This window comes from Hyperolius riggenbachi, chromosome 1 (genome assembly GCF_040937935.1).
Source record: "Hyperolius riggenbachi isolate aHypRig1 chromosome 1, aHypRig1.pri, whole genome shotgun sequence".
Lineage (NCBI taxonomy): Eukaryota > Metazoa > Chordata > Amphibia > Anura > Hyperoliidae > Hyperolius > Hyperolius riggenbachi.
Genome location: NC_090646.1, coordinates 287,455,093 through 287,527,181, shown reverse-complemented (window position 1 = coordinate 287,527,181; position 72,089 = coordinate 287,455,093). Strand labels below are relative to the sequence as shown.

Below are 72,089 nucleotides of genomic sequence, written 5' to 3'. Positions count from 1 at the left end.
GAACTGTGTCTCATGTCTCAGGATTAGATGGACACCAGGAGTAATTCTAACTAACATGCACATTGTATGCAGCTTGGTATTACAGTTACCATACACTTCCTCAAGAGCTGTGCAATTGGCTCAATCTCAAACTGCATTCCATTTGCATGCAAGTCAGAATTATTAATATTTCATATTTCATTTCTATCTCTACGATGGATTATGAAGACCCGAAATAATGCAGTTATTGCTTGTCCTTTCTTCAAATAAAAATAAATCTGAATATGTTTAAAGTGTAGAAAAGCAAACAAAGCATTTACTGTGTAACCAACACAATATACATAACCCTCTATACAGTATACTGTAGTAAATAAAAAGAGCAGAGATCACCAAAACTGAAAAAAACAAACAAACAAAAAAAAAAAACAGATCCACTGAACTTTGTACTGAAACCTTTTTTACAGAAAAAGAGAAAATCATGTTTTCTAACACCTCGCATCTTCTATAAGTTTCCTTTATTGCAACACAAACTATTGTAGTGTATAATTTGCTGATTGAGGAAATTGTGAAAATACAAGTTTTCCTAAAAAAAAACCAACACAAAAATGTGTAGAGCCACTTTTCACTTTGAATGTATTTTGTTATAAAAAACCAACTTACCCCTAGTTACAAGCACTAGTATCACAGTCATATTGTCTACTTTAAAGTGACCATGCAGAAAGTAGGATACGGAGGCTGCCATGTTTATTTTCTTTTAAACAATACAAATTGCCTGGCAGCTGTAATGATCAGTGTAGCGTCAGCAGTGTCCTAACTGCACACCTAAAACAAGTATGTGGCCAGGGAAGTCAGACTTTGGACAGAGCACCTGCTCTGCATCTTTGATCTGGGTCTATGACTCTAAGGGCCTGATTCACAAAGCGGTGCTAACAGTTTGCACGCTGGTGAAAAGCCCTATATCATGCCTAAACTCAGTTTAGGCATGATAAGTTTAGGTGTGATAAGTTTAGGTGTGATAAGTTTAGGCATGATAAGTTTAAGCACCAACTGGGTTAGCACCGCAGTGCACAGCTGATCAAAAGTTTTGCGGTAGCAAAGTCTGGTGCACTTCGCATAGAGTTTAACGGCGCTGCTTTGTGTGCGGGACTTTGCGTGCAATCTAAACTTATCTAAACTTAGCATGCCTAAACTTATTATGCCTAAACTTATCACGCCTAAACTTATCACACCTAAACTGGCTTTTCACCAGCATGGTGCAATGGTTATCACGCCTAAAGTCTTTTAGGCGTGCTAACTGGGTTAGCACCGCTTTGTGAATCAGGCCCTAAGTGCCATAGGTAAGCAGCCAGTAAAACAGTTTGCAATATGCATTTTTTATAGACGGAAGTGAACATGGCCACCTTTATACCCCATCATTACATAATCACTTTAAATTAAACAACTTACCTTGTGTTCTTGATCCTCATAGTAGAAGCAATAGTGTATTGGATCCTGCAAATGATTAGGTCAACGGAGCCACAACATATTACTAGAAGCCCATAGAACAAAGAAACTCAGACAATTTGTTCAGTGAGGAAATGAATTGAAACTGATACACACAATTTATCCAACTTCTGATGCTCATCTAATGGATTATAGACTGATAAATGTTATTAGCAACACAGGAAATGCAGATGAGATAGATTGGACTCCCTAAAGGGAATGAAAGCCACAGACATTTATAATACTAACCTGATACTGGACAAATACCAAGAAGAGATGATAAACTCACATTGTAACCACAAGGAAGAGTAATATGCCTCTTTCAATAGACAAATGCAGAGGTATGTTTCTGTATACTGTAATCTACAAAGAGATAAACACTGCACATAAAATATGTTTTTGTAGCAATCACTCATTTTCTACCTACACTATTACAAAGTTTAAATGTTTTTAGTCAGTCCCATTTAATTACTGTTTGAAATGTTATATGTTTAGGTATAGATATGAAATGGTATTTTTAATTACTTAGACAAGAACTGTACTGTATATCAAAAATGCATTATACCTGCTGTCCATTATTGCTTGTTGACAATGACGATAGGTGCAATGCATGAATGAAGAAACTGACACATACAGTAAGACTATTCCACAAACGTCAGCTGCTGGATATTGCCTGGATATTGCCTATATAGCACGTAAAAATATTCATGGTATTTCATAGTTATCTGGAATAAAACCCATCTAAAGGTTAATAATCCCAACAAACTCAACTACTGTTGACTAGTTCTGCATTGCCGTCTACATTTTATCTTCAGCAGCTTTTGTAATACTTGGGAGGAGGGGTCTACTCTTCACCCCAGTAGCAGCTTGCAGCTCTGCAGGTTAGGTGTGTTTGTGGGGCGGGAGGACTTGGCACTAGCTGTCGCTATTGGGCCTCCAAGGAGCAGTGTTAGGAGGGGAGACAGTTTGGGGGGAGACGTTCCGCAAAACACCCCTGCACAATGAAAACACCACAGGTTGACAATTTTTTTTATTGGTTTTTTGTCCTCTAAACCCAGGTGCGTCTTATAGTCAAGTGTGTCTTATGGTGTGAAAAATACCAAACATATTTAAAAGAAAAGCTTTTGCGACAGTCGAATATGTGGAACAGCATCACCACAAGTTCAGTACCTTGGAAAGCTATTGCTATGTGCTTAAAGGGGTTCTTTCGCGAATGATGAAAAAAATGAAAAGTGGTTTATGCATAAACTATTAAACATCCTTCTAAAATAGTGTAAAAACTTTTTCAAAAAAATGAATGGTTTCCTCAATACAACATGTAATGTAAATAGTGACCGATGACGGGCTGGGAAGCTAATCCATTTGATAGGGGTGGTTTTTTTTACTTGCATTTCTCAAACAGAACTCCTGCCTAGCTAGTTTTCTGTTGTGTAAACCACTGCCATTAGGAGTTGCAGTTAAAGCTGTTATAATAACTGCCGACCTCAGGCTGAGCTCCTCGGCAGTTATTTATTGTAGTTTCACAGACACAGGACCCAGCAAAGAGTATCGTGGCTGTTGCTACTCATGAGTCAGGGCTCTTTCGCTATTGGCTGGCTGCAATTGATCAGACTTTCAGGCTCCCTCTACAGGCCTTGCGTGCTTGCAGATTCCTCTTGTGTGACTGCTGTATTGGCTACAGTGACTTGAGCAATCACAATGTCTGCATGGAATGGTAAGGAGATCACAGCACAGATAGTGATCTCCCTGCAGCAGAGATAACACAAAGCTCAGCATGCAGTCTCTGCCTGACCTGAAGACTTGAGGGCCTGCAGTGGCATGTGCTTATTCTGGCCAGGCCTGTCTCAATCCCACTCCCCCTCTGATAAAGATGGAATAGTGAGAGGGCTGCTGAAGATAAAGCAATGTGTGAGAAGAGGGCTGGAGGCGATTTGCTATCTGCTACACAGTGGTTGGCAGAAGTCAGTAAGGGTCGGTTCACATTTGCATTTTGGGCCAAACCGGATCTGGTGAGTGGATCCGGGGTCCACATCACCGGATCCGGATGGCCCGCGGAGTGGCCATTCACATTGTGAAAACAGATCTGATCAATGATTGATCGGATCCGTTTTCACTGAGCAAATACATACCTTATCTTGAGCAGCAGCCGGCGGTAGAGGGTTCCTCTCCTTCCGCTATAATTACACAGCGCGTCATGTGACTAGTCACATGACGCGTCATGTAGTCACATGACCCGGAAGAAGACGGAAGCTTCTACCACCGGCTGCTGCGCAAGACTAGGTATGTGTAAAGAATCCCTAGCCCACCCGCCCGGCTACTGCACCCTCCCGTCGCTCAGGTTCCCATCGGCACATGCCCCCATCCCCCGTGGAACGGTCCGCTTCTTCACTAGTGTGAAGAAACTTTCCGTTTCCCATTGCCCGCAATGCTGCTGCATTTTTTTTCCGACTACGTTCCGCAGGGCAGAATGGTCTGGAAAATTAGGGCCTGCTGCAATTTTGGGGGCCGGAATGTACGGAACGTATCTGCACCAATGGACAGATGTGAATGGATCCATAGGTTAACATTGGATCCATTCACATCCATCTGTTTGTACAGTATACGTTCCGCTTACATTGCGGAAAAAAACGCTAATGTGAACCAGCCCTAAAACTCTCCAGCCAGGTTTCCAGAAACAGCAGGGATGTGTCTGGCAGCTTGTAAGGTGTACACACACTCTACAAACACACTACATATACACACTCTATACAAACATACGCTCACTTACTCACTCACTCTCTGTTAGGTCCTATGTGCTTGACACACAGTAAAGCTACGCACACACATGCAGTAACCATTATCATGTGTGTACAGAGGCTGATGATGGATATTGCTGATGCCCGAGCATTACCAATCACAATGCTATCCCCCCATCCCCCCAGCAACTGATTGGAGCCACTCAATCGTTCACAAACACTGTCCTTCTGCCCCCCTCCATAGCAACAAAACACATCGCTAGCCTCAAGGCTCAGGATGTGTCTTTACAGCATCAATGCCCAAATTGACGCCCGAAGGATTGTTTCCCAATCCCCAAAGGGAGAAAATTCTTGCATGTGTGTACTTAACTAAAGGGAGAGTCACACTTTTATTAACGTTGTGCATTTACTGCACATTTTAATGTACACGTCGCCCACCATACATTGCCTGTACCTGTTGGTAGTTTATGGGGATTGTATATGCTGTGCAATTTTATGTATCGGGGAGTTTTATAATTATATAATCACTATAATCGATTAGAAATGATCGACCGTGCACACTAATGAACAAAACAGTGCAGGCTGATCAGATTAATGGGATTGATCAGAAAAATATATCAATCCCACTATTCTGATCAGATTGGCCAGTGCGTTTTTGTTCGCTAGTGTGCATGATCAAGCATAGCAGCAATCAGAAACAATCAATTTTCCACCAGATTGGATAGTTATAGGCAACTATTAGGCAGAGGAGATGGTAGGTTAGTGATGGGAAAAGGAGAGGGAAGATTAGTGTAAAGGTGGCCATTAATGGTACAATTTTTTTCATCAGATGCGATCTTGGATGTTTTTAAGATCAAATTGTAAAACGATTCTATCGTCCATTAGACCAGAAAATGTTGTCGATCCGAATGTTGGATTTTATGATCGAATTGGAAGAGAGAAAATGCCCTAATCAACCTGTTCATGAGAACAATTGATAATTACCTTTCAATTACTTTTGATTGTAAAAATTGCATCGAAAGATCGCATCTGATGAAAACACGGTACCATTAACCTCCCTGGCGGTAAGCCCGTGCTGAGCACGGGCTATGCCGCCGGGAGGCACCGCTCAGGCCCCGCTGGGCCGATTTGCATAATTTTTTTTTTTGCTGCACGCAGCCAGCACTTTGCTAGCTGCGTGCAGTGCCCGATCGCCGCCGCTACCCGCCGATCTGCCGCTATACGCGTCGCCGCAGCCGCCCCCCCCCCCCCTAGACCCCGTGCGCTGCCTGGCCAATCAGTGCCAGGCAGCGCCGTGGGGTGGATCGGAGTCCCCTTTGACGTCACGACGTCGAGGACGTCGGTGACGTCATCCCGCCCCGTCGCCATGGCCATTCTTTGAACGGGATCTCCTGATCTCCGATCGCCGGCGGCGATCGGAGGGGCTGGGGGGATGCCGCTCAGCAGCGGCTATCATGTAGCGAGACCTCGTCTCGCTACATGAAATTTTTTTTTTTTTTTAAACGTATTTGCTGCCCCCTGGCGGATTTTGACAAACCGCCAGGAGGGTTAATGGAAACCTTTAGACAGAAGGGGGGGGGGGTTTAGTATTAGGCAGATGACAGGGGCGGGAGTTAGTGTTAGGCAGAGGAGAGGGGTGGGAGTTAGGCAGAGGAAGGGGTGAGATTAATGTAAGAGCTAGTTCACTCTAACGGGAAGGTTGCTGATCACTGGCAATTAGCCAGCGGTCATCAAAGCTCTAGTACAATGTACTATAAACCCTATGACATTGATCCCACTGCAGCATGCAGAATTTTCTGAGGGATTACACATGAAGGAAATCTGCAAAATCGCACTATATCGGTAGTTTTAAAAACCTGTTTGGAAAATTGGTTTGCAAAATTGCAATTGATTGTGATAATTTATCTAGGCAGGGGCAGAAGTAGCTACCCAATATTATTTGGTAAGGGTGATCATTCAAGGCTTCCTAATACTGCTATCTGGGGCAACCACAGGATACCCAGTACTGCAAACTGGGAGGCTGGAGGCACATCTGGTTACCTAATAGTGATATCCAGGGGCACATGACTACTTTCATATTTTATCTGGTGGCTCATGGCTACCTAGCTGTTGTATCTGGAGGAACATGGCTACTTCATTTTTGTATAAAGGAGACACATGACCTGGCTATTTTTTTTTCTTAGGGCAAATGGCTACTTAAATATTGTATTTAGTGGTATAATGTCTATTCAATTCTGGTATAGGAGACCACATCGCTTTCCAGTATTGGTAATGTCGCCTAGAGTTAAAAGACAGATTGCCTTTGCGGCAGTATGATGAATTGTGGGCTTCCACTTCTCATTGGACTGAAATCTTCTTACTTGTCTGAGCACCCTTTTAACCGATAAACTGGGAGGCTGTGGTGAGGCCCAAATTCATTGCTCTGTATGGTGTTAATCCAGCTCTGGAAGATCCTAGCTGCACGCAGCCAGCCACCACATCATCCTTCCAAGCAGAGAAGGAGCAGGGAGACACAGAGAGAATGGAGGAGAGGGGGTCACCGCCTGGATACAACTGGAGTTGGCAGAAGAGGTTGTGGGAGGGGGGGGGGCATGCTTCAAAAGCAACTAAATTAATCTAAAATGTGATGCTTATTAGTGCTTTCATTTTGTATTTTCTACCCAAACCAAAAACCTACCCACCCCCTGTAACTAATATCAAGCACTCTCCCCCCCCCCCCCCCCTGCCAATCTGTGAAAGCGTAGTGTTTTCCAAAGGGATATTGCCTCACAGTCCAGCTCTGTGGCCTAATCACATAATATTATTTTTTGAGGTAAAGAATAGTCTTGTGTATCCTATATGAGAAAGTGTGTGTGTGTGTACATAAATGGGGCTACCATGACCTGAAAAGGCCTCTAGGATTTGTTTTCCCCCCAGGCCAAATGGTCCCAGTCCTCCCCTGAGTGTGCCCCCCTTATCTTGTTTTAGAACTAGAGTTCATTGTTACACAGTCATGTGCGTCATGCCATCTGCTTTTAGCTGCAAGGAGAAGGTTTTTAGAGGCTTGTTTCTGTTTTAGTAATAGTGACCTGACAAGGTAAATTTTATGTCAATTATATATATTTTTTTAAATTTATATAAATTGCAATACATTTTTAAATAGATGGTTCTATATATACACATAAATATATAAATATGTATATATTTATATATAGTTATGTATATATGAATGTACATGTGCCGGAACGTGGGTTGTCGCGAACATGTGCATGCATGTGAGTATTGCAAGAGGGTGTGTTGAATGGGAGGGTGCGTAAGGCACGCTTTGCGGGGTTGGGGGTAGGGGGGGGGACTGGTGTGGGATGATGTGTATGCTAAAGCCTAGTGCCTGTTTATTAAAGGAAACATCAAGCAAAATTAACTCCCCATGATATACTTACCAGGGGCTTCCTCCAGCCCCTTGAAGCCGACATGCCCCACGCCGCATCTCCAAACGCAGCTGCCACTGCCATGTGCAAAGGCCAACCTCCTCTACTGCACCTGCGTGAGCTCCGCTGTCAGTCAAGTCCACGTTGTCCACAGTGTACTGCGTAGGTGCAGTAGTTCTGTGCCTGTGCAGTACGCTGCATACAACATGGACTTGATTGACAGCAGCGCTTAAAGGGAACCAGAGAGGAACGGGGGGTGAAAAAAGAAACAGATTTTATACATACCGGGGGCTTCTTCCAGCCCCATAAGTCTGAATCGCTCCCACGCCGCCATCCTCAGCTTCCTGGATCCGCCGGTACCGGACCCGTCACTTCCGGCGGACGCGGCCAATTGTCCGCATCACAGGGGCTCCCTCCATACATGTACGCATGCGGCTGCGCAGTTAACAGCCACATGCGTATCTGTATGGGGAGAGCACCCTGTGATGCGGAGAATTGGCCGCGTCCGCCGGCCGACTTGCCGACTCGCGGCAATGACGGGACCCGGTGGCGGCTGATGCAGGCAGCGGAGGAGTGCGACGTGGGAGCGATCCGTGCGTATGGGGCTGGAGGAAGCCCCAGGTATGTATATTGCATCCTCTCTGGTTCCCTTTAACACAGGCGCAGTAAGGATGACCTCCCGTTCGGCCTGGTAGCTGCGATCGGAGATGCGGCGTGGGACATGTCAGCTTCAAGGGGCTGGAGGAAGCCCCTGGTAAGTATATCATGGGGAGTTATTTTTGCTTGATGTTTCCTTTAATAAACAGGTGCTAGGCTTTAGCATACACATCATCCCACACCAGTACCCCCCCCCCCCCCCCAAAGCGTGCCTTACGCACCCTCCCATTCAACACACCCTCTTGCAATACTCAAGTGCATGCACACGTTCACGACAACCTATTTTCCGGCACACACACACACACACACACACACACACACACACACACACACACACACACACACACACACACACACACACACACACACACACACACACACACACACACACACACACACACACACACACACACACACACACACACACACACACACACACACACACACACACACACATCCATTTAAAAATGTATTGCAATTTACATAAACTTTAAATATATATATCATAAAATTTACCTTGTCAGGTCACTATTACTAGAACAGATAGAATAGAAACAAGCCTCTAAAAATCTTCTCCTGGCAGGACTGTGTAACAATGATCTAAAAGATAAGTGGGGCACACTCTGAAGACACATTACTCCTGCAGAGACGCTGGAGTTTGTCAGCAGCTGATAAGATGACTCGCTTGCAGAGGATAGAAACTTATCTGCACACACGCTGGAGTCAAGTTGCCAGGCAACAAAGTAAACACATGACGTGCTCACTGAAACGCTGCTCGGCTTTCTGCTTGAGCTATTCCTGCAGGGGTACTGTCTGTGAAACTACAATAAATAACTTGCAGAGGAGCTCAGCCTGAGCTCGGCAGTTATTATAACAGCTTTAACTGCAAATCCTGATGGCAGTGGTTTACAAAACTGAAAACTAGGTAGGCAAGAGTGTGGTTTGTGAAATGCAAGTAAAAAAAAAAAACACCCCTATCAAATGGATTAGCCTCCCAACCCGTCATCCGACACTGATTACATTACATGTAGTATTGAGGAAACCATTCATTTTTTTGAAAAACTTTTTGCACTATTTTAGAAGGATGTTTAATAGGTTATGCATAAACCACTTGGTTTTTTTTTTCTCATTCGCGAAAGAACCCCTTTAAAATAGTACACTTCAGCGCGAGTTCACTTGTGTCCACCACCGAAAACTATATATAAAAATAATGCGCTTACCAGATTATCACAGACCTTAACTACAGGGTCTGCAATATGGCTTTATGAGGTCAGCAGCATGACAGGGACCCACAAGGAAACTAAAAACGTTTTAGTCCCTGATGAAACTTTGACAGTGAAACCGGTCGGACGAGGCGGACGTGTGGCTGGACGTCGTCCTATGTTTTAAGTGCTGTTTTTCCTTGTGGGTCCCTGTCATAAGGGCCCAGATGTGAGTGACATTTTAAAACCTTTATGTCTTTTTAATGAGCTATTAAAATCGCTGTAGATACGCTTAGATGTGCATTGTCTCTTTGCATGCTTCATTTCTGGTGAAATACTGCAATTGAGGATTAGATTGTTCGGCTTGTCTGGAGAGGAGGCCGGCTGCGAAGACACCTGCTGCTGACCTCATAAAGCCATTTTGCAGACCCTGTAGTTAAGGTCTGTGATAATCTGGTAAGCGCATTATTTTTATGGTGTTTTCGGTGGTGGACACAAGTGAACTCGCGCTGAAGTGTACTATTTTATGTTGATTGAAGACGTTTTGCTGAGACGTTGGACTTTGGCTGCGATATATGTAGTGTTCCACATGATAGGATTTGCTTGGCTGCGCTGATATTGTGTTTTGATTATATTATTGATTATATTATTGCTATGTGCTGGCTTTATTTGTTTATGCAAACATACATAAACAAATACATACTCATACATACACATACATACTCATACAACCACATCAGATAATGAGCAGTGCATAGATTTTTTTCTTTTTAATCACTGCTACTCACAGGTGATGTAATCCTCAACATTCAATGAACTGCATAATTTGCATGGTACTACAGCCTCTCCACATCACATATTAATGACTCAACCCATTGTAGCATTTTCTGTGCATGTCAGTTCAACAGGATATTTATGTTTGCGGTTTAAGATCTAAGGAAGCTTCTTGCAATGTTCTGAAAGGGTATTTTGCTGTTCATGGGAAAATATCACACACATCATCGCTGGAGCCAACGGGCCAGATTCGCAGCCGCTACTGTGTTAATGAACATTGTTACAACACAGTAGCGGCTGTGAGTGAAGTATCGCGGTAGTGATACCTCACAGGAAGGACCACCTGCAGCTAAGGAAGCAATGTGCATAACTAAGGAAGACACGCTTCTTACATGGCAGCGAGCGCTGCTATGTAAGCCATGCATAGCGCGCACTACAGCACATTAAGGTGTGCTGCTTTAGCACCTAATCAGTAAGGACTCCTTGGAAAAGACTCCCTAATGTTCCAAGGAAGCTTAATGAATATATGCTGAGGGGTTGCAGCTCTCAAGCACTCCAAGTCTCACAGGGGTGGAAAAAAAACCTCTACAAATGTTATCATTTCATTTAGGGCCCGTTTCCACGTGTGCGAATCTGCATGCGTTTCTTGCATGCAGATTCGCATAGACAAAACAAGTGGATGGGACTGTTTCCACCTGTCAGGATTTCTGAGCGTTTTTCTGTGCAGAAGCCATCAGAGCCATCAGAATTCGCATACCGCTATGCAATTCGCATACTATGTATTTAATAGGAAATTTGCATGCGGGTTTGGTATGCAAATTCGCATACGATTTTGCATAGAAACAATGGAAAAGCACACAGGCACTGCCATGGTTACATTCGCATACATAGTCATCCATGCGAAATCGTATGCGAATTCTCATGTTAATTCGCATACAACCGCATGCGAAATTCACATCCGCATTCGAATTTTTTCCGCAGCGATTCCCACCACACAAGTGGAAATGGGCCCTAATAGATATATGCATTTTCTGTATTTATATGCCATCGATATTATGCAGCATTTTACTATTTATAGTGAACACTTCATATCTCTCACTGTCCTTCAGTGTGACTCCCAACCTATGGAATTTAGAAATTCATGTCACTCCTTATAATCTGTACAAAATTGTATATACATTAATTATATACTTAAAGTGTAAAGGGAAAAGGAGGAATTGTGCTTGTGCAGAATGCAACCAGCCATGGGACTGCAATGGAAATGCAACCCGGAACAGAACTGGATTGCAGCACAGTGCATCAGCCTAGGAGGACATCCAGGGAGCTGATGGACTATAGGGGGCTGGAGGAAGCCCCAGACAAGGGATGGTTCACACAGCGGTTTTTAAGCACCAGTGATTTGAAGTGCTAGCTAATGTAATCCTATAGGTGATTTTGAAAAAAATGACATTGCTCAAGTGAGAACACACACATAACATTACATTACTATTCTCCCTGTACACTAACAGCTGTACCTCATCTGCCGACTCTGTCAGGGTCATCAAATTTGCAGATGACACCACTATTCTTGGCCTCATAGGCAGAGATGGAAAGCAGAATTACCGGAATGAGGTTGAGCGCATTTGCAAATGGTGCATGGATAACCAGCTCATATTCAATGCGGCAAAGACTGTTGAGCTGGTAGTCGACTTCAGTAGGTGCCCCCCCCCCCACACTCGACCCTGTCCCCTATGAAGGCATTGAGGTCTTGAGATTCTCGAGCTTCCGGTTCCTAGGCTCTACCATCACCAACAACTTGAAGTGGGGTGAGAACACACCAAGGTCCGAAAGAAGGCTCAGCAAACACTGTTCTTCCTGAGGCAGCTGAGGAAGTTTGGGATGCCACGGGAACTGATGGCCAACTTCTACACTGCCACCATTGAGTCTATCCTCTGTTCCTCCATTGTCGTCTGGCACGCAGGCACTACAACAAGCGAGAAGCTCAAACTCCAGAGGGTAATCAATGCTGCGGAAAGGATTATCGGGTCACTCCTACCGCCACTTGACCTCCTACACACCTCCAGACTGTGGTCCAGGGCCACCAGGATGCTGAGCGACCCATCCTTCCTGGCAGTCGCTACTTGATGCATCTCCCACTGGGCTGCCACTATAGATCCATCCCCACTAAAACATCCAAATATAAGAACACTTTCTCCCCCCAAGCTGTCCTCCTACTGAACTTGGTACACCGCCCTGTGAAATCCTCTAGTCTTTCACTGCTGTCTTAACTATCTAAAGACCGCTCCACGCCAATCGGCGTGGACGCGGTGGCAGCCCCAGGACTGCTTAACGCTGACAGGCTTGCTGTACTGGGGGCAGAGTTTGCAGGGGATCGTGCGCGCCGATGCGTGCACATCCCCGCTTGAATGACTAAGCTCCGCTCCATCATCAGCCTCCCAGTGGCTTTCACCGCTAGGAGACTGTTAGACGGCAAAACCGCCGTCTAATAACAGTGTACAACGCTGCGATCTAAGGCAACTCTGTACTGGGGACAGCCGTGTGACATGGCTGTCCCCCTGGCAGGCTCAGGGGTGATCCGCTGTCATAGGCTGAAGCCTATGACAGCCGATCACAGTGATTGGCTGGCGGGAGGAGGGAGGGAGGGGATATAGTAAAAAATAAAAATAAAAAAATAGACAAATGTATTTAAAAATAAATGACATAAATATTTATAAAAAATAAAACAAACATTAGGGGAGCAATCAGACCCCAGAGCTTTTTGTTGGTGGTGAGAAAAGGGAGGGAGGAATCACTTGTGTGCTGAGTTGGATGGCTCTGCAGCAAGGCCTTAAAGCTGCAGTGGCCTATTTAGTGCAAAATGTCTTGGTCTTTAGGGGGTTTAAGCCTGTGGTCCTCAAGTGGTTAATCATGTTTGTATCATTTTATTATCTGCTGCCTTAGTTATGTTGTATCCTTTTTATTATTTGATTACCGTATATCTAAATGTCTATTAACACATGTCTAATGCCTGTTAATCTACACTATAGTACTCTATGCCTTGTGTACCACAAATAATTCCGGGTACGACACCTGTTGTACTTGGCAAATACAATCTGATACTGATTAGCAAGTGCTTTGAAAACCACTGGTGTTTAGAAAAGCACTTGAAGTGTGAGCCAGTCCTAGGTAAAAATCCTTTTCTCCCATTCATCTCAGTTTTACTTTAAGTATTTAATGCTATTTGCATCCGTATTTAACCGTTTCAGAAATGTCATGTTATATATAAATGTGTGTGTGTTTGTGTGATTCTACACAGCTTGCCAAGTTGCCAACATCTCAGTAAAGTCTGCTGCATATGATCCACAATGGCCCATTAACTCCTTTCATTGCCTGAGCCTCGCAGTGCAGAGAATATATTTCAGAGTACAGTATGACAGTATGCAGTGTTGGAGCTTAGAAAGCCCACAGGAGCAACTTGGGTATGAAAATAAAATCTATATGGCAGAAATTCATCACAAGAGCTGGCACCAGGGAGTCTAATCTCTTTACTCAGACAGGAATCTTTAAACTGAGCGGCCAATGCATCATTTCATGATAATAGCTCTAATGAAAGAGGCTGTAATCCATTGCAGCAAATAGTATTACTAGAGAATTGTTTCAGAGAAAACTCTGACCCAGGGATAAATGTATTATACCCACAGAAGACAAAGAAGATGGATTTAAGGTCACAGCAAACATAAATAAGGAAATAAAAGTTAATGTTAAAGAAAAATATATGTGGAATGTTCATGACGATCTCGGGAACTGAAAGCAAGCAAAAGAATTTATTAGCGAGTCACAAATGCTTCCTCATGACACTGTAAACTAGAAAAGCAGCTTAGACACCAGTATAAATATTCTAAACGACAGGTTAAATGTGCCATTAGTCAGCTTGACTGTAACTACACACAATCTGCGCATACATATAAAAAAAGGCTCCTGGAAAATAGGGCATGTGAGATTGCCACTGTAGAATATCTGTAAAATTAACAATATTCTACTACTGAATTCCGATTAGTAAAATATCTGTAATCTTTTCCAATATTTTACTATGTGCTAACCTAACCCTACTCTCACACAGAACCATCCCTTTACCGATGCCTAACCCTAAGACCTCCCTCTACTGCTGCCTAAACCCCGATTAGCGGCAAAATAGGTTACATTTCGGCACCTGATACAATCACGGGCACCAAGGCGTGCGGATATGCAAATTGCGGCATTGCATAGGGGTAGCATCCGCGATTGTGTCAGGTGCTTCCGGGGTGCCAAAATGTACATTTTTGCCACTAATTACCCCCATTATAAAAGCTGCCATTTGTGGCAAAGAAGGGAGATTTGGGCAAACGGCGGCACTCACTACCAGGCACCGCCATGTGTCCAAATTTACCTTCTTTGCTGCAAATAGCAGCTTTTATAATAGGCAACTATAATGGCACCCTTTTTTCCATAATGGTTCCTGCACCCTTTTTTCCTGATTTTCAGTCTGTTACTATAAAAGGTTAATGTACGCAGTATATACTATAAGGCAGGGGCGGACATACGGCCGTGCAGGCCGTGCCGCCGCACGAGGGCCCCTGAAGTTCCGTTTTCTTCAGGGGCCCATGGCATTAAGTACTTTTTTTTTTTTTTTTAATATTTTTTTTTTTTATTATTATTTTATTCCCGGGGGCCCCCCGACTCCTATCCTCCCTCCCTCCCTCACCTCGGGGGCCCCCTCCCGATATGCGCGGCGGGAGAGCGAGCGAGCGGCAAATGCAGGAAGGGCTCTCCAGGCATCCGCTAGAGGCCCAGCCGCTTGGTCTCCAATATGTCTCCAGTTGGAGACATATTGGAGACTCAGCGGCTGGGCCTCTAGCGGATGCCTGGAGAGCCCTGAAGACTTCCTGCATTTGCCGCTCACTCTCCCGCCGCGCATATCGGGAGGGGGCCCCCCGAGGTGAGGAAGGAAGGGAGGGAGGGAGGATAGGAGTCGGGCCCCCCACCCGGATAGCTACCCACCCGGCTACCTACCCACCCGGCTACCTACCTACCCACCCGACTACCTAACCACCCACCCGGCTACCTACCCACCCACCAGGCTTCCTACCTAACCACCCACCCAACTACCTAACCACCCACCCGGCTACCTACCCACCCACCAGGCTTCCTACCTAACCACCCACTCAACTACCTAACCACCCACCCGGCTACCTACCCACCCGGCTACCTACCCACCCGGCTACCTACCTACCTACCCGGCTACCTACCTAACCACCCACCCGGCTACCTACCTAACCACCCACCCGGCTACCTACCGGGCTAGTTACCAACCCACCCACCAGGCTACCTACCCACCCACCCGGCTACCCGGCTACCTACCTAACCACCCACCCGGCTACCTACCTAACCACCCACCTGGCTACCTACCTAACCACCCACCCGGCTACCTACCGGGCTAGTTACCAACCCACCCACCAGGTTACCTACCCACCCACCAGGCTACCTACCTACCCACCCACCAGGCTACCTACCCACCCACCAGGCTTCCTACCTACCCACCCGGCTACCTACCTACCCACCAGGCTACCTACCCACCCACCAGGCTACCTACCTACCCACCCACCAGGCTACCTACCCACCCACCAGGCTTCCTACCTACCCACCCGGCTACCTACCTACCCACCCGGCTACCTACCCACCCACCAGGCTTCCTACCTACCCACCCGGCTACCTACCTAACCACCCACCCGGCTACCTACCTACCCACCCACCCGGCTACCCACCCACCAGGCTTCCTACCTAACCACCCACCCGGCTACCTACCTAACCACCCACCCGGCTACCTACCGGGCTAGTTACCAGCCCACCCACCAGGCTACCTACCCACCCACCCGGCTACCCACGCACCCACCAGGCTACCTACCTACCCACCCACCGGGCTACCTACCTACCTACCGGGCTAGTTACCCACCCACCCACCAGGCTACCTACCCACCCGGCTACCTACCCACCCACCCACCAGGCTACCTACCCACCCACCCACCAGGCTACCAACCCACCCACTCAACCAGGCTACCAACCCACCCACCCACTCACCCACCCACTAGGCTACCTATCCACCCAACCACCCATGGGAGCTGCGCGCCGGATGGAGGCTGGGACAGGAGGTCTGCTGCTGCAGGTGAGTAAATGTTTTTGTTTTATTTATATTAGCAGGTGTATGTTCTGGGCAGGTCTGCCACATGATTGCATGTATTTTCTTCGCAAATCTGCCGACATGATTGCATGTATTTTCTGGGCATATCTGCCGACATGATTGCACGTATTTTCTGGGCATATCTGCCGACTTGTTTGCACGTATTTTCTGGGCATATCTGCCGACTTGATTGCATGTATTTTCTGGGCATATCTGCCGACTTGTTTGCACGTATTTTCTGGGCATATCTGCCGACTTGTTTGCACGTATTTTCTGGGCATATCTGCCGACTTGATTGCACGTATTTTCTGGGCATATCTGCCGACTTGATTGCACGTATTTTCTGGGCATATCTGCCGACTTGATTGCACATATTTTCTGGGCATATCTGCCGACATGATTGCACGTATTTTCTGGGCATATCTGCCGACATGATTGCACGTATTTTCTGGGCATATATGTGTATTTTCTTGAGAAAACCTGCACAATTATGTGAATTTTCTGGGGAAAGGGTCACCAAAACTTGGGCCCACTGTCTTTGCGTTGCACTTTTCAAGGGAACCTGAGGTGAGAATAATATTGAGGCTGCCATATTTCTCTCCTTTTAAGCAATACCAGTTGCCTGGCTGCCGTGCTGGTCCTCTGCCTCTTATTCTTTCAACCATAGACCCTGAACAAGCATGCAGCAGGTCAGGGGTTTCTGACAATATTGTCAGAACTGAGAAGATTAGCTGCATGCTTGTTGCTGGTGTAATTCAGTTTATTACTGCAGCCAAATAGATCAGCAGGGCCGCCAGGCAACTAGTATTGTTTAAAAGGAAATAAACCCTCACCCCGGGTTCGCTTTAAGTTACAGTTAGCTCCGCCCTCATCCGGTCATTGCCACGCCCATTTTTTTGCCGCGGCGCTACGCGCCGCAGGTTCTGTCCACTAATTTTTGCCGCGGCGCGCTTCGCGCGCCGCAGGTTGTAGCCACGCCCATATTTTGCCGCGGCGCGCTACGCGCGCCGCAGGTCATAGGGGGCCCACAATTACAATTTTGCACAGGGGCCCACTGCTGGCTGTGTCCGCCACTGCTATAAGGCATAAATGGATATAAAGATTGTGCATACTGTATACAGTATAGTAGTACAGGAGGTGCAGTCTTGTGTGATTATTAATCCTAGTGCAGTAGGAATGGTTATGAACTGCTGTTTTCTTTAAGTTTCATAATTCCCAGATAGCTCAGGGTGACCCAGAACCGCTAGGAAAGTATAAGAGAATAAAAGAGACTGAAAAGTCCTCCAACTAAAAACCAACGCTGAGCATAAGTTGCATTCTTAAAACAGAAGGTATCGGCGATAATTCAGTTTAAAGTGAACAACTATGGTTTCCCATGATGCATAACTACTGAATATGCATATCCTCTCTTTATGTCTATAAAGCCAGGCTCACATCCAGAACTGTTGGTGTATAGCAAAAAACAGGGGCACGAGACTGTTAAGGGCAGGGTCTAGTAGCATAACTAGATGAGGAAAAAGTTTGCAAGTTTTTCACCAAAGTTCTAATTGGTTGGTGAGAATCTTGCAAATTAGTTTACTAAAATTGGCACATTCATTTGTGAATCGAAGTAAAGCAATCGAAAATACCAGTGAAATGATCAATGAATCATGATCAGAGATACGTAAAGAGTGCACTTCATCTTGCGCAGACTGGCTGCGACTGGAGGAAGTTACGGGACCCGGTACCAGAGCTTTAGGCAGTGGAGGACGGACGGCGTGGGAGTGATCCATGCGCATGGGGCTGGAGGAAGCCCCAGGTATGCATAAAACGGTAAGTATGTGTCGTCTCCCTATGTTGGATGGCTTTTTCTCATATGGCACTGTTATTGGCCTGATGAAGCGGGCTCAGACTCGCGAAAGGTGTTGCCTCTGCTCAATAAAAACTTTGTTTACACAAAGATCTCATTACTGAGGTAAGCCACGTCATCTTTTGATTTTATCTGTTTTTAATTAGTTTTATTAACACCAGGGCGCCCCTTTTCTACATTTGTCTTTACACTGGGTTGCAAAAGTATTCGGCCCCTTTGACGTTTTCCACATTTTGTCACATTACTGCCACAAACGAATCAATTTTATTGGAATTCCACATGAAAGACCAACACAAAGTGGTGTACACATGAGAAGTTGAACGAAAATCATACAGGATTCCAAACATTTTTTACAAATAAATAACTGCAAAGTGGTGTGTGTATAATTATTCGGCCCCCTTTGATCTGAGTGCAGTCAGTTGCCTATAGACATTGCCTGATGAGTGCTAATGACTAAATAGAGTGTACCTGTGTGCAATCTAATGTCAGTACAAATACAGCTGCTCTGTGAGGGCCTCATAGGTTGTCTAAGAGAATATTGGGAGCAACAACACCGTGAAGTCCAAAGAACACACAAGACAGGTCCAAGACAGGTCAGGGATCAAGTTATTGAGAAACTTAAAGCAGACTTAGGCTACAAAAAGATTTCCAAAGCCTTGAACATCCCAAGGAGCACTGTTCAAGCGATCATTCAGAAATGGAAGGAGTATGGCACAACTGTAAACCTACCAAGACAAGACCATCCACCTAAACTTACAGGCCGAACAAGGAGAGCGCTGATCAGAAATGCAGTCAAGAGGCCCATGGTGACTCTGAACGAGCTGCAGAGATCTACAGCTCAGGTGGGAGACTCTGTCCATAGGACAACTATTAGTCATGCACTGTACAAAGTTGGCCTTTATGGAAGAGTGGCAAGAAGAAAGCCATTGTTAACAGAAAGCATAAGAAGTCCTGTTTGCAGTTTGCCACAAGCCATGTGGGGGACACAGCAACCATGTGGAAGAAGGTGCTCTGGTCAGATGAGACCAAAATTGAATTTTTTGGCCAACTTGCAAAACGCTATGTGTGGCAGAAAACTAACACTGCACATCACTCTGAACACACCATCCCCACTGTCAAATATGGTGGTGGCAGCATCATGCTAGGGGGGTGCATCTCTTTAGCAGGGACAGGGAAGCTGGTCAGAGTTGATCGGAAGATGGATGGAGCCAAATACAGGGCAAACTTGGAAGAAAACCTCTTGGAGACTGCAAAAGACTTGAGACTGGGGCGGAGATTCACCTTCCAGCAAGACAATGACCCTAAACATAAAGCCAGGGCAACAATGCAACAATGGAATGGTTTAAAACAAAACATATCTATGTGTTAGAATGGCCCAGTCAAAGTCCAGATGTAAATCCAATCGAGAATCTGTGGCAAGATCTGAAAACTGCTGTTCACAAACGCTGTCCATCTAATCTGACTGAGCTGGAGCTATTTTGCAAAGAAGAATGGGCAAGGATGTCAGTCTCTAGATGTGCAAAGCTGGTAGAGACATACCCTAAAAGACTGGCAGCTGTAATTGCAGCAAAAGGTGGTTTTACAAAGTATTGACTCAGGGGGCCGAATAATTACGCACACCCCACTTTGCAGTTATTTATTTGTAAAAAATGTTTGGAATGATGTATGATTTTCGATCCACTTCTCACATGTACACCACTTTGTATTGGTCTTTCACGTGGAATTCCAATAAAATTGATGCATGTTTGTGGCAGTAATGTGACAAAATGTGGAAAACTTCAAGGGGGCCGAATACTTTTGCAACCCACTGTATATAACCAACAGTGCCCGTTGGAGGGGTCCAGACAGACCACAAGCGGTTTTGACCACAGTGGATACCTGTCAGTTTCACCAAGGAGAGCGACGACATCCAGGTCCGTTTGGGTCACCCCGAGTGGAGTCGGGTTAATTGTCTCCCCCTGCTTTCTGTGGTCGGTTGCCCCTCTGCAACCCACCTTTGTGAGTTGAAGACACCCACATCTCTACACCTTCTGGAAATGGGTAAGGGGTACTCTGCACTCCCATACTCATTTCTCGGGGAGGGGGTTGTCACTCCCAGATGCCCCCATGAACCCCTCCCCCAGGGCACTGTCGCCTCCACCTCCTCCTGGGGCACCAGAAGTGGGGAAGAGCTCCTTGTCCATGAATTGGACAAGGGCTCTGTGTTAGATGGGGAGGCTTGGGCGCACCTCTCCTTTGGAGCCCCCCATACCATGGACCATGCAGGCTGGTATAGCTCAGGGTGGGAAGCCGCACGTGGCCTAAATTCTTTCTTAGCTGAGCTACAAGAATTGATGAATGACAATTGGCTGAAAATGAATGAATGATGACAAAGCTGAGGTCCCTGTTTTCCAAGGCTGATGCATGGAATAAAAACTGCTCTATTCTAAACCAAAACCAAATAGGATAGGGAATTCAGACATAACTGGCGCTGACCTTGTGCACAGCCTTGGTGTGCTAATCAATAGGAACTGAGCTTCAAAAATCAAATCTCGACTGTAGTCAAATATTCCTATTTTCATCTGAGGACCATTGCAAAAATTAAACATCTCATTCCCCTGCAGGATCTTGAATGCAAAGTTTCCGAATAGACTATCAGGGGAAATGTACTACTAATCTAAGTCCAAAGGACAGCCATATAAGATACTAGAGTTCAACAGTTGTAAGATACACAACATATAATATACAGGACACGTGAAGAGACCTCCCCACATGAGTCCGTGTGGTGTGCTCGGGTTCTTACTGAACCCCCACCTCCCTAATATGTGATTCATAGGGAGGGGTGTAGCTATCCCACACAGCTAGTAGGGCTGAGCAGTGACAGATGTAGTTTAGTGTAACCAATGGGTGAAGAATCACTGCCCCAATTGGACACAACAAGGTCCTGTACAAAGTCTATTGCTCACTATACTGTGCGAATAACAGAGGGTGCAAATATATACAGTGACACCAATTTTGACATCTGCCGAAACCTACAATTCAGCACTTCACAACTTTAACAGTTTATTGCTCGGCCATACAACTTCGCACCCAAATGAATTTTACCTCCTATTTTTCCCACTAATGGAGCTTTCTTTTGGAGGTATCTGATTGCTGCTGCAATTTTTTTTTATCTTATTAAACATTTTTTGAAACCTTATTTCTTTGAATTAACCCCCCCCCCCCCAAAGAGCCCTATATTGCATGCATACACTACATAGGCATAATCCTATGATAGGGATTAGATTGTGAGCCATTAGGAAGGATAGCTAAGTGACAGGGCTGTTCTCTGTACAGTGCTGCTCTAGATCGCAGCGCTGTACACGCTTATTCGCTTTTTTCATGTAAATTACAGCCTGCCAGCTCTGATCACAGCTGGCAGGCTGGTCGCTGCAGCCCCACTGTGTTGACTACAGGGAACGGCACGCTCGTTCCCTGCAAATCTCGCTCCTCGTGAGATCAAGGAATCAGAGAGCCACTCTGCAGCCACCATCCTGCGTTAGCCAGTCGCAGAGTGGATAAAACTGAAGCCTCCCAGGAATAGCGATGCCCAACAAACAAAAAGGCAATTTATTCCTAATTTTGCAACCCTTGCAGCGCCATTGCCTGAATTTACAAAAGGAAAAAACTCTGTTATGATAAATTGGTCTCCATAGGCAGAACGGATATGTCTGGTCCTGAAGAGGGCTGTTTGTGAACAGCCAGTGTTGTACTGCCCGGATTTTTTTCAAGGACTTTGTAGTTCAGACAAAAGCATCTAATGTGGGTGTCGGAGCAGTGTTGTCACAAGTACAGGATGAGGAAGAACACCCCATTGTGTAGAAAGCTGAATGAACATGAGAGAAAGTATGCAGTGATAGAAAAAGAATGTTTGGCTATAAAGTAGGCCCTGGAGACGTTGAGATATTGTTTTGATTTAGTAACAGATTATGCTCCTCTCAAATGGATGGCACAGAAGAAAGAGACAAATAGAAGGGTAAACCGCTGGTTTCTTACTTTACAAGGCTATAGTTTTACTATAACACATAGACCAGGAGCAAAGATGGGAGTACTGTCCGGAGTACAGTCATATTTTTCTGTGTGTTCCAACCTTGAAACAAGGGGGGGGGGATATGTAGCAGGATGGCTAATAGAGAGCCTGGAAATAATATCAACCAGGTTTCTGTCATTTATTACAGGGATTCACTCCAGAAATCTGTTATTAGCTGAGGCTTGCTCACAGTCACTGCTCTGTAACCTGGGGGCAGACAGGTTGTTTAAGGTTGCAATGCAATGGTAAATGGCCAATGACAGGAACCTCAGTGCAACCTGCTGTACTATGCAGAGGAAGAGCAAGAAAGGTTGTCTCTACCTTCTCACACTCTTGTAGCTGCGGTCGTTAGGCATTATGCCAGTGGTAGAGAGGGAACAATATTTAGGGATACATTTGCATGGTAAAGCAGGGAGCAGAGAATAAAAAATATTTTACCATAAATACCACTCATTACCAAGTCGCTCCTCTTTATAAAAGGGGTTTAAGCCAAAAGTACGATAATTGTCTATTTTGTATAGCAGTAATGAAAAGCCCAATGAGCTGGTCAACTACCAGTACCTTGCACTTCTCTTTTGTATGCCTACATTTTCATTAGCGCAGTTCAAACGCATATTTCTTCAGGCTCATGTCATTGTTACTGTGCATAGTATTTCTATGCATCAGTATTTTCTTTTCCGGGAGAAAACATGGAATGCCTTTTTTTGTTTTTAATTCAAACCAAACAGGACAAATCAATTACTGGGTTTGATATCTATTGATGTAGTCCTGCAGATGATGGCGACGTTATAAATAACATCAACTTGGAATTCAAATTCACAACAAGTTAGCAAATTATTGAATAAATCAAACACTAGTGGGGCAGAGGTCTGAAATATATGCCTCCTGCGTAGCAATAGTAAATTCTCCCTAAAAGAGCACTGTTGATATAATGCAAGGCAAAGAATTTCAGACATTTCTTTTTCTTTCTTAACTCCCTGTAGAAATAAATCTTTAACTTTGAAGTCAGTCCAACCACCCAACACTTGTTTAATTAGTGTAAATTTACATCTGTATTTGGGGAGTAGGAGAGACTGAGGCATAAAGAAGCCAGTATAAACCTGTATATAATCTTAAAATAGCAGTTCACAAACTGCACAGGGAATGTGCAAGCAATGCAGTTCTTAAATTGTGAAATAATGAAAAGCCATTGTGAAACTGTAAGCTGAAAAAGCTTAATTACAATTATACAGAAGTATCTATGAGAAAATAAAGCTTTGAACCACTGACTTAAAGAGACTCTCTAACAAAATGTTCAGCCTTATTTCTTCTATCCTATAAGTTCCTATACATGTTCTAACGTGGTCTGTCTTACTGCAGCCTTTCCTAGCTGCACAGTGGCTGTATTATCTCTGTTATATAATCTAATCTTTCCTCTGACGGCTTTGTCAGGCTCGGGCTGTCAGGCAGGAATGTGCTGCTCTATTTGTTATAGAATAGAAGCTATACACACAATCTTCAGGCCCCCAGCAGGCTCTGTGTGAGTCACAGACTGAGCTCCTCTCAGCCTATCACAAGCCATGTCTTTTGTTTGTAAACACTGCCTAAAACTGGCAGTTACAAGCCAGGACTGCAGCAGGGAGTGGCAGAAACAGCACAGAGGGGCCCAGGAGAACATATTGAATAGAATGGTATGCTTTTTATTGTAAGAATTTTAGAGTACAGATTCTCTTTAATACTGCATTGTGTTTAATTTACAACAAACCTAAACATTTTACTAGTCAGCGCTTTAAATCTACTGTAGTGCCAGCCAATAAACAGGATCACTTTTTTGCCTTGATATAACATTCCTTTAACAACTATGATATCCTTTCACCATTGAAAGTGAGAGCAGACATATGTCACATGTCCCACATGACTCTGCAGACAGACAATAAGCTGCAAGTAAATGCTCACTGTAAACTCGATGTGTAGGATGCTTTGCTGGAATTACGTGATAGCAATGGCATTATTTACAAGGAAGGATATTATAGTTTAGCCAGAGCCCCGGCGGCATCTAGTGGTGAAAAGTTATACGTATGAATCACCACACTATTAAATATTTTCCAGAAAGGCACAAACCAAACATTTGAAGGTTTTTATATAACAATGCTAGGTCTAATGAAAGCTCCACTTTAGGCTCCCTGCACACTGCAAATCCGTTTTGCGATTCCGATTTGCAATTCCGATTTTCCTTGAATACAATGAACCGAAAAACGAAGGAAAAAACGCAGCATGCAGTAGCGATTAAAAATCAGAATCGGATGTAAAAAACGATTAAAAATCGGAATCGCAATCGCATGCAGTGTGCAGGGAGCCTTAAGTCTACTTCAAAAACTGTTTTCTTTACAGTAAAACAGGAGTAAGAACAATATAAAGTCTCCCTAACACTGCTACTGCCTATAGAGCGCGCTCTTGTGGCTGCTGCTCTGGCGCTTTAAGTCCGCCAGGAGAAAAGTGCAATATAAATGTTATTTGTCTCATCTTGTCTTGATAAAGGGTATGATTGCTCCCCAAGTGACAATGATCCAGTTGATATGCTGATCTTTCCACTTTAGCTGTCTATGCAATTAAGTATACAGCCAGGAGAGTCAGAGCAACACACACACACACACGCACGCACGCACGCACGCACGCACGCACGCACACACACACACACACACACACACACACACGTCCCAGGTTAAACCTGGAAGAATATTAAGGGAAGGGGGACAAGCACAATAAGACAACTACTATCAAAGGCACCCTTCATTTTCTTCTCTGTAAAGAGACTCTAAAGCAGGGGTCTCAAACTCAATTTACCTGGGGGCCGCAGGAGGCAAAGTCAGGATGAGGCTGGGCCGCATAAGGAATTTCACAATCGCGGCGCATCGCCGCCTCTGCCCACCCCTCTCACTCTTCCTTCACAGAGAGGAGCGGGGAGAGGCGGAGATCCGTGCGGCGATTGACGTCAGGAGGGGCAGAGCTGAAGCTGAAAGCTCTGCCCCTTCCAGGAAATGCCGGCGGATTGCCCCCCGGGCGATTTGGAAGCTCTGCAGCCCTCGTTTAGCGGCGGGGATGCGGCGGATTACTTGGGAGCACTGAAGTGAACTATAAGGAAGCTTTTGCCGGCGAGGGCCACAAAATATTGTATCGAGGGCCGCAAATGGCCCGCGAGTTTGAGACCCCTGCTCTAAAGTCTCATAAAAATCATCTTTTTATTAGAGATGGCCCGAACTGTTCGCGGGCGAACTTTTGCAGATGTTCGGTTTGCCCCCATAGTGCATCATTAGGGTCAACTTTGACCCTCTACATCACAGTCAGCAGGCACATTGTAGCCAATCAGGCTACACTCCCTCCTGGAGCCCCCCCCCCCCTTATAAGAGGCAGGCAGGGTCAGGCATTGGACTCACTCGTGTGCCTGCAGTAATTAGAGAAGGGAGAGCTGCTGCAGACTCACATAGGGAAAGCTTAGTTAGGCTCTTGTAGGCTTCTTAGCTTGCTCCTTGCTGATTCTTATTGCTAAAAAAAAATCACCCCTCAACAGCTCTTTTGAGAGCTAACGTTTTTCTTGTGATTTTTTTTTTTTGTGGCCCACTTGCATTATATACAGCCCTGTCAGTCAGTCGCAGCTGGCCTTTGGCACCTTAATTCCTACTGTGCCACTGCCAGGGCCAGTACATTCAGTGACTACCTGTGTGCGTGTGACAGGCAGCTGCACATTTGTAATCCCAATCACTGCACCTGTTCACTGTTCAGTGCACCTACCTACCAATACCTACATGAGCGCACGCATTGTTAATACCACCAGTCATTGCACCCGTCATTGCAGTCCGTCTGTGTGTGTGACAGGCAGCTGCACATTTGTAACCCCAAACACTGCACCTGTTCACTATTCAGTGCACCTACCTACCTATACCTACGTAACCACACGCATTGTTAATACCACCAGTCATTGCACCTGTCATTGCAGTCCGTGTGTGTGTGTGGGTGACAGGCAGCTGCACATTTGTAATCCCAATCACTGCACCTGTTCACTGTTCAGTGCACCTACCTACCTATACCTACTTGAGTGCACGCATTGTTAATACCACCAGTCATTGCACCTGTTCAGGGTACCTGTGTGTGTGTGTGACAGGCAGCTGCACATTTGTAATACCAGTCACTGCAACCTGTTCACTGCACCTGTGTAACCGCACATTGTTGTACCAGCAGTCACTGCATACCTGTTTACTGCACCTGTGTAATCGTACATTGTATTAGTCAAGTCAGTGCATACCTTTCACTTCATCCCCTCCAATATGGACAAAACAAAAGGCAGAGCCAGAGGCAGGCCACTTGGCAGTTCTGTTCGAGGTCGCGCTGTAGTTATTTCATGCGGCCCTCGACTAAAGTACAGTGTTCAGAAGAAGGCACGTGTCATCAACCCCCAATATTGTCAGGACGTAGTTGACTATTTAACACAAAACACCTCATCTTTCTCAGCTACCGCATGGAAGTGTGACATGTCTTCCTCCTCCTGCTCTAATTCTGGGACCCCACTTAACACTCAGTCGGCCGCCACCACCAAAGTGCCATCACCCCAGGGCTCAGCAGTGTGGATATTTTTTTGTGTGTCTGCCTCAGATGAGAGCAATGCCATCTGTACTCTCTGTCAATGAAAATTGAGCCGTGGAAAGACCAAGACCCGCGTGGAAAGACCAAGACCCGCGTGGTCATCCCATTGCACAAACTGCAATGGGATGACCACCTGAGGAAAAGCAGCACACAAAAGCAAAGCCACACACCGCAGTGGAAGATACCAGGCCGCAATTTTTTCTAAAAAAAAGCGATAACCAAACTGTACCGTGATGTTGAAAGGCAAGTGGTGACATCTCCGGCACACAGCGTTGGGTCAAGGGTCCATCTGACCACGGATGCCTGGTCTGCAAAGCACGCTCAGGCCTGCCCGAAGACTAAGTCAGTCCCCACACACAGCATCTCTGCCTGCACGCCGTGTGACTGCCTGCCCCAAGACTAAGTTGCTCCCCACACAGCATCTCTGCCTGCAGGCCGCTTGACTGCCTTCTCCGCCACCACCAACAGGGTCCACCAGGACTCCAGGCGGATTCCTGAATTTTTAAGGCCACTGCTAGCAGCGGCCACTATAATAATTTTTCTGATGCGTGTACATGCCTGTCTAATTCTTCTGGCTGCACTGCAGCTGCACCAAAAAGGCATGTACATGTAATTCCCCTTCGTGATCATTACCTTGCCGCGCTGAAGGGGCTTGGGTATCACAATGAAACAATGACCGCCGGCTATATGAGTGTCTCGGGGGGGTGGCACACCAAAGATAATAAGGTAGTTGCTTCATTGTGGACAGACTAAATTCGATCAGCTGGACAATCAGTGTTGTTCTGTCATTGAGCTACCTACCTCAGCCTCAGTTCAAGTTCGTGAACGTTTGCGGAGGTTCGCGAACCTAAAATCGGAGGTTCAGGCCATCTCTACTTTTTATTTCAAAAATGTCTTTAACATGATAGCCCTAACTAAAATGCTGCATCCCCGCTGCTGTATTCTAACTAAATCCCCCCAAACTCCCTGGGGGCAATCCGGGCAGCGCTTTCACGAGAGGCAGAGCTTTCAGCTACAGCTCTGCCTCTCCACGTGTCTATCAGCCCAGATCGCTGCATCTCCCCCGCATCTCCCAGTCTTCCTTCGCTGAGAGGGGCGGGGAGAGGCGGAGATACACGCTGATTGACACGTAAGGAGGCAGAGCTGCGGCTGAAAGCTCTGCCTCCTCCAGCAGCAAAAAAGAAACCAAGAAAGTAGCGGATTTTGTGGGGGAGAGGGGATGGGGGGGCACGTCGGGTCCCGCGGCTTGGTGATTGGACCAGGGAATCACATGGTCCCTGGGCCAATCAAGTGCCAGTAACAAGGCAGATCATTGTTACAAGCCAGTAACAATGATCTGTCCTGTAGTGTCAGTAAACAAAGTTGCTTTCTCCCTCCCAGCTCATCTGTCACCTCAGACTGCTGTCAATCAGCATTCAGAGGTGACAGGAGCTGTGAGGGAGAAAGACTGTGATTGTGGTAGGATTTTTATATTTTTAAATAAAATTTTATCCCCATACTTTTTTATTAACCCCTTATCCTCCCCCTCCTTTGCCATTTACTGGTTTTCTGTTTTATTTTAGTACTTTTTAGTACTTCTTAGTACTTTTCGGTACTTTTTCACCCCTCTTTTACCCTTACTCTGATATTTCTATCTATACTTTCTATCTATATTCTTTCTTTTCATCTTCATATAAAAAAATAAAAAAAATCTTTCTGTTATTGATCAATCGCTTGGTTGATCGATCGATCTGTCTGTCTGTCTATCCCATCCATCCATCCCATCCATCCATCTATCCATCTATCTATCTATCCCCTTTGCTTACTATGGCGAGGAGACTGTATTCTGTTGAGGAGGCAGCCGTCTACCTTCAGCAGAGCAGCAGCAGTGGGGACGATTCAGGGAGCGAATGGCACCCAACGAGCAGCAGCTCTGAGTCAGATTCTGACAGTTCAGAGAGCGTTGGGCAGCCGTCTCGCCGCTTCAGGAGGGATGATGAGTCCACTGTTCAGGGCCCTTCAGAATCCACCGCAGGGGGCTCGGTGGGTAGCACAGCTGCAGCTAGCAGCACAGGCCAGAGGGGAACCACTGTCCAGGGCCCTTCAGATGCCACCGCAGGGGGCTCAGTGGGTAGCACTGCTGCAGCTAGCAGCAGAGGCCGAAGGGGAGCCAGGCAAAGGCAGGTACGCCCACCGGTACCTGAGGACATAATTCGGGGCACCTGGTCACCCGCTAACCTTGTAGCACCCAACATGTATGAGGGCAAAGATAGCCATTTGCAACCAGCTGGGTGCCCACCATACATGCCAACCAGTGGGAAAATTGTGGTGGAACTAGCCAACCCACTCCTCCACCAAGGCTATCATGTGTACGTGGATAACTTCTGCACCAGCATTCCCCTTTTCAAATTTTTATATTCTGCAGAGACTGGTGCCTGTGGGACAGTGAGGCCAAACCGCAAAGGCCTCCCACCACAGGTGGTTAATAAAAAATTATCCAAAGGGGAAACACACAGTCTCAGAAGTGGTGAGCTCCTGGCTATAAAATTCAGGGACAAGAGAGACGTCATGGTCCTGACTTCAATTCATAATGAAGAAGTGGTTCCTGTCACAACCTCCAGAGAGCGGATCGAGAAGCCAGGGGCATTGGTCGACTACACAAAAAATATGGGTGCGGTGGATCTTGCGGACCAAATGCTCTCCTACTACTTTTTTTTTTAAAAAAAGAGGGCCTGGTACAAAAAAGTTTTTTTTACCTCCTGCAGATGGCCATGCACAACGCATTTGTGCTTTATAAAAAGAAATGCCACGGTGACAGCTACCTCCCGTTTATGCGACAAGCTTTGAGATCGCTGATCAATGAAAGCGTCAACCTTATGGAGGAATTCAATCCAATGCAACTGGATGGAGCAGTTCGCCTAAGGGGAAAACATTTTCCTGCCCTGATCCCCCCGAACCCAATTAAGGCGAAGCCACAGAAGCGATGCCGGGTGTGCACCAAGCACAAGAGGCGGAAAAACAGCAGATACCACTGCCCAAAGTGCACCTCACAGCCGGGACTCTGCGTTGTCGACTGCTTTGAGGCATACCATACCCTCAGTAGCTATTATACTTTATTTTTTATTTTATTTTTTTTTCTTCATTACCCTAAATTTTCACTGGACTTTTTCCTCTCTACTTTTATTTGCCACTTACTGTCCCTCAAAGGAATCACAATTACCACTAGTTAACATTACCACCTTTTTTGGGGGTGTGGGAGGAAACCCAGAAGCTTAGAGGAAACCCAAGACTCCTACAACCTGCAAATAGTTTTTTCCCATTTGGACTTGCTGCTGCAAGGCGAGAGTGTTCATCACAGGACTTTACTCTGCAGACCACCCCCCATCTTCTGACCACTGGCTTTCCTTGGCGTATGACCTCTGGCCTTTCTCCATCCTGCTAGACCTGCAATGGTGAGTTCCAATGTATCTGTCATTCATGTTATGGATAGTGATTTAGGCCTCACTTGAAGGGATACTGTAGGGGGGTCGGGGGAAAATGAGCTGAACTTACCCGGGGCTTCTAATGGTCCCCCACAGACATCCTGTGTTGGCGCAGCCACTCCCCAATGCTCCGGCCCCGCCTCCGGTTCACTTCTGGAATTTCTGACTTTAAAGTCAGAAAACCACTGCGCCTGCGTTGCCGTGTCCTCGCTCCCGCTGATGTCACCAGGAGTGTACTGCGCAGACACAGATCATACTGGGCCTGCGCTGTGCGCTCTTGATGACATCAGCAGGATCGAGGACACGGCAACGCAGGCGCAGTGGTTTTCTGACTTTAAAGTCAGAAATTCCAGAAGTGAACCGGAGGCGGGGCCGGAGCATCGGTGAGCGGCTGCGCAGGCACAGGATGTCTGCGGGGGACCATTAGAATCCCCGGGTAAGTTCAGCTCATTTTCCCCCGACCCCCCTACAGTATCCCTTTAAATTATTCTATTTGCAACTGAGTAGGCCTGAGTCTCTAGTTTTCAGAATGGTAACATTTGTGTCTTTTATTGAATGGTCTTAGGGCCGGTTCACACGGACGCTTGGCGGCGTCTACCGTCAAGCGTTCGGGACCCATCGGCTAAACTCTCCCATTCAAGTGAATAGGAGCGTTTAGCATTGCGCGGTTACCGTCGATTACCGTCGATTGCATAAACGCGGCGTTCTGATCCCGATTTAACGCATCGTTTCGGCCGTCCCTAGAAGCCGCATGCAACGTCTAGGGACGGCTAGCCGGCGCGTCTTCATGTCCCCCTGCGGGGACGAGAAACGCCGATCGCGACGATCTCTGTACCGCCGCCACCGAACGGGACGTCACAGGACGACGCGACTTCCTGGCCGCCCCAACGCCGCCTGCCGTCCGTGTGAACCGGCCCTTACACTCCTGGGGCTTTGAGAAGAAAGAATTACATTGTTGCATTTGGTAAAAAAGGGCCTTAAAAAATACATTGGCGCTGCTCATGATTAACAGTGTATTATGTGGCCAAAACACTATCTGATGATGTGTATAGGGTATCATTTTAACCGTGACAAGCAAGAGAAGAGAATTTGGGGTGTTTGAGAGATTATGCATATGTCATTTGAATTGTTTTTTCATGCCAAAGTAAAGAAAACTGTAAAAAAAAAAAAACATTTTCAAAGTTACGGTGCAATTTCATCAAAACCGCAAAAGTGCAAATGTTACAAAATATGTATATTTGGGTAGGTCTGGTTCTCTAGTTTTCAGAATGGTATAATTTATGACCTATATCCAATGTGCTGAGACACCAGGGGTTTTGCTAGGAAAGTATGACTGTAGTGTTTCTGGTGCAAAAAATGGCCTTAAAAAATACATTGGCGCTGCTCATGATAAAGGCCTAGTGCACACCGGAGCGGCTCTGCTGCGGTTTGCGATCCGCTTGCGGGTGCGGATCCGCTAGGGTAATGTATTTCAATGGGCTGGTGCACACCAGAGCGGGAGGCGTTTTGCTGAAACGCATACTCCCGGGCTGCTGCAGATTTTGGATTGCGGATGCGTTTCTGCCTCAATGTTAAGTATAGGAAAACCGCAAACCGCTCTGAAAAACGGCACTTCAGAGCGGTTTGCCAGGCGTTTTTTGTTACAGTAGCTGTTCAGTAACAGCTTTACTGTAACAATACATGAAATCTACTACACCAAAACCGCTACACAAAACCGCAAAACGCTAGCTGAAACGCTGCAGAAAAAGAAGAAAAAGCGTTTCAAAATCTGCTAGCATTTTGCGGATCTGCTAGCGGTTTTTGGTGTGCACTAGGCCTAACAGTGTATTATGTGGCCAAAACATTATCTGATGATGTGTATAGGGTATCATTTTAACCGTGACAAGCAAGAGAAGAGAATTTGGGGTGTTTGAGAGATTATGCATATGTCATTTGAATTGTTTTTTCATGCCAAAGTAAACTGTAAAAAAACAAAACATTTTTTAAGTTACGGTGCAATTTCATCAAAACCGCAAAAGTGCAAATGTTACAAAATATGTATATTTGGGTAGGTCTGGTTCTCTAGTTTTCAGAATGGTATAATTTATGACCTATATCCAATGTTCTGAGACACCAGGGGTTTTTGCTAGGAAAGTATGACTGTATTGTTTCTGGTGCAAAAAATGGCCTTGAAAAATACATTGGCGCTGCTCATGATTAACAGTGTATTATGTGACCAAAACATTATCTGATGATGTGTATAGGGTATCATTTTAACCGTGACAAGCAAGAGAAGAGAATTTGGGGTGTTTGAGAGATTATGCATATGTCATTTGATTTTGATTTTTTGGCAAACTGAATGAGAAGCAATAAAACTGTTATTTCCATATACTCTGTACCAAAATAAAACACTTGTAAAAAACACCAAAAGTGACAGAATTGAAAACCGAATGCATAAATAGTTACCTTAGGGACTCAGCTTTTAAAATATGTATGCTATGAGGGTGAACTACTGTTATATTTGCAAATAAGGGCTTGAATTCATTGGTAGTATGCAATGAGAAAACAAAAAACACAACATAGGAAAAATACACCTTTATTTCCAAATAATATATTGTCACCATACTTTGCACTAGGGACATAATTTATATATTGTGATAACCAGGACAAATAGGCAGATAAAATGTGTGTGTTTTATGCACATTAGCAGTGTTTATTTTAAAACTATAGGGGATGAAAATGGAGAAATCGTGTATTTTTTCATTTTTTTCCTTGTTTTTCCCTTTAAAATGCATAAAAAGAAAAGGTATTACTGAAAATAAATATCGGCTCCAAAAAGCCTATTTAGTGGCAATAAAAACAAGGTATTGATCAATTTGCTGTGATACGTAGTGAAAAAGTTATTGGTGAATGAAAGGGAGGAGCGCTGAAAGGTGAAAATTGCTCTGGTCCGTTAGGGTAAAAACCCTTGGGGGTGAACTGGTTAAACAAATTTTTTGTTCAAATCTGCTCACATTACGTGTATTTTCTTGAGAAAACCTGCACAATTATGTGAATTTTCTGGGGAAAGGGTCACCAAAACTTGGGCCCTCTGTCTTTGCGTTGCACTTTTAAAGGGAACCCGAGGTGAGAATAATATTGAGGCTGCCATATTTATCTCCTTTTAAGTAATACCAGCTGCCTGGCTGCCGTGTTGGTCCTCTGCCTCTAATTCTTTCAACCATAGACCCTGAACAAGCATGCAGCAGGTCAGGGGTTTCTGACAATATTGTCAGAACTGACAAGATTAGCTGCATGCTTGTTTGTGGTGTAATTTAGTTCACTACTACAGCCAAATAGATCAACAGGGCTACCAGGCAACTAGAATAGTTTAAAAGGAAATAAATATGGCAGCCACTATATCACTATGTGTACATGCTTCCCAATAGGACTCGACCCTTTATAGATGCTTGGCAATCTGTTTATTGCATTTAAAAAGCAGTAATACAAGAGCACAGCAACAGCATGACGTTTCGGGCAAAGGCCCTTTATCAAATGCTGAAGTTCACATCTTTCCTTCATACATATATAACAACATGGTAACACACCCCTCACCTGGGGGGCGGGCACAATCCTTAAAGTTACAGACCCTTACATATCACTTATGTTGTTATGTTATGCCTTTGCCCGAAACGTCATGCTGTTGCTGTGCTCTTGTATTACTGCTTTTTAAATGCAATAAACAGATTGCCAAGCATCTATAAAGGGTCGAGTCCTATTGGGAAGCATGTACACATATTGGATCCACAAGGAGGAATGATGGACCTCTAGGCCTAACGGGACTCCCCGATATATATCACTTTTTATCCCAGAGGCGGGCAGACACACATTAGATAGCCACTATATCACTCTCACCCTGGGTTCACTTTAAATTACAGTTAGCCCCGCCCTCATCCGGTCATGACCACGCCCATTTTTTTTGCAGGTTGTAGCCACGCCCATTTTTGCCGCACCGCGCTTCGCGCACCGCAGGTCGTCAGCTCCCCCAGAAATTGGTCCAGCACCTGCATAGCACCCCCTAGAAAAAATTCCTGGAGCCGCCACTGCCCGACCCTTACTTAGGGGCCTTCCAAAAAGTCAGTTTATTCGAGCTAGACGAATCACTTCAAATTATGTGACTTATCATAAACAGGCTGATAGATTAGTGGAGAATTTTGTAGCAAGAGGATACAGGAGAGAGGAAGTAAAGGAAACAGCTAATACAGTAGCAGGACTAGATAGAAAAAGTTTGAGACAGAGGACACAAAGGGAGGATACTGAAAGAGGAGTCCAGTTTATTTCAACATATGAGAATCATGCGCAATTAGTGAAAAAAACTATATTAAGTAATTGGTCATTGATAGAAGCTGATCCCCTGTTATCTAAGGTATTTTATTCCCCACCTAGTTTTGTTTATAGAAAGGGTAAGAGTATTAAAGATAGACTAGTGAGAGCTGATCTAAAAACCAATCCAAAGCAAGTGTCTACATTTTTGTCAAAAAAGATGGGTACGTTACCATGTCTAAGCTGCCAGAACTGTAACAGCATCATAAGGGGAGACTATGTGGCCCATCCCAGTAAGGGCACAAAGATTAAAATTAATGGAAATTTTCATGCCTTACACCAAATGTAGTTTATCTATTGAAATGCCCATGTGGGATTGGCTACGTAGGTCAAACCTCTAGACCAATTAGAGTGAGGTTAAATGAGCATCGCAGCAATATCAGGCTATACAGGAAATATATTAAATGATCCTGAAAAGAGTTTCGATTCCTCCCTAGGTAGACACCTTTATGAATCTGGTCATATGGTGGGTGATCTACGCTGGTGTATACTGGAGAAGATGATAGCAGGAGAGGGAACAGACAACGAGACTATCCTCCTCTAAAGGGAAAGCAGATGGATTAGTAAATTGAATACAATGGTTCCAAATGGACTTAATGAAGAATTCAGTTTAAGGTGCTTTTTATGAATCTGTTTGTGAATCTTAATGTCTAAGTGCACTATCCCTTTAAGTCTTTCGAATTAAGCTAGTACCCACCCCTAAAGGGTGTCTTTTATGGGAAAGTTTGTGATTTATATGTGAGCTACGCTCAGTTTGTTGTAACACTTGATAAAGGCCGCAGGCCGAAACGTCGTGTGTGTATATTTTGTACTATGGTATAAATAAATTATAGCATTTTTTGCATAAAATCCAGGTGGAGACCCGGTCACTTTTTTCTTACTTCCCGGTATCTTCGGCCCGTTAGGGCTTAATGCGCATGCCGGGAGCTCTCTGCACGTGCGCAGTACTACGCAGGTGCAGAACTCTCCTGGCCACGGGAGCGAGATGGGGGAGCGTGCGTGGCCGCACTGTGCATGCACCAACTGGCCATTTTTCTTGTCATCTTAGGTGCACCTTAATATTAAGCAGTAAGATGTGCCTTCTGTGATTAACAATGGATTTGCACCAAGCCACCCACATAAAAATCAGGTTAATCAAAGCAGGGCACTTTCTTCTATTGCTTCATGTCCAATTCTGATGCTCATAGACTCATTGTGTGCACTTTTGGCAGTGATATGAGCATTCTGACCGAATTAGGGCTTCTAGGCGAGCATTACGCTTGAGTTCGGAGCAGCTATAGTGGCAATACTATAGTCCGCGCCCTGCACACAGGCATTTTGTACCCTGAATTACTTCTCCCTCCGAGTTGCTATGTCTCGGAGCAGGAATAGCAATTTGCACCACTCAATTTGTTTGGCAGCAGGGTGAGTAGTCATTTGGATTCGAACTATGGCTCACCCTGCACCAAAATGACTGGTACCTACAGCAAATGTATGCCGCTCTGACTGGTCTATTGCTACACAAGTCTCTCATGGCCAGTCTTTCATGGCCAGCATTACATTTTTCAAGAATTTGTGATACAGCAGTTCTTTTATTAGAATGGACCAGATGGGCTAGCCTTCATTGCTCAAGCATGTCAATGATCCCTGAGTGTGCATGACCCTGTTGCTGGTTGTCCTTCTTTGAAACATATTTTTTGTATATAGACTAACCATTGCATAACAGGAAAACCCCACAAGACCTGTAATTTTGGAAATGCTCTGAACCAGTTTAAACCATGCCAATCTTGCCAGACTTCAGTACGCACCCTTTTCCCCCATCTTATCTATCCATTTAAAACACACAACGAAGGTGTGAAGTAGATGACGCTGCTGTGCCAATGCATTTACAATTATTTGTAACATATTCTCTGACATTTTTATCAAGTGAAATACTTATAACACCTGCCCTGTTCAGCTTTTAAAGATAGATAGAAATATATATATATATATATATATATATATATATATATATATTGCTCCAGCCCTATTAATGCCCATGTTTAACTTAGCCATTGCATCTGTACTGTGACCTGGTAGGAAATTTAGATTTTTATTCAAATTATATTACTTTGGGACAAAGCCAGGTAGAACGACTAAGGGTAATTACAGCTGGACGCAGACTGAAATTTAAAGGTCATTTAATCACAAATTACAAAATGGCTTATATGCGTTTTATAAAAATTTTTTCAACAATTTAGTTTTCTTTTAGACACGTCACATCTCACAAATCTGTTAGTATTACACTCAAGAAAAGTCCAATAAGGAATACATTTCAGTTGATAAGACATCACATAACCAACAGGCCAATATAAATCAATCCAGCTGTTCTTACTAAAGAGATTTAATGCATACACTTCTATGTTTCTCCTCAGCTCCTCATACAGCAATCCCAAACACTCCTGAGGTGCAACTGCAGTTAACAGGTCAGTGCTCTGGATACAGGCAATCCCCTACTTACAAACAGGTTATGTTCTGTGAGTTTGTCAGTAAGTTAAATTTGTTTGCAAGTTAAGTCACGTTTTATACTGTAAGTAAAGGCTTTTGGACAACTCTGGATTTGGATATATAGCATTAACTATATGTTTTGTATTGTTTTCAACTTTCTTTTAATTTGTTTTAAACTACTTACAACTATTTATACCACACTGCAACACAACAAAAATAATAAAAAAATAAAAAAGTACTGTAAACTGTATTTTGTACATTTTGTTTGTATGTATGGAAACTTGTAACTCGAGTCGTTTGTAAGTAGGGGACTGTCTGTCATTTGTTGACATTCAAAAAAAGCCAGCACACAATATTTTGTAAAATGATTACCTCACTTTTAACGTGGTAAATATCCTTAGAAAGGGTAATCTACTTCTGAAGTGTTATGCCCTAATCTTACACTTTTGTTTACTGTCCAATAAATGTCTCGGTCAATACTCTGTCTGCTGCACTTTCGCCTTAGTGTGCATTTTCTGATTAAGACATACTGTGGCCTACTTAGAATTCTTGCTTTTGTATAATTATCATGGTTGACAGGTGTACTACACGCAATGGTTGCTACATACAGTATGTACCAAGAGTTTTTTCAAGGTAACAACACAGGATCCATAGTGGAAAACATTAATGTTTGAAAACCAGGCTCCAAAACTCCTGAGAAGTAAAATTAAGGTTCCTGTTCACCAGCAGTCTCAGTGCCTGAGCTTCTTTCTTTGACTGCTCAAAACTGGGCCTCCACATGTCTCTCATGCTTGACTTTGACACACGCTCTGGGAAGAACGAAAAGGTTTCTGGTGGTGGACAGGACAAGTGGGTTGCGTCGGCTTTCCAATGCTTTGCTGGTAATCCCTGAATATTAAATAAAAAGAGAGAGAGCTAGCATTTTCAGTGTTTAATTATAAATTATATATTACCATTTTTACCACTGATACTTAAATATTTTTCAAACATCACAAAGTTTGCAATCCTGTACGTATGACAAATCAAATTTGCAGAGAAAGGTGGCTGTTACCACATATGCACATTTTCATCATTTAAAGGGAAGGTTCAGGGAGGGTGGGTAAAAAATAAAAATCAATGTCCACTTACCAGGGGCTTCCTCCAGCCCGTGGCAGGCAGGAGGTGCCCTCGCCGCCGCTCCGCAGGCTCCCGGTGGTCTCCGGTGGCCGACCCGACCTGGCCAGGCCGGCTGCCAGGTCGGGCTCTTCTGCGCTCCAAGGCCCGGAACTTCTGCGTCCCACGCCGGCGTGCTGACGTCATCGGACGTCCGCCGGGCTGTGCCGACTACTGCACATGCGCAGTAGAGCCCGGAGGACGTCCGATGACGTCAGCGCGCCGGCGTGGGACGCAGAAGTTCCGGGCCTTGGAGCGCAGAAGAGCCCGACCTGGCAGCCGGCCTGGCCAGGTCGGGTCGGCCACCTCCTGCCTGCGGAGCGGCGGCGAGGGCACCTCCTGCCTGCCACGGGCTGGAGGAAGCCCCAGGTAAGTGGGACATTGATTTTTATTTTTTACCCACCCTCCCTGAACCTTCCCTTTAAGATTCACCCACAGAGGAACGCGTGCTGCAGTATCCCTTGCTTGATGCATTATGGACTATACACTCTATTCAGTTCCAGATTTACACCACAGGAGCTTGTAAGCACAGAGGTTCTGGTGCCCTAAACTTCACCCCTCAAAACAAGACACTCCCAATTCCTGTCAATTTTTTTAATACTATGTTTCATTAAGGGCCTGAGCCCACTAACGCAGTTGTATCTGCTTCTGTCCGCTTTTCAGCATCTGTAACATTGATGTGTAACTGAAAAGCGGACACAACTGCGTCAGTGGGCTCTGGCCCTAAAGGAAATCTAAAGTGAGGGGAAAAGTTGAGATTTACTTACCTGGGTCTTCTTCCGTCCTGGGATACATATGAATTGGCCGCCGGGAGACTTGGGCGCAGGATACAGCAGGTATATGGCTTATCCTGTTGCTGCACAAGTTCCGGCGGCGCTAAATACTATTCCCGCCCCCCTATAGGTCGACGTGGATAGTGGGGAATTATGTAATTTGGCTTCCAGCTATTGCTGGAGGCTGAATTACAGTGTTTTAAGAGCAACTTCAGCTTCATCTTCTGACGGTGCCGAAGTTACTCACTGTGCACAGCTATAGCCGTAATTCCTATTACGGTCTATGGTGGCGCTAGCTGCGCCCAAATCTCCTGCGCTGTTATTACAGCGTTAGCCTTCCTGCTGGTCCTGGTCAGTGCGGGAGCTGAGAGAGGCAGAGGTCAGTGCAAATGCTGGGGGAGGCAGAGGTCCGTGTGGGTGGTGAGTGAGGGAGAGATCAGTTTGGGTGCTGGAAGCGGCAGAGGTCAGTGTTGGCGGTGGAGCTTCCCGCAAGTGGTGGATGTGGCTTATCACAGCCAGGGGTTGACCTATCTTTACATGGCCGAAAGGGGCCCCTTTAATGAAAATAGAAAAAAACTTTAGCCGACCAACAGCCTAAAGACCCCATACTTGTTCTTCGCTCCCCCATCCTCAGAAATACAATACACAGCATGGACGCAGTGTGGTTATCTTACCTGCTCCGATTGTGCACCACTGATGTGTCTTTCTCACACCTCATGCACTCTAGTAGCCGGCATCACATTTCATGTAATCATCATGCAACACAGGTAGAGATGCTGGCCACTAGATGACAACACATCGGTGGAGCACAGTCAGAGCAGGTGACATTACACTGCGGCCGTGGGACACAGGGGGGGGGGGGGGCTACCGTGAGACTACCACTGTCTGTAGGTCAAGTCTACAGTTCCAAATGCAAAATCTAGCCCTGATTGCATTGCAGTGAAATGCTGCCAGCAGGATTTTTTTCCAACAAATTATTTTTTAATGAATGGTTGCCACTGAAAAGAGTTGCAAAGCCCTGCAGCAAACTGATGACGCAGAATATAGAAAAATGCAGAGCGCAAGGACCATTTAGTTATCTGCATAACTGTTAAAGCAGACCGTAGAGTAAAATTAAACTTACGAGATGATTGTGTTTTTCTAAAAGTAAGCTAAACATATTTTCATATTTTATACTCAGTTTAAAGCAGACCTGAACTCAGAACTTCCTCTCTGCTCTAAAAGATAAGCAACAGCATAACCTTTAAAGGGACTCCGAGCAGTGCAAAAACTATGGGAAGATGCATATCATTTTAACCTCCTTAGCGGTAACCCCGTGTGTGACACGGGGTAAGCCGCCAGAGGGTGCCGCTCAGGCCCTGCTGGGCCGATTTACTTAATTTTTTTTTTTGCTGGACGCAGCTAGCACTTTGCTAGCTGCGCCAGCACCCCGATCGCCGCCGCCGCGCGCCCGATCGCCGCTATCCGGTGCGGCGCGCCCCCCCCCAGACCCCGAGCGCTGCCTGGCCAATCAGTGCCAGGCAGCGCCGAGGGGTGGATCGGGTCTCCCAATGACGTCCCGACGTCGCTGACGTCATTCCGCCCCGTCGCCATGGCGACGGGGGAAGCCCTCCAGGAAATCCCGTTCTTTGAACGGGATTTCCTGATCGCCGGGCTGGGGGGATGCCGCTGAGCAGCGGCTATCATGTAGCGAGCCCTCGGCTCGCTACATGATTTAAAAAAAATAATAATTTAAAAAAAACTGCTGCGCTGCCCCCTGGCGGTATTTTTCATACCGCCAAGGGGGTTAAAGCTCTCTTTCTCCTCTTTCCAATGATATATAAACTACCGCCCTACGTCTTTTAGTTTTCGCTATTTTCGTGATTGAAATTGCCACAGCCGCGATTTTGATTTGAAATAGAGAAAACTAAAAGGCGTAGGGCGACGATTTACGTGTCACCAGAAAGAGGAGAAAGAGAGCTTTAAAATGATATCCATCTTTCCATAGTTACATTGTATTACACAGGGCGACTTTTTCCTAAAGTCAGCAGCTCCATTCAGCAGAAAAAGTCGCCCTGTGTAATACAATGTAACTATGGAAAGATGGATATCATTTTAAAGCTCTCTTTCTGGCGACACCTAAATCGTCACCCTACGCCTTTTTGTTTTCTCTATTTTCGCGAAAATAGCGAAAACTAAAAGGCGTAAGGTGGCGATTTATATATCATTGGAAAGAGGAGAAAGAGAGCTTTAAAATGATATGCATCTTTCCATAGTTTCTGCACTGCTCGGAGTCCCTTTAAAGAAAAGGGCTTTCTCAGTGAGTACAGTGGGTTCTGACGCAGTAACACACAGCATACTGAGGACTAACTGGGTAGTGTGTGCGTTTACAGTGAAAGTGAAGCATACCTACATTGTACCATATGCTTCACTGTATAGTCGTACTGCAACACTAATCATGAGGTGTGACTTCTTGGCCAGGATATGATTGCAACACAACTTGCACAGTATGAAAGCGACCTTAAACCTTATCGAAAGCATTTTCTCACTCTCTCAGCTGTTTTGGCTTCTATTTACTTTTCAGGAATGAACCAAATTCAACAAGCTCATTTACATAGATAATTTTTTTTTTTACTCTTGCCATACTCAAAAACAGAAAGGACTGTACACAATGTTGTAGTAGGACTAGTACTACGTGTATCTATGTTTATTTTATCATGTCACTTCAGGTATACTTTAAATACATCATGAAATAAGTTACTGATGATTTTATTACTGATTTTATTTTCAATCACAAAGTACGGGGGAAGGATTTAACAAGCTACTTTGCACCAGAATATAGCACTGATTGTAACTTAAAGGGATACTGTAGGGGGGTCGGGGGAAAATGAGCTGAACTTACCCGGGGCTTCTAATGGTCCCCCGCAGACATCCTGTGTTGGCGCAGCCACTCCCCAATGCTCCGGCTCCGCCTCCGGTTCACTTCTGGAATTTCTGACTTTAAAGTCAGAAAACCACTGCGCCTGCGTTGCCGTGTCCTCGCTCCCACTGATGTCACCAGGAGTGTACTGCGCAGACACAGACCATACTGGGCCTGCGCTGTGCGCTCTTGATGACATCAGCGGGATCGAGGACACGGCAACGCAGGCGCAGTGGTTTTCTGACTTTAAAGTCAGAAATTCCAGAAGTGAACCGGAGGCGGGGCCGGAGCATCGGTGAGCGGCTGCGCCAACACTGGATGTCTGCGGGGGACCATTAGAAGCCCCGAGTAAGTTCAGTTCATTTTCCCCCGACCCCCCTACAGTATCCCTTTAAGCCAGTTACAGCTGGCATAGTTTTCCTTTTCCAACAGGATCAGGTCGGAAATGTAAAGTTACATAAAAACAATATCAAAAACAGGATATACCGTATTTTTCGCCGTATAAGACGCTCCGGCATATAAGACGCACCTAGATTTAGAAGGCAAAAATCAGGAAAAAAAAAAGAAAATACTAAACCTTGGTGCGTCTATGATGCAGGGGCGTCTTATGGACTTTTCACCCCCCAGTTACTCTACATACTATTACACTGACCACATAAGGGGACAATGCAATGATTGCCTATTCCCATGTTGCCTGCCTGTGTTCCCCTATGTGGTCAGTGTAGGGATTGGTTGTTCCTGTGTCCCCTTGTGCCTGCTGTTTCCCCCTGTGCCTGTCATGTCCTCCTGTGCCAACCATACCCTTCTGTGCCAGCCATGTCCCCCTGTGGCAGCCATGTCCCCCTGTCAGTCTCCCCCTGTGCAAGCCATGTCCCCGTCAGTGTCCCTGTGTCAGGCATGTCCCCCTGTGCCAGCCATGTCCCCGTCAGTGTCCCTGTGCCAGGCATGTCCCCCTGTGCCAGCCATGTCCCCCTGTCAGTGTCCCTGTGCCAGCCATGTCCCCCTGTCAGTATCCCTGTGGCAGCCATGCCCCCCTGTCAGTGTCCCTGTGCCAGCCATGCCCCCCTGTCTGTGTCCCTGTGCCAGCCATGCCCCCCTGTCAGTGTCCCTGTGCCAGCCATGTCCCCCTGTTAGTGTCCTCCTGCCAGCCATTTCCCCCTGTCAGTGTCCCCCTGTGCCGTCCGTGTCCCGCTGTGCCGGCCATGTCCCCCTGTCCATATCCCCCTGTGCCAGCAGCGTAATTACAGTATATACGTTACCTGCTCCTGCCGCCGCGCTCCTGGCTCCAGTCCTGCTTCGGGATCCTCTTCTGCCATCCACCGATGCCTGCTGCTACAGCCGCCGCGCTCCTGGCTCCAGTCCTGCTTCGGGATCCTCTTCTCCCATCTACCGCTGTTGCAGCCGCCGAACATCGCTGGCCGGTGAGTCCTAATTAGCCGCGCGGTGATTACGCAATCAGCACACGTGCGCCGGGGTCACGCATGGTAGATGGGAGAAGAGGATCCCGAAGCAGGACTGGAGCCAGGAGCGCGGCGGCTGTAGCAGCAGGCATCGGTGGATGGCAGAAGAGGATCCCGAAGCAGGACTGGAGCCAGGAGCGCGGCGGCTGGAGCAGGTAACGTATATACCGCTTCCCTGCGCACCTCTGCATAACAAAATCTGTACCTTCGCCGCATAAGACGCACCCACTTTTCCCCAACAATTTTGGGGAAGAAAAAGTGCGTCTTATACGGCGAAAAATACGGTATGTTTTCTCCTATTCTAGTGAAGCAACAAGAAAGAAAAATGTGTGCCACCAAACTACAGATGCATGGAAAGATAGGTAATAAAATAACTAAACTAAGGTACAAGTCTCCTGCGCAGTAGAGCGGACCCGACTGAGATCTAGAGTTGGGCCGAACCTCCGATTTTAGGTTCGCGAACTTCCGCGGAAGGTTCGGTTCACGTTAAAGTTCGCGAACCGCAATAGACTTCAATGGGGATGCGAACTTTGAAAAAAAAAATAATTATGCTGGCCACAAAAGTGATGGAAAAGATGTTTCAAGGGGTCTAACACCTGGAGGGGGGCATGGCGGAGTGGGATACATGCCAAAAGTCCCGGGGAAAAATCTGGATTTGACGCAAAGCAGCGTTTTAAGGGCAGAAATCACATTGAATGCTAAATGACAGGCCTAAAGTGGTTTCAAACATCTTGCATGTGTATACATCAATCAGGTAGTGTAATTAAGGTACTGCTTCACACTGACACACCAAACTCACCGTGTAACACACCGCAAACAGCTGTTTGTGTAGTGACGGCCGTGCTGGACTGGTGCGCACCATGGCGAGAGTGCAGGTTTTGGTGGCTTTACAGCCCAGATGGTCGCCTGGCTGATGTAGCTGAATGACAGAACAGTGACTGTCCAGCTGATCAAATTTGGTCTGACCACAATGAGGCAACGACCTTATTATCGTGGGTGTGCCCCCCGAGACACTCATCTAGGCGCCGGTCATTGCTTCATTGTGATACGCAAGCCCCTTCACCACGGCAAGGTAATGATCACGAAGGGGAATGGGCGCATGTACATGCCTTTTCTTTTGTTGTTGCAGCTGCCCGCAGTGCAGCCAGAAAAATTAGGCAGTCATGTACACGCACCAGAAAAATTATTACAGCGGCCGCTGCTAGCAGCGGCCTAAAAAATTCAACAATCCGCCTGGAGTCCCGGACCCTGTTGGTGGTGGCGGAGAAGGTAGTCAAGCGGCCTGCAGGCAGACATGCTGTGTGGAGGGACTGGGAGCGACTTAGTCTTCTTGGGGCAGGCCAGGCAGCCAGTCACACGGCGTGCAGGCAGAGATGCTGTGTGTGCGGGGACTGACTTAGTCTTGGGGCGGGCAGCAGCCCTCCGGGATCCATGCCTCATTCATTTTGATAAAGGTGAGGTACTTAACACTTTTGTGACTTAGGCGACTTCTCTTCTCTGTGACAATGCCTCCAGCTGCGCTGAAGGTCCTTTCTGACAGGACGCTTGCGGCAGGGCAGGAGAGAAGTTGGATGGCAAATTGGGACAGCTCTGGCCACAGGTCAAGCCTGCGCACCCAGTAGTTCAAGGGTTCCTCATCGCTGTTCACAGCAGTGTCTACATCCACACTTAAGGCCAGGTAGTCGGCTACCTGCCGTTCCAGGCGTTGGTGGAGGGTGGATCCGGAAGGGCTACGGCGAGGCGTTGGACTAAAGAACGTCCGCATGTCCGACATCACCATGAGATCGCTGGAGCGTCCTGTCTTTGACTGCGTGGACACGGGAGGAGGATTAGTGGCAGTGGTACCTTGCTGGCGTTGTGCCGTCACATCACCCTTAAAGGCATTGTAAAGCATAGTTGACAGCTGGTTCTGCATGTGCTGCATCCTTTCCACCTTCCGGTGAGTTGGTAACAGGTCCGCCACTTTGTGCCTGTACCGAGGGTCTAGTAGTGTGGCCACCCAGTACAGCTCATTCCCCTTGAGGTTTTTTATACGGGGGTCCCTCAACAGGCAGGACAGCATAAAAGACGACATCTGCACAAAGTCGGATCCAGTACCCTCCATCTCCTCTTGCTCTTCCTCAGTGATGTCAGGTAAGTCAACCTCCTCCCCCCAGCCGCGAACAATACCACGGGAAGGTTGAGCAGCACAAGCCCCTTGCGATGCCTGCTGAGGTTGTTCTCCTGCCGCTGTCCCCTCCTCCTCCTCCTCCCCCAAAGAAACACCTTGCTCATCATCCTCTGAGTCTGACTCGTCTTCTGCACACGACTTCTCTTCTTCCTCCTCCTCCCCCCTCTGTGCTGCCGCAGGTGTTGAGGAAACAGCTGGGTCTGATGAAAATTGGTCCCATGCCTGTTCCTGCCGTAACGGTTTCTGGTCACGCTCATTCACAGCTTCATCCGCCACTCTACGCACAGCACGCTCCAAGAAGTAAGCGTAGGGAATTAAGTCGCTGATGGTGCCCTCACTGCAGCTCACCAGGTTGGTCACCTCCTCAAACGGCCGCATGAGCCTGCATGCATTTTCCATCAGTGTCCAGTTGTCGGGCCAGAACATCCCCATCTTCCCAGACTGTTTCATTCTACTGTAGTTGTAGAGGTAGTGGGTCACGGCTTTCTTCTGTTCTAGCAGGCGGGAGAACATGAGCAGGGTCGAGTTCCAGCGAGTCGGGCTATCGCAAATGAGGCGTCTCACCGGCATGTTGTTTTTGCGCTGAATTTCCGCAAAGCGTGCCATGGCTGTGTAAGACCGCCTCAAATGCCCACAGAACTTCCTGGCCTGCTTCAGGACATCCGCTAAGCCAGGGTACTTTGCCACAAATCTTTGAACCACTAGATTCATGACATGTGCCATGCAGGGTATGTGTGTCAGCTTCCCCATATGCAAAGCGGCAAGCAGATTACTGCCGTTGTCGCACACCACGTTGCCTATCTCCAGGTGGTGCGGGGTCAGCCACTCATCCACCTGTTTCTTAAGAGCAGCCAGGAGAGCTGCTTCAGTGTGACTCTCCGCTTTGAGACAAGACATGTCTAAGATGGCGTGACACCGTCTTACCTGGCATCCAGCATAGGCCCTGCGGAGCTGGGGCTGTGTAGCTGGAGAGGAGAACTGCCACTCAGCCAAGGAGGAGGAGGACAGCGAAGAGCATGTAGCAGGAGGAGAGGAGGTGGCAGGAGGCCTGCCTGCAAGCCGTGGAGGTGTCACAATTTGGTCCGCTGCGCCCTGCTTGCCATCGTTCACCACCAGGTTCACCCAATGGGCTGTGTAGGTAATGTAGCGGCCCTGCCCGTGCTTGGCAGACCGTGGTCAGGTGTACCCTTGACCCAACGCTCTTCGCAAGAGATGACACCACTTGCCTCTCAACTTCACGGTGCAGTTGGGGTATGGCCTTTCTCGAAAAAATAAGTGCGACCTGGCATCTTCCACTGCGGTGTTCCGATGGCCACAAATTTACGGAAGGCCTCAGAGTCCACCAGCCGGTATGGTAACAGCTGCCGAGCTAACAGTTCCGCCACGCCAGTTGTCAGACGCCGGGCAAGGGGGTGACTGGCCGAAATTGGCTTCTTCCGCTCAAACATTTCCTTCACGGACACCTGACTGCTGCTGTGGGCAGAGGAGCAGGAACCGCTCAAGGGCAGAGGCGGAGTGGAGGAGGGTGCCTGTGAAGGTGGAAGGGAGAAAGCGGCAGAAGCAGATAATGCACCTGATGGAGGAGGAAGAGGAGAAGGAGGGTGGCTTTGCTTTTGTGTGCTGCTGCTGCTTTTGCTCAGGTGGCCATCCCGTTGCTGTTTGTGCCTTTTCTCCAGGTGCCTTCGTAAGGCACTTGTCCCTACGTGAGTGTTGGCCTTTCCACGGCTCAATTTTTGTTGGCAGAGCGAACAGATGGCTTTGGTCCGATCTGAGGCACACACATTAAAAAATTTCCACACCGCTGAGCCACCCTGGGATGTGGGCACTATGGGGACCTCAGCAGCTGATGCTGAAGGGCAAGTTGGCTGGCTGTACATAGGTGGCGATACATGGTGCCGGACTCTGCCACCAGCTGTTTCTGACGAAGAGCTGCCCCAGCTTCTTTCAGCAACTTCTCTCCTCCTACTACTCTCTGACTCCCCCTCTGAACTGTCCCCCTCTTCATCTCCTCTATTGGGAACATACAGAGGATCCCTATTACCGTCATCATCGTAGTCATCCTGCCCAGCTTCGCTTGCCTCAGACAAATCCAAACTTGCACCATCAGTAGGTCCTTCATCCTCCTGACACGTTACATCCATAGTGTTGCCGCGTAACTCAGACATATGAGCTGGTGAAAATTCATCTGGCTGTAACAACAATGGCTGTGCATCAGTGATTTCACCACTAAATAATTCTTGCGAAGTGTCAAATGCAGCGGAAGTGGTGCTAGTAGTAGCGCTGGTGGCTGAGCAAGATGAGGTGTTCTATGTCGCTAAATACTCAACCACGTCCTGACAATCTTGGGAGGTGATGGGACGTGCCTTCTTCCGAGCACTGTACTGTGGGCCAGGTCCACACAAAATTACATTTACATGACCTCGCGTAGACCTGCCGGGTGGGCCTTCCTCTGGCTCTGGCACTACCTCTTCCTCTACCTGTTTTGTCCATATCGGGTATGCACGGAGTGGTATATCACACTGCGTGCACTCACGTAGGTAGGTGGGTTCACTTAACTGCACAGGTATGCGCACTGATGCGGTGGGTTCACTGAACAGAACAGGTATACAGTGGCGGGTTCACAGAACAGGTATGCAGTGGCAGGTTCACTGAACACAACAGGTATGCAGTGGCAGGTTCACTGAACACAACAGGTATGCAGTGGCGGGTTCACTGAACAGGTATACAGTGGCGGGTCCACTGAACAGAACAGGTATGCAGTGGCGGGTTCACTAAACAGAACAGGTATACAGTGGCGGGTTCACAGAACAGGTATGCAGTGGCAGGTTCACTGAACACAACAGGTATGCAGTGGCGGGTTCACTGAACAGGTATACAGTGGTGGGTCCACTGAACAGAACAGGTATGCAGTGGCGGGTTCACTGAACAGGTATACAGTGGCGGGTCCACTGAACAGAACAGGTATGCAGTGGCGGGTTCACTAAACAGAACAGGTATACAGTGGCGGGTTCACTAAACAGAACAGGTATACAGTGGCGGGTTCACTAAACAGAACAGGTATACAGTGGCGGGTTCACAGAACAGGTATGCAGTGGCAGTTCACTGAACACAACAGGTATGCAGTGGCGGGTTCACTGAACAGGTATACAGTGGCGGGTCCACTGAACAGAACAGGTATGCAGTGGCGGGTTCACTAAACAGAACAGGTATACAGTGGCGGGTTCACAGAACAGGTATGCAGTGGCAGGTTCACTGAACACAACAGGTATGCAGTGGCGGGTTCACTGAACAGGTATACAGTGGCGGGTCCACTAAACAGAACAGGTATGCAGTGGCGGGTTCACTGAACAGGTATACAGTGGCGGGTCCACTGAACAGAACAGGTATGCAGTGGCGGGTTCACTGAACAGGTATGCAGTGGTGGGTTCACAGAACAGGTATGCAGTGGTGGGTTCACAGCACAGGTATGCAGTGGTGGGTTCAATGAACAGGTATACAGTGACGGGTCCACTGAACAGAACAGGTATGCAGTGGCAGGTTCACTGAACAGGTATGCAGTGGTGGGTTCACAGCACAGGTATGCAGTGGCAGGTTCACTGAACAGGTATGCAGTGGTGGGTTCACAGCACAGGTATGCAGTGGTGGGTTCACTGAACAGGTATGCAGTGGTGGGTTCACAGCACAGGTATGCAGTGGTGGGTTCACAGCACAGGTATGCAGTGGTGGGTTCACAGCACAGGTATGCAGTGGTGGGTTCACAGCACAGGTATGCAGTGGTGGGTTCACAGCACAGGTATGCAGTGGTGGGTTCACAGCACAGGTATGCAGTGGTGGGTTCACAGCACAGGTATGCAGTGGTGGGTTCACAGCACAGGTATGCAGTGGTGGGTTCACAGAACAGGTATGCAGCCAGACAGGAACAAGTTAAGCCTAACTAATCTTTCTCTGAGAGACAGTCTGCAGCAGCTCGCCCTACTCTCACTAACGCAGGCAGCACACGAGTGACCGTAATGGCCGCCGCTGCCTGCCTTATATAAGGGGGGGGGGTGGGGCTCCAGGGGCTAGTGTAGCCTAATTGGCTACACTGGGCCTGCTGACTGTGATGTAGAGGGTCAAAGTTGACCCTCCATGTGCATTATGGGGCGAACCGAACTTCCGCAAAGGTTCGCCTGCGGGACGCGAACGCGAACCACCGAAGTTCGCGTGGAACCGTTCGCAGGCGAACCGTTCGGCCCAACTCTACTGAGATCGGCTATTTCCGAGCAGAGAGCCGCAGCAGCGCCCCCACCGGAGCCAGAAAAGGTAAATATTGCACAGCCTGACAAATAGTTAGCTGTGCATTCAGAGGGGCAGTGAAAGACCACTGTGGGACGGAGGGGGGGAAGCCTCATTAGGATCCAGAGGCTTCCCCCTCCCAAGGTGAGTACCCCCCTGGGGCATTTTTTTGAGTACAGAGTCTCTTTAAAGAGAGTCTGAAGCGAGAATAAATCTTGCTTCAGACCTCATAGATAGCAGGGGCATGTGTGCCCCTGCTAAAACGCCGCTATCACGCGGCTTAACGGGGGTCCCTTCACCCCCAAATCCCCTCCGTGCAGCGGGGGAGCGCTTCCGCATTGGGGCAGGGCTAACCGCCGCAGCCCTGCCTCCCGCGCGTCTATCAGATGCGTACCTCCGCCTCTCCCCCGCCCCTCTCAGTCTTCCTTCACTGAGAGGGGCGGGGGAGAGGCGGCGATGCGCGTCTGATAAACGCGCTGAGAGGCAGGGCTGCAGCCGTTAGCCCTGCCTCCAGGAAGAGCAAAATTTACGACCAAGTTGGTCGTTGATTTTGCAGGGGTGGGTTTGGGGGTGAAGGGACCCCCGTTTAGCCGTGGGATATCGGCGTTTTAGCAGGGGCACCTGTGCCCCTGCTAACTATGAGCTCTGAAGCGAGATTTATTCTCGCTTCAGAGTCTCTTTAAAAAAAAGATCCTGTCCAGTTGGTAATGTCAGTCTAATTATGCTGATTGAATCTTCCAGTGAATGTCTCTCAGTGTATGGGCACCTTTACACACAACTTCCTGCCAGCACTGTGAAATATTGACTTAACCGCTGAACTACCAAAAAAAGAGCAGGTAAATTGTTGGCAGATGTCATCTCATTGGCTCTCATGTTACCTTTACATGTTTGTATCTTAGTGTGGAAATATTAAGTTCAGGTTCACTTTAACAGTCTTCCAACTTTATTGATAGGGACCATGGCCCACATGCAATTCAATTTTCACCTAAAATTTCTCCTTGGTGATCATTTTTCATCTGCTCTTTAAAATAACTTTTCAGCATTTCACAACTAAAAAAGTAACAAAACTAGTAGATAAGGTACTATCAAAAGTATTCTGAGTATTTTCTTGCTTGCTGGTAGCTTAATGGGCATTTTAGTAATGAGATGTAAAAATATTACCTAGGAGAAAAAGTGAATTGAATAAGTACCCATATGTCTAAACTGTACGTCACTGAATGAATTTCTCACAAGCACATGCATACAGAAAAAAAATCCAATGTGTTTAGCCTGATACATGAGTACATTTGAAATCGGCGCCGGTAGACTTGGGCGCAGGATCCAGCTGTTATATGGCTGATCCTGCTTCTTGCACAAGTCCGGGCCGATTTAATTACTATTCCCCCTCCAGGCCGCCATGGATAGTGGGGGAATGAAATAATTCGGCTTGCAGCGATTGCTGGAAGCCGAATTATTGTGTTTTTTAATCAACTTCGGCTTTGTCTTCTGACGGAGCCGACATTACTCACTGAGCACCGCTATAGACTGATTACCATTACAGTCTATGGCGGCGCTGGCTGCGCCCAAATCTAGCAGCGCTGAAAAGCACTGCTCCGTGATACATACCTTTTCTCTCCGATGTATATTATCCCAGATTCTTGTACACACCATACATTCAAAGGCATCAATGTAATTGTCTTGTGTTATGTCCTGTACGCCCCACTTTCTTTCTTTAATTGCAGTGACCAAGTGTGTGTTACTGATATGACCTTTTAATTTCCACTCTAAAAATTCCATATATAAACTGTCATTTTTGTCAAGCTCTTTTATATATTGTGCAAGTTCTCGTGGATGAGAAAACGTAGTCACAGTTATTGCACTTTTGTTAGCAGGTAGCCAGTCCTCAACGTTTTTGGCACCATAATATATTGGTACAGATCCAAGTTTAAGGGGCCTCCACAATTTCTCTGTTATGTAATCCTCACAAACGGCATTTTCAAATGCCAGGATGAATTTATACTGAGCCAGTATGTGGTAGAATTGAGTGTGGTCCATAAAAGAAGGGTTATTGACCTGCGCAGGAAGGTCGCGGTTATGCAAGCATTCTCCATAGGAATCAACAGCAATGTATTTCATCAGTTCTTGAATGTATGTGTCACGATCTGATGGAGGATCACAGTCAGACTGTACATATACCACAGGGGCAAGTGTCTTTCTTAGGAAATTCTTTCTTTCCACAGGCACAAAGTACTCAAGTGAAGTTAGCATCTGTAGATCTTCTAGATACTGGCTTGTCAAAGGCAAATGGGAATATTGACTGAATGTTGCTGTGTGATTAAATAAAGTAATGGTTGGTGGATGAAAGAGTTTGTAGTTGTTTTTTGGTGATTCTTCATGGAATAATGCCCACTCATGATATACTTTACGTGGCAGTGGCAAGCTGTCTATGTTGAAATCAGTGCCTAAAAACAAAACACAGTCCACAAAAGACAAAAAAGAGACATTTAGAGAAAGCAAATATAGGCAATTTTATATTCTTCAGTATGCCTTCTTTTTTCCTTAAAGTGTACCGGAGGTGAAACTAAGATTAAGAAGATTGCATTAACTATTTAAGCCGCCTGGCCGTGATTGCCACGTCCAGGCGGCTGCTGTTGCACTGCTGCGTGTGCCCACGCACGCCCGTGCGTGCCCCCCATTAGCCATAGTTACCATTCATTGATCTAAGTCCCCGGTAGAAAGACCAACGGCTTCTTATCAGAAGCCGCCGTCTTTCTGATAAAATAAATAAGAAAATGCTTCCTGGAAGCGCTTCCAGGACTAAAAACATGTTTTTGACTGTAGCCATTTTGTGGCCAAATAGTAAAACTGCATCTACATACATTTTTTTAATGAAATAAAACACACATTATTACATTTAAAAGCCTAAGGGTCAGTTTCCACTAGTGCGGTGCGATTCCGTTGCGCAAAATGTGAAAACTAATTTGCATGCGGATGCAAAATCGTACGCATTTGTATGCGAATTTTAAAGCAAAAACACGTTAAAATTCACATGTGTTTGTAAGTATGCAAATTTAACCATGTCAGTGCCTGTGTGCTTTTATATTGATTTTAGGCGAAAACATACACAAATTCGCACAGTGAATAATTGTAATAATTTGTAATTGCCACAAATCACGATTTTTTTTAAAAAACATGATTGCAGCAATTTAACCATGATTACCACGATTGTATTGCAGTTTTAATGCAAGTCAATGAACCCGTTTTTTAAAAAGCACTCAGAAAGGGCTCATAGTCTGTCTACAGCCTAAAGGTGCCCATTAACAATACAATTTTCAAAACGATCAACCATCGGAGGAGAACCCTTCGATGGCCCACCATCGGAGGAAAAATTATAAGCAATCTGATTAGACTAAAAGAATCTTTACATAATTCCAATCGATGGAACAAATCTATGGAATGATCGTTCCTAATCGATCGCTACCATTAACATTATCTGATCTATTGGGAGATAGTACCGTTAATAGGCAATTTAACTATAAACCTAACATCAATCAGATATACTAAGCAAAGCAAACAACTTCACAGGAGACAATTTTAATGAATGCAGTCCAAGTTTGCTGGATCAATTATGATATTTCCACTGAAGATGCCTAAAGCTTTACGGAGATGCCTAAAATGATTCCCTTTGGCTTGAGTCACAGAAAAATCTGTATAAGTCACTTCAGTTCAAATAGGTAGATCGTGGTGGTAGAAGAAGTAAAAAAAAGTAGTAAAACTGCCATATGCTACAAAACATATGAATAAATGTTCAACTAAATACTGTACGCATACATGTGCTGGACAGATGTTTCCTGTGATAGGTTTAGGCTTCTTTCACAATAAGACATTGCGTTAGGTGCTACGTTAAGGTCGCATAACGTGCACCTAACGCAACGCATGGTGGTGGCAGAGGACTTTCACAAAGAGTTAAGCGGCTCTTTGATGTGTCCGTGATGCGTACTATAGTACGCATGCGCTTGTGGAGACCACGTGAGCGGAACACTCCGCATCACTTGGTCCCGCCAGTGACGTCAGCACAGTGCAGTGAATATTAATTAGCCATGTGGCTAATCACTGCACCTGTGCAAGCAGGCTAACGCGGCAAAGCCGCTCTAACGCCGTAGCACACTGCACTTTAGATTGACGTACAGCGTTACAATGTAACGTAACGTGGGCACTGTGAACAGCCCATTGCAGTTACATTGCTGTGCGTTGGGGAGCGTTACAGGCTGCACTAACGTGCGCCTGTAACGTCTCACTGTGAAAGAAGCCTAAACAGTACCTTGCAAAAGTAATCATATAGTGTATTCAGATTTGACAAACGTTTTTGACTTGGAATTAAAATGGAATGTTGGCAGTTTAGCACCATTTAATTTACACAGCATGCCTAGCAATTTAAAAGTGCAAACATTTTTACTGTGACACAAACAATAATTTAAAAAACAAAAACAAAAAAACACAACAACCAGGAGATTGCATAGATATTTGATGTCCATATTTAGTAGAGCTACCTTGTGCTGATATAAAAGATGCAAGTCTCTTAGAGTAGGTGTTTATTAGCTTAGCACTGCTTATTAGTATTTATTAGCTTAGCACTGCTAGCCCCTGGGATTTCTGCTCATACCTCATGATGTTACATGGACTGCATTGGTGTACAGCAATAGTCAAGTCATACTACAGATTCTCTTTTGGATTGGTGGCCGTTGAACTCCAGTCCTCAAAAGCAGAGGTCCTCACAAATTTTTGCCACTGCTCAAATGAATTGATGGGACTGAAACAGGAAAGTTGTGGTTAATCAAGGAGAACACATTTCTCCATTTCTCTGTCCATGCTAAACACTGGCATGAATATGGCCCTCAAGGACGGGAGTTCGACACCTGTTTAATAGGCCATGCTAAGACATTTAAAGGTTTCCTTTTAAAGGGAACCAGAGATGAACGTTTCACACAAAATAAACATATCAGTCGATAGCTTGTAAAGAATAAATGCTCTACCTGATAATTTCGCCGCTCTGGTGTGCCTTTTTTACTGTGTTTTATCCAATATTGCTCCAGGAAAAATCAAATATGGCCGCCGGCTCATATCCCTTCTGCTTCCGGGTTATGAGTTGTTCTGGATGTGCTGTCTAGGCTATATGAGACTAGGCTGCTATTTAGGCCATATGAGAAAGGCTGCTGCAGTCTTTCATCTGTGTGCTTTCATTTTGGTATGATGTGCAGCTGCATGTAGGAAGTGTCTCTCATAGGAATGAAACTGCAGTCATCATCATTATTGTGCACACAGATCATATTGCAGGCAGCCACACTTGTCTGTTTCAGAGATTCTCTCTCAGCAGCAGCAGCCCCTCCCATGTCATCACAGCTCTTAGTATGCAAAGCAGGAAATGTGAGCCAGGAGGTGGCAGGCTTGGGCTTGAAAAGACTCCACAAAAAAGTGACTCAGCTATAATGATTCCAGGTCAAACTTAAGGCCCATACATGATTTTTGGGAACGACGGGTCGTTTGAACGTCCCGTCGTTCACCCGCCAAATCGGGCGTGTGTACAGACTGTCGTTCGCGTGATAAGACCGAGTTTGAGCGATCCGCCCGGCGGATCGCTCAAACTCAGTCTTATCGCGCGAACGACAGTCTGTACACACGCCCGATTTGGCGGGCGAACGACTGAATGATGAGACGTTCAAACGACCCGTCGTTCGCAAAAATCAGACGTGTGTATGGGCCTCTAGACTGAGCCAGTCGGGGATTCTTATCACAGCTGATAATATACTAATTAAGCAGATAAGAATGAAACTAAAAGCAGGGTAGGTGTTTACTGTCATGTTCCCACTGATAAATGTAATAAAATACATGAGGGTGCTTCGTCTCTGGTTCTCTTTAAATCACCCCATTTAGCTTTGGCAGGATGCTTCGTGTCATTGTTCTGCAGGCAGATGAATCTTCATCTTAGTCTTAAATATAAGATGTACCAGGTTTTCCTTAAGAACTGCTCTGTATATTTACCCTTCAACCTGTGTTCCTATCCTTGCCAATTAAAAACATACCCACAGCATGAAGCTGTAACCGCCATGCTTTCACTGTGGAAATGGTGTTGTCAAAGTGATGGGAAGTGATGGGTTTGTGTCACAGTATCCAATATGTTAGTGACCAACACTCACACTGTAACCAGTCTCTGTCAGCATGGGCCCAGTCGTTTTCAGTGGACCCAGTTGCTTTTAGGGCTACAGCGCTGCTCCCAGGACTGTGGAGTCAGAGTAAATTTTAGGTACCTGGAGTCGTATAATTTTTGCACCCACTCCATAGCCTTGCAAGGGCTGTGGAGTCTGAGTCGAGGCTTCAGAACGATTTTGGGTACCTGGAGTCAGAGGTTTCATAAACTGAGGAGTCAGATGATTTTTGTACTGACCCCACAGCCCTGGCTGCTACATTAACTTGTTGACACAGACTTTCAAAGTCCCAGTGCAGCTCAGGTCACTTTCAGTGGTTGCAGTTACTTTCAGGGGCACAGTGCAGACCCAGTCAATTTTACAGTGACAGTGTGGCCCCCAGTCAATGTGCCAGTGTGGCCCCCAGTCAACCCAGTTGCTTATATTCCCGAGACTTTTAGTATCCCTGTGCAGTGTCACAGTGTGGCTTCAGTTTCTGTATAGTATGAAAATGTGGATCCCAAGCTGTTGTTGTTCACCCTTTGGCTACTTTTGCATTCAACTTGGCAGTACTTTTGTTCTTTCAACTGGTCTGTTCAATCAACATTGATACTTGCAAGCAGTTTAATTTAATTATAAAAGTTAGTGCCCGCAGTCCAAAGTTACGAAGATCGTAATCTGAGTTGTCGTTCTACAAACTGTCATTGCATTTTTTTTGCAAAAATAATAAGAAAAGTCCATCAACTAGATATCTTCACAATATCTATATTTTCAATAATTCTGAGTGAATTTTATCAGTAGTGATGGGCAATGAGTTCTTGATTCCAATTTACATACTAATTGAATGTGAATTCTATGCAGCTTGGAAATGGCCAATGAAAATCAGGAGAAAGTGCACCTTAGGCCTAATTCCACACTGCATAAAATTTGCACTATATTTGCATGCAAGTCAGATTTATTGGCATCTCATCTATAATTTATTTCTTTAGTAGCAGAACCTTAGACATAAGCAGTTTTCGCACTGCCTTTGTCATCTACCAGTATCTGAGAAAGATATTTTCCAACTACCAATCTACTCTCACTGACCTAAAGACCAGACATTGCTGTACAGTGACAAATGGCTACAAACCCCTGAATTGCCAAGAAATTTATATATTTATTTTCCGTAATAAACCATGATTCCAGCCTTACTTCTAACTCTTTGACTTCCAAGGTCCTTTACAAACCCTATGGAGAGAATGAGCTGCTGTGAATTCTGGGGCATTTTTTTGTCACCCCTGCAGCCCGAGAGATGCCGAAGACTCCTCTGTGAGTTTTTATCTATGATCTACACCTCCATCCATCTCTGGCATCAATCAGACTTTCTGAGTGCTAGCAGAGATGGAGGCAGCTGTAGATCATAATTTAAAACTGCTGGAGGAAGCTTCGTAAGTATGTGGCTTCTCTGGAGCTACAGGAAGAGAAAAGAAAAAAAAAAAAAAAAAAAAAAAAAAAAAAAACTTTCCCAAAATGCACGGAGGATCGTACTCGGCATAGGTTCATAAAGGGTTTGAGAATCACAGTTAGAAAAAAGGCTGGAATCATGCTTTTACGGTGTAAAACAGATTACATACATTTTCAAGAGCAGTTTTATTCATTTTATTATGATTTTTATTTTGAGTTTCATCCTGCTTTGAGCCTCTAAAACTCTGAAGGTCTGCATTATTTTCATGAACTTATGTAAAATATTTTTAAATTTTTTTAACACAGCTTCAACCTCACCGATTTAGTAATCTGAAACAGTCTAACAGATTTGCAAAACCAAATAACAGCTGTTTTTATGGAAATCTATTTTGCAAAGAAAACATACCATAAAACAGGACAGCTTTGGTCATTGGATGATGCAGGAATGTTCTGTTTATAGTAAAAAAACAAGAATTTTCTCCACACTTCCCCAGCCTTCCATTCTCTCCAGTCAGTGGAGACCACCAAAGCATGATGGGGTATTTGCCTGATCCATGTTCAAGTCTTCGGTGAAAGATATTTACTTGTAAGCCAGACAACAATTCATGAGACTGCTTTTCCGGGGGTAAATCATGTATGGGGTAGCCTTTTCGCTTCTGTTTTTCAAATCTGCCAAGCTCAACAACCACCTATGCATGAATACAAATCAGACAAATTCAGAGTGCTGTGCTACAGTTTAGATCTAAATGGCAGAGTTAGGTATAAACATATTTGGTAACCTGAAGATAAATTAAAGAGTTGATATAAAAAAGTCATAGCTTTAACAGCATCCATCAAAGCACACATGGAAAGCTAAACAATGATTGCCTAATTGCAGTTGTTATTGAAGTTTCAAATTACTATAGCTGTCATAAATGAGCATTCATAGGACCTCAAACATTTCCCCCAGCTATGCTCTTCTAGTTACCAGCAATTTAGACGTTCGACATCAAACTGTGCTAATATCACCCTTTTCTGGACCATATTATAATACCTGCTACCAACTCCAAAATGTTGCCATTTCCCTCCAAAACTAAACATAACTTTCCTAGTGTCTAACAACTGTGAGCAAACATTTCTAAACTCGGAGACCTATTCAAAGGGACTCAGTTGAGAAAATCACTTTAGCTGTGATTGGCCAAGTTTCTTCTTCTCAGTACAACATGCTGAGGGGCAAAAATACAGGGGAGCAGCTCCTGCAACTAAGCTGTGAGAGGGCCCCACCTACTAACCTCCAGTAAAGGGGTTCATCCTTCAGATTAGGCGGTTTTGTGGCTACATTTGTTATAGGTGTGAAAATTATAAGGACCACACTTGTTTTATAATGCTGGTAAGATGGACCTCCACGCTGTGAGGGTCACCAAGGATAGGCAAGGGAAGGGATGTGAACATTGGGAGGTCCCGCACATGCGCAGAAGACCCGGATGGACGCGACTGAGTTAGTTACCGGGGCTGATTGCGGCTGAACGGCAGACCGCGGGAGGACGGCGAGGGACTCAGACAAGCTTATGGGGCTGGAGGAAGCCCCGGGTAAGTGTAAAATATTACACTTTCGAAGTCTCTGGTTTCCTTTAAATGTTTTGCAGTGCTTCATGTGACAATTATATATAAATTACTGAACAACTTACCTGACGTGTAACCAAGAGAAAAAGAAAGGCTACAAGCAGACATGTGATCCAAAGCTTGTTTCCCCAGATTCTAATCATTTTTTCATTGCAACCACCATTGACAAATCATCTTCTAAAAAATGCGTGTGCCAGTATATGGTTATCCCAAACATACACCTCATATTCTCAGCTCACAAATCTAAGAGAAAAGAAAAAAAATCCAGTATCAAATATCTAAAAAATTACTACAAAGGCCCAGAAAGTGACCCTTTAAAGGGGCACTATGGCAAACAATTGTAAAATTTAAAATATGTGCAAACATAGAGAAATAAGAAGTATGTTTTTTCCAGAGTAAAATGAGCCATAAATTACTTTTCTCCTATGTTGCTGTCACTTACAATAGGTAGTAGAAATCTGACAGAAGCGGTAGGTTTTGGACTAGTCCATGTGAGGAAACGCAGAAAAGCCGCCGTGTGTACTGATAGCAAGGCGGCTGGCTCCACGTCCAGCGCGGCGGTTTGTACGCAGCACCATGCGTCTGATAATATGATAGATTGCGGAAAGACCGCCGCATGTACTGGCAGCAAGGCGGCTGTTTCTGCGTCCTATGCGGCGGTTTGCACGCAGCAGCGTGCGTCTGGTGTGGCTGGGTCTGTTAGTGCACCTGGATGGAGAACTACGCGCGCAAGCCAGAAGTCAGACCTTTATGCCAGCAGGAGATGGATCAGCTGATCAGGACGATCAGCTGATTCCTGCTGGACTCCTGATCGGCTGAGTGGCTCGGGCGGGGCGACAGAGTCCTGCAACTATATATATAGCTTGCTTGTCAGTTGCTGGTTGTCTGCCATTGCGAACACTTATGTGGAAGCACTCAGACCTTAGTCAGATCCTACAGTGTGTTAGAACCAGGAGGACCTGGGAATTCTCACTGAGCCAGATTACTTGTATTGTTATTCTATGTTATGCTTTAGGCCAGTTCCAGGGTGTTGTGACTACGGACCTCACACCCAAGACTAGGATACTGTGTCAGTTCTATGGTATGCTTTAGACCAGTTCCAGGGTGTTGTGACTACGGACCTCACACCTAGGATACTGTGTCATTTCTATGTTATACCTTAGCCCGGTTCCAGGGCATAGAGAATAGGCCCTCACACCTAGTTAGGGCAAGCCTGTTCATATTAGCAGCAGGGCTTCCTGCAACCAACATCAGTAAGTATAAAAATAACTGGGTCTCCACCTGGATGAATGCAGTTGTAGCATAAATGTATTGCACCATAGTAGCAGTTTTTCTGCTACTATGGTGCAATAAATGTATGCTACAACTGCATTCATCCAGGTGGAGACCCAGTTATTTTTGTACTTACTGATGTGGATTGCTGCACCCTTAAAGAGAATCTGTACTCTGAAATTCTTACAATAAAAAGCATACCATTCTATTCATTATGTGCTCCTGGTCCCCTCTGTGCTGTTTCTGCCATTCTCTGCTGCAAACCTGGCTTGTAATTGCCAGTTTTAGGCAGTGTTTACAAACAAACTAACCAGCTTCTAATAGGCTCAGCTAAGCAGAGTGTGTTAGTCACACAGAGCCTGCAGGGGGTGTGTACAGCTTCTAGCTAATCACAAGCAGCCCTGCACATTCCAGTCTGACTGCCTCAGCCTGACTGTGCCGACTATAGAGAGAAGATTAGATCATATAACAGAGATAACACAGCTACTGTGCAATTAGGAAAAGCTGCAGTAAGCCAGACCACATTAGAAAAGGCATAGGAACTTATAGCATAGAAGAAATAAAGATAAACAATTTGTTACAGAGTCTCTTTAAGGATCCGGGTGTGAACTGGTTGACTCCCTGGTGCATATATTTCACAGTTGAGCTCCTGAGACTGTTTCTTCCTTCCTGCAACCAAGCCTGGGTCCCTCTTCTAGGGAGTCCTCAGGCTACAGGAATATTCCCCACAGTCAGGGGAGTATTCCTCAAGTCACTCAGGCCACCGGGGTCCCTGGTGATCTATGCTCAGAGTTGTACTGTTACACCAAACACTCACATCACTCAGGTGTCTAGAGGTTAGACATATTTGATTATTGGCGATTCTGCAGATCCCCAATAATCAGGTATATCTGTATTCTTGGGGATACTGCAGATCGCCAGGAATCAGATTCTCTCTCTGGTTGCTGACACCAATCGTTACAGTCCATCTCTTCATAGGGGATTCTCAGCAAGGCTTTTATTCTTTTTAAAGATATACCCTAAAAGGATTTAAACAATGACACTGGCCAGCTTCCCTGCTCGCTACACAGTTTTTTGGCAGTTGGACAGAGCAACTGCCATTCACTAAGTGCTTTTGAAAATACATAAATCCCTGAGAATCCCCCATAAAGAGATAGACTAGTCCAAAACCTGTAACTTCTGTCAGATTTCTACTACCTACTGTAAGTGGCCGCAACGTAAGAGAAAAGTAATTTATAGCTCATTTGACTCTGGAAACAACGTACTTCTTATTTGTATATGTTTGTACAGATTTAAAAGTTTACAATTTTTCGCCATAGTGCCCCTTAAAGGTAGCCATAAATCGAGCAATATTTATGGGCAGATTTGACCAAGAGACAAATCTCTCACTAATTGAATCTGATGAGAGAGATTTGTCAGCTGCCCATACACCACAGGCCGATTCCCAATCTATTTCTGCATGAAATCTCTTGGGAATTGCCCTTGTGATACCGCATACAACCGCATCGCCGCCCCAATGCTGTCCCCTCTAGTGATACTGTGCGCCCCCGCCCCCCACTTCCCCTGTGCCCAGGTGCAATGTATACATTACCTTTCCGCTGCCTCCGCTAGCTCCCTGCAGGCTCCGGGAGCACTCCACTCGCCATACACAAACACCACAGGTTGCCTAGTAACGAGGCCGTGTGTATGATGTCTGACGTCAAAATGCGTGCCCCTTACTAGGAAACCACGTGGGGCGCACGTGTATGGCAAGTGGAGTGCACCCAGAGCCTGCGGGGACAAGCGGAGGCAGCGGAAAGGTAATGTATTACATGCACGGGGCACAGAAGAGGGGGGGGGGAAACAACATTTATCATTAGGGGAACAGCGACTGGGGTTTTGTTGCGTTTGTCTCAAAATTGCACGCCATTCCTGCCGCGCACCCAATCAAGCAAGTCGACCCAACATCTTGCAGCGTGCGTGATCAATGCAACCAATTTCGGCCCCAAAATTGTCGGCTGGACATGTACTTGGTGGCAACAATTTTTATCCGATTCGATTATTATAATCAAATCGGATAGTCGATCGGCCGCCAAGGCGCCTAATGTATGGCCACCTATAGTTTGTGGGATGGCAAGGCTGCCATATTTATTTCCTTTTAAACAATGCTTCCCTGTCCTGTTGATCCTCTATGTCAATACGTTAAAGGACAACTGTAACGAGAGGTATATAGAGGCTGCCATATCAATTGCCTTTTAAGCAATACTAGTTGCCTGGCTATCCTGCGCCTCTAATACTTTTAGCCATAGACCCTGAACAAGCATGCAGCAGATCAGGTGTTCCTGACATTATTGTCAGACCTGACAAGATTAGCTGCATGCTTGTTTCTGGGGTTGTTTAGCTACTACTAAATAGATCAGCAGGGATGTCAGGCAACTGGTATTGTTCAAAAGGAAATATGGCAGCCTCCATATTCTTCTCACTACAGTTGTCCTTACATGATCAGCACTTGACATACTACACCATAAGGGGCTCCTACACCATAAGTGTTTTTTCCCCGTCTCCCAAGTCTGTTGAATCCCTTGGCATAACACACGCCCTCTTTTCAACCTTAGTCAGAGAACCTGATCTGCATCCTCGTTCTGGGTCTAGGACTTAAAGTACAACTATTGTGAGAAGAATATGGAGGCTGCAATATTTATTTCCTTTTAAACAATAGCAGTTGCCTGGCAGCCCTGCTGATCTATTAGGCTGCAGTAGTGTCTAAACAACCCCAGAAACAAGCATGCTGCTAATCTTGTCAGAACTGACAATGTCAGAAACCCCTGATCTTCGTCATGCTTGTTCAGGGTATATGGCTAAAAGTATTAGAGGCAACGGATCAGCAGAATAGCCAGGCAACTAGTATTGCCTAGCTAAAATCTGACTAAAGTAACATTTTCTTACAGGCTTGCTGCAATGTTCCCCCTATCACCAGTCCCATTTACTACCGTCTCTCTAGCATGATGCTGGTGTGACTAGGCTGGTTCGTTGTAGATGGGCTGCTTTGGTCTTACCCTGTCAGTTGGTCTTGCCTGGTGCTAGTGTTGCTGGGTTGGTGCTGCCCTGTCTTGTCTGGTGTAGCTGGGCCAGTGCTGCCCTGTCTGTTTGGCCCAATGCTGGTGTAACTGGGCGCTGGATCTTGTACTGGCTGTGTGCCCATCGGTGTAGTGCAAGGCCCCACTGCCCATGTTCCCAACCATGGAGAATATCCATAGTGGACAAGCACATAAAGTCTATCCATATCCAATAGAACAAAGCTACTTGTGCAACCTATTGTCAAAAAGGTTGGAATAGTGGACTGCAGGAGTATCCAGGACTATCCAGAGGCTAACAGTCCATGTGCACTTTCTTTCAATATGCATGCGCAGTTTGAAAATTGCGCATGCATAATTCAGAATCACTCTGTGTCAAAGTCTTGGGAGGGAAAAGGACTTAGTGCAGGAAATGGGAGGGACCCTAGGGAAAACGAGCAGCATCTGGATACTAAAGAGGAGGTAATCTAGCCTACTATGGGCTCTATTCATAAAACATTTGCGGAAAAAAAAATCTTGGAGGGAAAACACCGCATCGGTATTTAAGACTTTTGTGTGCTAGTTCATAAAAATGTTTACACTTGCGATAATAGGTCGGGGAATTCCCGCACTAAACTATCGGTGCTGGCTGAGTTGTTACATTTGCTGGCTGAGTTGATACATTTTCTCCTGCAGAGACAGCGTTAGTGTAAAGGAGGCAGTCTCATCCCTTTACATGTGCATTTTTCTGCCTCTCCTCCTGAATCTGCACTGAATCTGTCTATTAGTCTTCCTAAACAATCTATTTAATTGCTGCAGCTTAGAAGAACTTCAATAAATGTTACACATGCAGGCTTTCTAATGTGAAATTTATTTGAAAACAGGTACCCAAGGGGTTAAAAAAAACACAGCCTTGGTATTCCGGAATGCCTTGTCTGCTCTCCTCTCACTGCAGCTGCCTGGGAGGTCTGTCTCTCCATTAGCTTGCCTGTTATGGCTGACTTATCGCCTTATCTAAACAGCCGGAGGGGTTTCTCCGCACACATTCCGCCTGCTCTAATCTTTATGAATTAACCTTCAGTGACATGTGTTGTGATAATCTCCGCACAAGGCGGTAATTTCCCGCACTGCACAGGAATGTCAGATTTTCATGCGGAAACAGACTTTATGAATGCCCACTTTGCTAAATGGTAGGGAAAGTCAGCTGTTTTGAGCGGAAAACTTGCGGTAAAGTTTTATGAATAGAGCCCTATGTGCTTCATCCACTAATTTCTTTCTTCCTGATTCAGGGCTACTTTAATGAAAGAGGGTGAGTAATTAAATAGTTTAATAACATGAGGATTCAATAGAATCTCTAAGGCTGGTTTCACAGTGGGACGTTAAAGCAGCCAGTAACGCAGCCTAACTCACAGCACTGTAAAATCAATTGTGCTGTTCACAGTGCCCACCTTGCGTTATATAGTAACGCAGCATGTTTAAACAAAGTGCTGCATGCTGTACGTTATACTGGGCTAAGCAGCGTTAGACTGCTTGCACATGCTCAGTAATGTTGGAAGAGGAGGTCTACTCTCCTCCTCTGCGGCCAGCCACATGGCTAATTAATATTCACTGCACTGCAGAGACTCGTGGTAGGACTGTAGTGTTGTCCGGATCATGAACGAATCGTTCATTTGATGCAGATCTTTTTTGTGAGTCGAATCATCCGGATCATCACAATGAAAGATTTGGTTCACAGTGGATGTCTGTCTGGAAGAAACAGGAACATACAGAATGTACAGTGCAGGGAAAGGCCTGTCCTGCTAGTCATTTCACTCAGTCTGCTTCCCTAGTAAAATTATTCAAATGATTCGGTTCAAAGATCCGGATCTTTTCAATGATCCGATTCAAATGATCCGAATCCTTAAAAAGATCCGGACTTCCTATCACTAACCTGGAGCGGCTGCTTTGAGAGCTGCATAACGCAGCTCAATCTGACTTCCAACTTCAACACCAATATACGTTGCGTTAGCGGTACGTTATGCGACCATAACGTCCCCTAAACGCAACGTCTTGGTGTGTAAGTAGCCTTAGGGCCAATTTCCATTTGTGCAAAATCCATCCAGTTTCCTGCATACAAATTTTGATGGGGAATTAAAGCCCATGTAAATTAATAGGCTGCATCTGAATTTACGAATGTGAAATAAAAATGGTCAGTTGCATTTTTTGGCATTATGCATGAGATTCTCGGTAGCTGTGCATGGTTTGGCTAGAGCGATTGGGGTGTGTACTCGCATCAGTCACAGTCAGGACATGCATCTCAGAAAAGGCCCATACACACGGCATACATTTGTACTTGTAGTTGTGAGGCAGCAACAAACAGACAAGAGACAACAGCATATTTACGACATCGACAATTCGAGTTTGTGACAGTTGTACACACGTGACAACAGAAAGAGTGAAGACACGTCGGAAGCTGTCTGCCACAGACTACGTATAGTAGTAGTACTATGGTAGAGACTCTGCTGTCTGTAGAAGACTTTTGTAAGCACGGTAAGACACCAACAGAATAAGCGACAGTTTGTCACAAGAGATTTGCTGGCTGTGTCTGCAGACAGTCTTTGTCTTTTGCAGCTTACACATGAACAAATAGTCGCACAAACCGTCGCTTAACTCGTGTCTGTACAGACATTTGTATGCCGTGTGTATGGGCCTTAGAGTCCGTTCAGACTGCACACGTTTCCAGCCACGTTTTGGAAACACGTGCGGGTGGCTCGACACGCACGACATCAAACAGTGCATAGAGTGCACTGTCTGATGTTCACACTGCATGCGTTCCGGACCTGTGCGGTCCAGGAACGCATGCTGCACGCAGATTTTGCAAAAACGCGCGGCTGTCCCATTCACTTTTCAGTGATGGGATCAGCCACGCAACGCATACAAACGCAGATGGCGTGCGTTCGTACGCATTGCGTTCCGCATGCGTGGCCGTCCGCGTTTTGTAATGTGAACCGGCCCTTAATGCAAGCCAGCCTAAGTGAAAACGGGACCTCACTAGTATTTAACACAGTTCCTGGGAGTAACAACTTTGACAAGTCCAACATTATGCCTTAAACACACGATGCAGGGCTGTGGAGTCAATACAAAAAAATCAGTTTATGAAACCACCAACTCCAGGTACCCAAAATTGCTCCTACTCCTCAGCCCTGGATACAACTTCTGATCGACAGGAACCGAACAATTATTTCCAACCTGTCCTATCAGTTTCTGATCGATAAAGGGATCGATTTTGCAAAGTTATAATCAGGGCTGTGGAGTCAGAGCAATTTTGGGTACCTGGAGTCGGAGTCGTGGTTTCAGTTAACTGAGGAGTCAGCGTCAGAGTCGGATCATTTTTGAACCAAATCCATAGCATTTGGATATGGCATAAAAATTAGACTAAGGAGGCCATACATGGTACAATTTTTCATTTTTTTTTTATTAGATAATTTAGTTTGATTATTCAGTTAGATCAAATGTAAGGATTTTTCCAACATGTCCGATCAAATTTTATTAACCACTTGAGGACCCACCCTTTACCCCCCCTTAAGGACCAGCGCTGTTTTAGCTGATCTGTGCTGGGTGGGCTCTGCAGCCCCCAGCACAGATCAGGGTGCAGGCAGAGCGACCAGATCGCCCCCCTTTTTTCCCCACTAGGGGGATGATGTGCTGGGGGTGTCTGATCGCTCCTGCCTGCCGGGTGTTGCGGGGGGGCACCTCAAAGCCCCCCTCCGCGGCGAAATCCTCCCCCTCCCTCTCCTACCTGGCCCCCCCTGGTGAACCGGGCTGCACAGGACGCTATCCGTCCTGTGCAGCCAGTGACAGGCTGTCCCCTGTCACATGGTGGCGATCCCCGGCCGCTGATTGGCCGGGGATCGCCGATCTGCCTTAGCAGCAGCGCCGTACAATGTAAACAAAGCGGATTATTTCCGCTTGTGTTTACATTTAGCCTGCGAGCCGCCATCGGCGGCCTGCAGGCTATTCACGGAGCCCCCCGCCGTGAATTGACAGGAAGCAGCAGCTCGCGCGAGCGGCTGCTTCCTGATTAATCAGCCTGCAGCTGACGGTATAAGCGTGCGGTCGGCAAGTGGTTAAAAAAAACAACAAAAAAGTTGATTTTTTTTTTTTTTCGATCGAAAAAAAGATTCTTTTCAACTTTCATTAGAATTGATCGTTTTGGTTGAAAAAAAATGGGAAAATCGAACGTTTTTATTGTACCGTGTACGGGTACCATTAGGAGTCAGAGTCGAGGAGTCGGAGCAATTTTGGGTACCTGGAGTCGGCGGTTTCATAAAATGATGAGTCGGATGATTTTTGTACCGACTCCACAGCCCTGATTATAATAGTGGTAGTGCATTGTGGGTAACCACAAATGTTCACTTATAACTGTTACTGAATTATTGCAAATTTCCTTCTGTTTTAAGAAGGCAATTACACCAAGCTTTGCTTTTTTAGTAGGAGGGCTTTTTGGTTCCTTTTATCCCCCTATACATTCCTAGTAGTTTGGGTCACCCTGAGCTGCTTGGTTACTCTGTTTAAAGCGGAATATAACCCTGCATTTCAACTTTGCTCTAAAACATTATTTACAGTATATTATATGCAACCAGCATATTTCTTTTTTTACTAGACCAGCATTGGAAGGGTTACACAGGGCTTTAAAGTTCCTTTAGATTTCTGCAGACACATCCGAAGCTGAAAAGAGATACATTTTGTTTACATAAATGTATCTAAGTGTTGAATGTGACTCATCTCTCTGACTGAGAAGGAGCTTGGAGGACTGCCAAAGAGTGTGTAAACATTTCTCAATAGTCACATTTCACTAAATAGAATGTATCTATCTGAACTTCTGCATATCTCTCCACGGAACTTTAAACCTCTGTGTTTAACCCTTCCAATGCTGGTCTAGTAAAAAAAATGCTTTTTGCATATAATATGCTGTAAATAATATTTTAGAGCAAAGTTGAAATGCAGGGTTATATTCCACTTTAATTGGAAAATGTATCCCTTTATCAATCGGGAGCAGTTTGCACATGTACACACAACACAATTCCCGTCATATTGCCCATCGATCGGAGTGGAAATTGTATTGTGTGTTCTCAGCATAAGTCCTAAAGCGAAAGAGAAAGCACCTCTAGTTGGAATACAGAGAGAAATAAACATTCACATACTAATACTATTCAAAAAATAAAATACTACAAACGAGCTTTAATCAATCTCAGTCAGTCATTTACACTTGGGAATTGATTATCCCTGGTCAAGTTCAGTCTCCACTATTTACAGGAATTGAAGAATATAAAAACTAGTCTATTCACAAATCAGGAGTAGGGAGGTGGAGTTTTACAACACGTTATCCCAGGCGCATGACCTAAAATGGTATATAAGAGAAAACAGTGTGACATAACAGCAGGGTAAACACAAACCCATTAGTAATCAGTGCAGCAACTAGCCGAGCAGAATTGCACACAATACACCCAAGAGTATGGATAGGCTATGAGACTCACTGCACGCAGCCTGCCGCCTCAGCACTGATTACTTCCTCTGTGGATCAGCTCGCAGGACGGAACCTGTGACCGGAGGAGGACTTCCTCCCTGCATGAGGGACTCGCACAGCTCCATCCAGCCACAGCAGAGAATCATTACGTCTTTGCCGTACTGCTATCAAAGATGCTGGAGAAGGAGACTCATAGGAAATCCTGGGCTGGATCTTTCTATTGTACGTCTGAGAACAGTACTGGTGGCATTCCTCTGTCAGTTTATTAGGACTTGTTATCCATACTTTACATTTTACCATGCAAAGCATTGCTCTTCTCACTAGGAGAAGGAAAAGGATCGTTCCTGCCTGGAGATAAAAGGCTGTCAGCCTGGCTGGATATGTAGGCAATATCAAGCAGCGTTGTTATGAAATTAATAAACCTATCACTCTTTCTTTAACAGTTTACACTCTTTCACGTCTTATGTACGGATCTGTACGATATATATGACTGTATTTGTGTAGGACATGGAGTGTGTATATTGCACTGCACTAAATTGTATGCTTAAAGGGATATTGTAGGGGGGTCGGGGGAAAATGAGTTGAAGTTGCCCGGGGCTTCTTATGGTCCCCCGCAGACATCTTGTGCCCGCGCAGCCACTCACCGATGCTTCTGGAATTTCAGACTTTAAAGTCTGAAAACCACTGTGCCTGCGTTGCCGTGTCCTCACTTCCCCTGATGTCACCAGGAGTGCATGGCGCAGGCACAGACCATACTGGGCCTGCGCAGTTTGCTCCTGGTGACATCAGGGGAAGCGAGGACACGGCAACGCAGGCGCAGAGGTTTTCAGTCTTTAAAGTTAGAAATTCCAGAAGTGAACCAGAGGCGGGGCCGGAGCATTGGGGAGTGGCTGCGCGGGCACAGGATGTCTGTGGGGGACCATTAGAAGCCCCGGGTAAGTTCAACTCATTTTCTCCCGACCCCCCTACAGTATTCCTTTAACTTCTGAATGACTGCATTATTGCTTAACGTGTACCAGAGACGAAAACACATAAAATATTAAAAGATGCATCGATCGCTCCCATTTTCCTCCGCTTTCTGGTCATGGTAGAAGCCCCGTAAGTTAGGTCAGTCAGCGCATGCGCATTGTGGCTGCGCACGCCCCCCCTCGTCTCGCTCCCACGGCTGGAACGTTCTGTGCCTGCACAGTAGTTGGCGTAGAGTGCTCCCAGCCATAAAGGCGCATGCGCAGTGCGCCCTGACTCACCACACTTTGGGAGAAGGCAGAGGAAGACGTCGTGGGAGCGATCGATGCGTAAGGGGCTGAAGGAAACCTGTATAAATCTTTTACGTGTGTTTGTCTTTGGTTTACTTTAAAAGGAACCTGAGCTGGGGCGTAACTAAGAGCCCCCGGGCCCCCCTGCAGAAATTGTGAGTGGGCCCCCCTCCCCCCAGGGCCACCCTACCCACGGGGCCCGCTCGTGGCTGTTTTGGGGGGCTGGAGGGGTCGCAGCATGAGGGGAAAGCTATGGCCACACTCGGCAGGGAGGGGGGAAGGTCCCCCCCCCTCCCTCACCTCAGGCTTTCCCCTCTATGCTCCCCTCCAGCTTCAATAGCTATACAAGTGCGGCGGGCAGCGGCAGTCAAACATACCTTCTGTGCGACCGGACGCTTCTCGCTCTAGTGACTGACGCTACTTCCTGTTTTATACAGGAAGTCGCGTCAGTCACTAGAGCGAGAAGTGTCCGCGCTGGAACGCAAGGAAGGTATGTTTGCCTGCCGCTGCCCGCCGCTCCGCTGCACTTGTATAGCTATTGAAGCTGGAGTGGAGCACTGAGGGGAAAGCCTGAGGTGAGGGAGGGGGGGACCTTCCCCCCTCCCCGCCGAGTGTGGCCATAGCTTTCCCCCTCATGCTGCGACCCCTCCAGCCCCCCAAAACAGCCATGAGGGGGGCCCGGGCCCCCCGCGGGCGCATGGGCTGCATCTCCTATTGGTACGCCCATGAACCTGAGGTGTGAGACCAATGGAAGCTTCTATATTTATTTCCTACTAGTTGCTACTGGTTGTCACTGGTACTAGTTGCCTGGCAGTCCTGCTGATCTTTCTGGTCAGTAGAGTCTCGCACGGGACAGTCTATAATTGTAGATCCGCTTGTCCCTATCCAAACCACGCTGTGGTTAGGGTTTGGTGAGGTTTTCCCCCAGTGGCCACAGTCTGAGCATTGGTGGGCAGATGCAGCTCGTTGGCCCTCATGCGACGACAGAACTTTGTTCCCTTCATTACTCCACCATCAGATATTCTCCCATTCCTTCCCAAATCCACCATCAGGAATTCATATCGCGCATTCGCAAGCACCATCATTACCACGGTGAAAAATCCTTTATAGTTATAAAAAAAAGATCCACTGTTAGCTGGTGGGTTAATCCGCACGTGTTTTCCATCCAGCGCACCACCACAGTTTGAGAAATTCCACGTGTTGAAATCCGCGGCCACAGCCTGCCATTCCTCCGACATTTTGGGAAACTAGATAGAAACGGAAAAAAAATATCAATGCGTGCAAGGAACATAATATGAAGGTCAAAATCGCTTTATAAACAGTTTTCAACTACAGAGGAAAATATAGTCTGAAATTGCATTGATATTTGTTGCAATACACACATATTGCCTCACTATTACCACTAATATTAATTGCTGCCTGTTCAGGAGGGGGAGAATAAAGGCATGGCGGTAAAAGACCAATAGATAAAGTAGCGTCACAACATACGCAACGTGACCATTTGCTGGGATACAACCATTGGCAGCAAAATATTACCAAACAATATATTACAACAAGAATACGTAAGGTTTATCAAGTACATGGATCAACGCATAACTACATACCTTAATATATTCTTGCATTAGCTCCGAGACAATGGCCTGGCATGTTTCAGGTATAATTTGTCCTAGTGCCTTTGGAGATATGCCCGCTGTGAACTTAAGGTCTGCATAGGAGCAGCCAGGCGCAAGGAAACTTAAGGTCACTGCTAGACTCTGCTCCGCTGTAATGGCCGCCCGCACAACTGTGTCCTTCTTAGTGATCCCCGGTCGAACTCTCTCCAGCAGCTAATCAAAGTTGGAATCAGACATCCTCATATAGTTCCGGAAGTCGTCTGG

General features: G+C 45.9%; 1 protein-coding gene across 2 annotated transcripts; it reads right to left on the bottom strand.

Moving 5' to 3' along the window:
• Positions 1–36,771: 36,771 nt before the first annotated feature.
• Positions 36,772–69,150, bottom strand: FUT10 (fucosyltransferase 10). 2 transcript variants are annotated; one of them, XM_068271153.1, is made up of 5 exons: positions 68,967–69,150; positions 59,212–59,389; positions 57,951–58,233; positions 51,546–52,381; positions 36,772–38,099 (listed from the first exon to the last, which is right to left on the bottom strand). In XM_068271153.1, exons 2-5 carry the CDS (start codon positions 59,287–59,289, stop codon positions 37,875–37,877), a joined length of 1,422 nt encoding a protein of 473 aa, XP_068127254.1. In that variant the 5' UTR covers positions 59,290–59,389; positions 68,967–69,150; the 3' UTR covers positions 36,772–37,874. The 2 variants fall into 2 exon arrangements, with proteins under 2 accessions (XP_068127254.1, XP_068127255.1); XM_068271154.1 differs by lacking the exon at positions 68,967–69,150 and adding an exon at positions 68,886–68,956.
• Positions 69,151–72,089: the final 2,939 nt, after the last annotated feature.

What these genes read in the sequence shown, in the direction of transcription:
- FUT10 (XM_068271153.1), bottom strand. Translation starts at nt 59,289, where the DNA reads ATGATTAGAATCTGGGGAAACAAGCTTTGGATCACATGTCTGCTTGTA. An exon ending in CAAAGCTGTCCTGTTTTATG is followed by an intron (nt 52,382 to 57,950) that starts GTATGTTTTCTT and finishes TTTTGTTTTTAG; the next exon opens with GCACTGATTTCAACATAGAC. An exon ending in ATATACATCGGAGAGAAAAG is followed by an intron (nt 38,100 to 51,545) that starts GTATGTATCACG and finishes TTTAATATTCAG; the next exon opens with GGATTACCAGCAAAGCATTG.